Here is a 72,089-nt window from a genome sequence, read left to right on the forward strand (position 1 = left end):
AATGGATTTGAAAATTCTTGAGACCCTAGAGTGATGTCATTCAAACAGCACATGATCAAGTACGGCACAGACAAAGAAAGAAGGGGAAAAATAGAAATAACTAGTTTATATAGAAGTACAGAAGCTGGAGGAAAGAAGGGAAAAGAGAGTGAAAAAGAGACAAAGTTATTATATTACTCATTGTTTTTATATTGTACATACTGAATATTACCTTCTAAAGGTTTTGTGTAATTGAGTAATTTTGTAAATGTAGGGTACTAGCTATAATACCCGGCGTTGCCCGGGTTTTCTTCAATGAGGCTTTTTTTTTTGGATCACGTGATATCCCCCTCTTTCTTTGAGGGACATGCAAACCTTGTCTAAATTAACCAATATGGCGGCTTCCTGCGCGACTCCTGAAAGAGACAAATCTATATTTAAAGAAACATAGAAATTAATATATACTTTTTTCCTTTTTTAAGGGGCGTAAGGTATTTCGATTCCTCCCCTTCCCCCTCCCCCGAACCTCAAGTTATCCCCATCTGCTTGTTTCAACTTTCAAAAATGTTTAGTTAAAGCTGTGTAATTTTTTCGATGTACTTTTTTACGGGCCCATAATTCATTTTAAGATATCCTAATCCACATGAATTTATGCAATTTAATATCAAAATGCAATGCGAAGACATTAATTTTCATGCTTGAGAAGATGTAAATAAAAAAGTTGAAATCAATGTTATTTTTTGCATGAATATCCAACTCAAAAGTAGGTCCGGCTAATTGCTTCATATTTAATCTCCTGGGCTTCGTATATCTCTAAGTGAACTCGATATTTCAAAAATCCAGAATTCTATATAATTTTTAAAATGATTGATGTGACAGAAAACCCCGTCAAATTTACGCATTTCAACAGTAAAATCGGCGATTTTAACACTGATTTCTATAAGGATCACCCTTTTCCGGACCCTCAAAGCGATGCTGATGATGATTATGACGTCTATTCGAAAGCCTCACTACTGAGAGTATTGAAAATGTGGCAAACCATTATAAAGGCATAAATTATTATACATATAACTGGCAGCGTTAAAGAAGTGACAAACCATTATAAAGGCTTATATACACGTCTGAAACGCATTGCTAGGGAACCACGGTAACCAAAGTAAACTTTCGGAAAGTGATTGTTGAGGCTCAAAAACCATTGTTGCCCGACAGTTTTTTGCCCTTTTGGGGCATTTGCCCTACTCTGACGGAATTTTAAAGTAGCCTATCGTTCAAGTCGGGTCCCATTTGGTATACATGCAAAATTTGGCCACGATCGATCTAAAATTGTAGATTTGTATAGAGACAAACACACACAGACAGACAGAAAATCAATTTTATATATATAGATTTCTTTTTATGAAAAACGTAGAAGTAATTCTATTAAAAAAATTACCTAAAATTTTAAGGAGTATTTTCACTCATCAACAAAATTTGGAGGAGAAAAATTGAATTTTGATGCGTGAATCACACACCAAGATGAGTATTGACGAAGACTGCTATAGAGGAGGATCATTTTGAAAATCCTCACAATACTAATTAAAGAATGAAAGGACAAATGTAGAAATTTAAAATAACACAGCAGAATTTAATTTGTTTCGTCGTTTCCAAACTCAATGAGGCTGTCTGGCGACGTATACAAATAATAGTATAGAATACATAATTTTCTTTATCAGTAGAGTGTCCCAGTCAGTGTGCAATACCCTTTTTGGCCTATGGTATATTGTTCTCTGTAATGTTTCGTAATTCACTATCTCATTGAGATGGCCATCTTCAGAGTTCTGTAATTTGTCATAGTGGGTTATACATAGCCCTTGATGAAGTCCAGTATTAGCGGTATACCCTGGTCTTTCCTGATGCCAGCTCCACGTATAAATTTAGGTGCCCTCACAAGAGACCTTAAGATCTTGTTTTGCTGAGATTGAAGTTTTTGCATGCTGCTATGACTTGCGTAGGCCCAGACTGGGCCTGCATATGTCATAATTGGTCGAAGTATAGATTTATATAGTTTGACTTTTTTTCTTTAAGGAGAGACGAGCTTGAGGAAATGTCATTTTGGAGAGCATGACTAGAGCTTAGGGTGGCCTTGTTCCTGACATAGTAAATCTGCGGACTAAAAGTCATTGGCCGGTCCAGAATATAGCCTAGGTATATTTAACTTTTCTTACTGGTTCCACCAATATAAATTGGGGCTTTTCCTGGATCCGTTTTTCTCGTGAACGAAATAAATTAGCACTTGCGATTCAGCTCAATGGCCTGGACGATTCCTTGAAGATTTTCACGGTATTTATTAGATTTCCTATGATTTGTGAGTATGATTCCTACCAGTTGTGCAGAAATGTCCTTAATGTAAAATAAGAGCTGCGGGCCTAAACACAGTATCGGGCAGGACCGGAATTTTATAATATAGTTGAATTCTCGATATATAACTAAAAGTTACTTTTTAATTTTCTGTAGTGATTTGCTTTATGTAAAAATCAATAAATTTATTACAAATGTCCACGGTATACTTGAAAATCAAAACTAACATAACTCAATTAATAGGCAATCATTTCTAGTTCAGAAGTTCGAATTTAAAAGACTAACTTTAGCTCATTGAGATGAAAACTGGGACATCCAGCTAATTAGAGCCATATAAAGTTCCATCGCAGGATTTCCAAATAACATGCCGCTGCACTTCAGGGTGCCACGAGATTAACTGAATAGATGTGCCGCGAGATATCTTGAGAATAACATTGCATTGAAATCACCAATTAGGTCAGTAATTCCCAAAGGTGTGTCGCGTGGCACTTCAATGTGCCTAGAGATCGTGCTGCCTTGCAGCTGAGTATTTAGTTACATTCTGGTATTCAAAACTAAATTAAAAGTTAAGCTGTGAACGTTCTGTTTTTGATACAGGCTGGGGGTGGGGAGGCATACTGTATAAAGAAAGAAAAAAAATATCATTAGTCACATGCTTAAATCTCAGATTTCTCTATTATCGAAGAAATATCCCGAGAAAAGATTTCTCCGCGTAAAGAATGAAGAATTCGGTCGCTCAGAGCACTGGTCGCTCAAAGCACGGTCTCACAGAGCACGACACCTGGGGATCACAAACCCGGGAACTCACGATGAAAGCTAATCACGACGCCCCCACAAATTTCTGACAAATGCATGTGCTACAAGTCTTGAGCCAAGTCCATCCTCCTTGACAAAATCACGCAACTGTCTATAGACAACTCGCCGATTTTGTCTGATGATGCGTCAGAACTTACTGGTCTTTCTTGATGAGTCAAGGAAGAGCCGAATGCCTGCTCAGATTCCTCTCCAACAAGTAACTAAAGATTGCGGTTGGCATTGCTGGCAACGAGGCATTGTTGTCGTTGCAATTACCTTCATAGAAGGAAGAAAAGGTTCATTGATTCACGAAGATTGTTCATTATAAGTATACTGAAAATGCGCAAGAGTGACGCCGTTGTGTTGCTGCGAAGTATTGCTCCTCCTCTGGTGCTCCCTTTGAATGCCCATCTCGGTTTCGTCTCCGGGCCGTTCGGCGTTCAGAGATGAAACTTAGTCTGTTGTGGGCCTGGGATGTTAGAAACCCCCCACAACATTCTCTGCCTCTGAGTAGGCGTGAGTGGGTTTCATTGTGGAGAGTATGTGCTACATTCATCGGTGGTCACCCCAGGCTCAGTAGGTGAACAACTTGTTTCTGATGTTCTTTGCCTGAATTCGAACACATTGACCTTGACGGTAACCTTTATAGTAGAAGACGAGCACCTTACTACTGCGCCAGTTGGGCGCTAGTTGGTTATAGCTGGTACATTCTACGTCATTTTGTAGCGTTGAGATCCAGGTGACTCCGTACCTTCCCCTGGGCCTTTCCCCCCTTCAATCCTGACTTCCATCACATCTCCCAGCAATCCACCGCACCGCAGAACATTTCCCAACTAGTGTAGCCGTCTGTATTTAATCTTTTCCAGGATTTGGTGATCGTAAATTACAGTAAATCCTCGATAAGTCGTCATTACGACAGCATGAGCGAAGTGACGACTTACGCGAAGTTCCGTCGGTTTCAATGTGCAATACTATGAAAATTTTTCTAATTCAAAGTAAATAACTTTTAACTTAAAAAAAATGGAATGTTTTACTTTATGAGCTTTTTTAGTATTTAACTTTCAATATGGTAAAATACACTGGTACACTTATGATTTATACTGTTAACTTTCAATTTGGACTAATTAGAGCAACTGTTAGAATATAATCAGCTTTTCTCAATTATCGTACATCAATTTTAGACTTACATGGCATTCAATTCCAGCGCTTTGAATTCTTCTCATCAGTAGTTCATCACACAACCTTAAAGTAATCTCGACTACAGGGCCTTACTTTTGAATTGGGCAGGGAAAAGCATTAGAAGGCTTCAACTTGAGGAAAAAATGTCTGGTTTTTCAGCAAAGATATTTTGTTTGAGTTTGAAGCTCCAAATTAGTGGGGGCCTATGCAAAAAATCAAGTTCAGTTCAAACAGTCCCTAACGTTTCAAGACCTTTTGTGTTTTAGTCTGACTATGAGCTTCCCCACAGTAACTTTCGTAACTATAGCTATTCCGTTTTGGCACATAAAGCTTTAATGGTCTTTTTTGAACATATGACAGTGCTGTTATCAAGCTCTTTGAACGACGCCTTAGAAAAATCACCTGTTTCCTCTCTCTCTCTGAAACTTTTCCTATAAAGAAGAGTTAACCGAAATTAGTGACGACTACACGAGGTTTTATGAGCACTGTTATCTATGAGAGCTGGAAAGGGACCAAAGGAAAGCGACGACTTTTAACGAGATTTTAACGTTGAAGGTATTTTTCAAATATATGACATCCATATTCGTTATGGGCATCTTTTCCTTAGCCACCTCGTTAGCCATTTTGCCTGTTGTGGCGTTGAACAGTCGAATCCCGTTATAACGAACTCCAAGAAATCACTTCGTTAAAAAGAAATTTCGGTATGAAGGAATTCCAATGTTTTTGCATTGTTCCAATATGTAAACTTATCTGGCGGATTAGAAATGTATTCGTTAAAACGGGATTCGACTGAATTTGTATAATGTATATGCTTTCAACGAAATAATTCAAATCAATCGCCAATGACGTCTTCAGTCTGAATATTTTTCAATCACGTGACTAGAAAATCTAGTAACAATAGAATTGAGCACAAAATAATGTAAAAAATAAGTTTCCTCGTAAAGAGTAACTAATACGGTGGGATTGATATTTCCATTCAATACCCCCCGGAAAAAAAAAAGAGAGAGAAGAATAATGAATTTTTCCCATTCAAAAGAATTAGTCTCTTATCGAAAATAAAATATCTTTATCAGAGAATCCTTAAAATGAAATTCCAACAAAAATAAGACGATTCCTGAACGAAGAAGAAGATGGTAATTCGAAACTTTTCCAAAATATCATTTTCACGCCATTCATTCCAACCAAAATAAAAAGGAAAACTTTGCGTTTCAATTATTATCCCGAAAAAAAAAAAAGGGATCCAATAAAAATATAAAGAAAATATATATATAATTCTCAAAAGGGGAAAAATGATCATCATCATCATCGTGAGAGAAAATACATTAAGAAGAGATAATTATCTCAAAGTGCTTCCACTGATAAAACTTGATCGTCGCTTCTCGGGAAATAAAAGAGATGGCGATAGTGATGAATCAAAAACCAATTTAATACTGGTGAAGAATGGAGCCTTTTAAATATTGATGCGTGAGGAGAGAACGGATAATCTTCCCCCCCCCCCCTTGAGATAGAAACGAAATAAAAGTCTCTTTTATACGATATTTTTCGTATATCTCGATATTGGTTTTGACAGGTTTCGGTTGTTACCTAAGAGACGAGAAAAGATTAAAATCGTAAACTAAAGAAGAAAAGAAAAAAAATGATCTCGTATCACTTCCTGGAGTAACTTACGAGCGTTATCTCAATTTAAACGTCTCCCGCTGTCAATATGAATACACGGCGAGGTGATTCGTTTGACACATTTCGCGGGGGCCCTTGAGAACCCCCCCGGCCTCGAGAAATATAACTTGGGTTTTCTCTCTCTCTTTTTTGAGGAATATTTCCCCGTGGAAGAGATAAATCGTTTATTGAATCGAATATTATCTTTTATTTTTGAGATGATGACGATGATGATGATAATAATAATCGTGGAGAAGAGGCCGTGTTAGCTGTCGGGACTGATAAGATCTGATGGGGGCAAAATTATTGGGGTTTTTTGTTATCTTTCTGTCGTTGTATGTTGTTGTGTCAATTACTGTGATTAGTAAATGGAGTGGAATTTTCGGAAATGTGATTTTTGGTCTTTGTGTGTGACTGGTTATTATAATATTTTATTTTTTTCCTGAATGGAACTTATAAGTCGGAGAGGTTTTCATGAACTGTCAATGTCCGTGAAGCCGGTTCGACGCATACGGGACCACGATATTATGAGCCGTGTCCGAGAAATTTACCGGCAACAATTCACTGCCGTGTAATTCACCGCTAAGAAAATTCACTGCCGTGTAATTCACCGCTAAGAAAATTCACTGCCGTGTAATTCACCGCTAAGAAAATTCACTGCCGTGTAATTCACCGCTAAGAAAATTCACTGCCGTGCAATTCACCACTAAGAAAGTTCACTGCCGTGCAATTCTCCGCTAAGAAAATTCACTGCCGTGTAATTCACTGCTAAGAATATTCACTGACGTGTAATTCACCACTAAGAAAATTCACTGCCGTGCAATTCTCCGCTAAAAAAATTCACTGCCGTGCAATTCACTGCTAAGAATATTCACTGTCGTGCAATTCTCCGCTAAGAAAATTCACTGCCATGCAATTCACCGCTAAGAAAATTCACTGCCATGCAATTCACCGCTAAGAAAATTCACTGCCGTGTAATTCACCACTAAGAAAATTCACTGCCGTGCAATTCACCACTAAGAAAATTCACTGCCGTGCAATTCTCCGCTAAAAAAAATTCACTGCCGTGCAATTCACTGCTAAGAATATTCACTGCCGTGCAATGCACAGAATGAAAAATTAATCGCTGAGAAAATTCCCCGGCAAACAATTGACCGACATCAGTTCGACATGAGTGAATGAGCGAGTGGGGGAATGAGTGAGGGAAACCGGCCTGTAACTAGAGATAACTCGTTCTCACTTACTCACTCACCAGGTCACTCAGTCATTCACGAAGTAGCTCATTCCCTTAGATTATTCACTCACCAGGTCACTCACTCTCTCACACGCACTCAATCATGAGGTTCATTCACTGATTAGGTCACTCACTCCCTCTGTCACACACTCAATCACCAGGTCGTTCACTTACTAACTAGGTCACTCATTCTGTCATTCGCTCACTCACTATATAGATCAGACAGTCTATCACTGAGTTGCTCACCATAGCACTCACTCACTAGGTCACCCACTCACTCACTAGTTTGCTCACTCACCAACACTAACGCACTCTGTCACTTGTTCGTTTGCTCACTCACCACCATTGTATCATTTACTGACTCATTCACCTGGTCAAATGCGGAAAAATGCGACCTCTCCAAGGGAGGATTCAATCTCAGGGCCATATAATTATGCCGTACAGTGGCTTTCAATCATGTCTGCAGACAAACGACGATAGCCACTATCAGTAAATCCCCCGAATACAAGTTAAATCAGCCGTTTCTCCCGTCAGCGCGGAAAAATCTGGCAACCTCGGTGATTAAGATACCCTTGAACCCTTTAGATACCTGATTATTATCCGTACCAAGAGCGATATTTTCACGACAGGGATGTGCCAAACCAGTATTCTAACATTATCAAAATTAATTTCCATACAAAATGAACTTGTCACACTGCGATTGCACCAGAAACTAACCATACATGACGCGTATTGAACACATATGAATGCGAAATTGTCTTCCTTGAAATGAACTCACCCAAACCCCAATCGTGATGTTTATCGAAAAGACCAAGTCAATAACGAAGCTGACAGAGAGAAATGCGAATATTGGGGAGGTAACTCCCCTGTTAATTAGTTGATTATGCAAATTCGTCGGTTATCTCTAGAGGAAAACCCGCAACAGCAAGGTAACCCAATATAAACCTCGCGATCTCTCTCCACGCTCTCCAGGAAACTGCAAACAAGTAGAAAAGCGCAGCACTGTTCATAGCGGGTACAGGATTTCTCAAGCCGAATGAAAACCGAGCTCAACATGAGAGAAAGAGAGCCAAGGATGGTGTGGTGTATTAGAGCATCTTCCACCATTTCTCTCATCCTCCCCATGTTTTCTTCTCTTGCATGAGAGGATTCGTCAAACTACTTGCGAAAGCTTCCTCATTAGCCTTGTGGTAAGGTAATTACACAGATTTTGCTACGCCTGGAGGAAACAAATTCCTAAGGAGAAGGGGTTCTCACAAAAGCACTCATTCGATGATGTTCATTCAGCAAATGGTGCAATTGCCAACCGTCTCGGATCCCTGCATGCTGGTTGGACATTAGGAAAATCAATGCATTGTGTGGTACATGCAAATAATCTGTTTTTTCCAATATAATTTAGAACATTCCTGAGATTTATAGTTCCCAGGGTTCCTGGAATTATAGTCACTGGTTCTCAGTAATTATTTGGAAGAGCTCCGAGGGGCAGATACTTCAAGTTTTATTGTAACTGCCTTTCGGAGTGTAGTTAGACCTAGGACAGGGGTTTCGAACGCGTGGCCCTTCAAGGTTTTTTTAAGTGGCCCTTCAACGGAAAAGCTTACATAGTCATGGGCTTTAGGGAAGTCGTGAAAAGAAATTTAATATAAAAAATGAGTTAACTGATTATATGAAAGGTAATTTTTGAGAATTTCGGTGGAATAAAATATTTCGCAATTCATTATAAATGAACATTATTTCCAGAATTATTGAAAAAATAATATTTTCAGGTAGAAGAAAATATTATTTTATATTATTTTATATTATATATATTATTAATTATATTATATTAATTAAAGAAATATTTAAGTAATGAAAAATACTACTAGAGAATTATTGGAAAAAATATTTTTAAAAGAATGGAAAATATTTCCCAGAACATACGAAAATTATTTTCAAAATAAATGAAAAATAGTCAGAATAAATGAAAATATTTCCCAGAACATACGAAAATTATTTTCAAAATAAATGAAAAATAGTCAGAATAAATGAAAATATTTCCGGAATTATATCGAAAGAAATATATTCAGAACTATCAAAAGAAGTATTTCCAGAATTATCGAAAGAAATATTTCCAGAATAATTGCAAAGCATTTCCAGAATAATTGCAAAGCATTTCCAGAATAACTGAACAAATATTTCCAGAATAATTGATAGAAATAATCAGAGTTAAAAATGTTTCATATTTAATGAAAAATAATAATTTCAGGATTAATAAAAAATTATATTTAATGAAAACAATATTTTCAGAATCAGTTAATATTCACATTAAATGAACAAACAATTGCAGAAACAATTAAATTCTCATATAATATTGGCTTTCCTGTTTCACTCAGAGCCCTGAACCCCCTTTGGACCCTACCTATTAAGACCCAATTGCATGAATCTAGAATAATTCAGTCTTATATGTTGACCCTCGGGCATCATGAAAATTTTTTTCTGGCCTGATGCCTGAGACGTTGAAGACCGTCGACTTAAGATATACATAGTACCGATTGTCACGCATGTTTGCTTCACTGCACAATTCACTATATTGCTAAGAAGCAAACACATCAGACTCGCTAATTCGGCTTTGCATTTGCGTCTGATACAATTTTTTCATGTATAATTTCCATAAAACTTCCTGCAGAGGATAATCATTTTTAAGGATTTGGGAGGTCTATGAGTATAATGGTATGATTTTTATTTCATTCTTTGAAGGAATTCGTTTACGTATTTGAAAAAAAATATTTTCTTTTGAAACTTTTCTCATTGAAAAACATATACAGAAATAATTATTTTTAATAAGCGCAGAAATCGTCTTTCACTGTTGGAAAAAAAAACGCAATTTACGATATTTCTCACAAGATAAACCGCAGTTACTGCCTTTTTCGAGTTTTTTTGCACTTTCCATAACAAAATCGAAATGCTTATCATTTTAAAAATCCTTCATAATTTTGTAATAAAGGTTTATTCGATTTTCTGCCGCAGTAAAATTACAAATTAATGGCATTAAATATTCAATGTCCAGCGTATATTTGAATATACGCGACAAATACATGCAGCCAAAAACCAACCCTATATATAATACCAACTTCTTTTCTCCCTTTTTTTTGGCATTTTAGAACAAAGTGCATCTATTAGTCCCATTTCAGTACAGCTGTACGTGTATTTTGCACTATTTGTTCACACACACACATGTATACTGTATATATAAGTACAATACATTTTCCTCTAAAAATAGATTATCCTTGTCGGTGTTACTTCTACAGGGAATTGGAAATAAAATTAAAGTAAAAAGTTAAACGCTTTAACTTTTTGCTAAGCAAGATTTCACAGATAACATTGAAATCAAGGCAAACTCTATATTTTGCCCTTAACATTTGACCGACGAGCGACGTGGTCTCTGCTTGTTCGTGGTGCCTCTAACTCATATCTTATTATTTTAATTGATTATTTTATTTCACGATCTCTGCGTGTTTGGTACAATCGGAAAGAGGAACAATGTGGTTTTCTACAACCATAACTATTATAATGTTTTCGTTTGTCATATTTTATTGTGAGTGGTGAGCATTTGCTGCTTAGCATGTGGGGGTCCGAGATGTTATTGTAAAGAGCATGTTTTAACCCGTCGAGCTAAAACCACCCAGGATAGTTGAGTTAGTAGTTCTTTGTTACAGCCAGGAGGCTGTGTTATAAATCTGGGTTTTTAAAAGCACAGCCTAGAAGTGAAGAAAAAAACAATTTTACCAAAGAAAATATCATATAAATATTTAGACAATACAAGTAATACTATTAAATATTATGTTGAAGACATTATTTCATAATTATAAAAAAATTCAAATTTATTCAATACAATCGAATTCCGTTTTAACGAATATCGTTATAGCGAAAATCTCGCTTTAACGAACACTTTTCTAATCTATCGGATAAGTTTACGTAGGAATAATGGAACATCTTGAAATTCCTTTATAACGAAATTTCGTTGTAACGAAGTAATTTCTCCGGTCTCTTGGAGTTCGCTATAACGGGATTCGACTGTAATTAGTTTAAAAGTTATAATTTTTTTTACTAATCATCTGCGAAAACCGGAGATTCCATTTAAATCTCCTCCGAGCCTTGAAGGGTTAATTAACACTAGAACTTCCGAAGCAGTCATTTTGAATGTTTTTGATTTTGAAAACGCTATAATCTTGACAGTATTTGACGTACAAATTCAATTTTTGGTGAATTCTCATTATTTCTGTATTTATTCTCTGTACAAACAATTAAAGACATTGAAGTCTTTTTTTGGGAGATATCGACATTTACACCTAGAACGGCCAAGAGCAGTCATTTTGAATGCTACATGTAAATTTGTACGTGTTTTCTCTTTGTGGTGGGTGTCTGTTGCTTTTAGGTTTATTCCCTATGATTCCCTGATGGCACACACAACACAACACACGTATATTCACGAGTAGCATATCGATAAGTAAAAATGAATAAAATAATGCTATTCGTTGCATCGTGTTACTGGGCAATATAGTCTATTAACAGGGGCAGTATGTGTCCACAACCTAAACACTAAATCTTATTTAGCTACAGCCTCTGTAATTAAAGCTCAAGAAACTTTTTTTGCTGATCGTTCGTTCACCTGGAAAGCTCAGTTTTCGTTTTAGTTTGACATTTCATACCATTTCTCGCCACCATCTGCTTTACATCATCAAAATGGAGATATGATGTAAATGCAATGTGTTTATCCAGATTTTTTTATGGTAAATCTTGTCTCAAAAGCTGCCGTCTATATTTTCATATTTAAAGTCGGAGAGTCATTTCACAGACACCTTGTATGCTTAAAACAAGGTAAATTTCTTCAAAATTAATAAATTTACCAGAAGGATAGTGCTTGTTTCTTTTTATTGTAAAAATTTAGTGTGATTAAATATATTGCACTGAAAACAAGCAGCAGTCGAAAATGACTGCAAGCGGCCCTTATATGTATAACATATAGTCCGGTCCTTCTGGTGTTAAATGGTTTTTGTTTCCCAAAGTGGGCAATATCGCCCCCTGGTCAGCGATGGAATGGTTCAGTGGCGGTGGGAGAAAAAATTTCTGAAGAAGGGGACGATGGAACAAAAAGTTTGGGAAACTGATTTTTAGCTAATGAAAAAATATACTCTAATTGTGTTGATGTATTGTTTCAATCAAAATATGTTAAAAGCACAAAATTATACTTTGTTGTTGTAAAAAAAAAACTAAATTGAATATGTTTTTATGGGACATAAAACCGTAAAGGATAAATAAATTCTCAACATCTCTTTACGATGAAATTAATTTTGAACCGTCGAAATTTTGGCTATTGGGATCCAGAACCCCGTTTTTTGCATCACTATCAATACTTCCTACATTCTTCTATCGACTATCAATACCATTTCCTATCGTATAAGGTCAGTATAAGAATTTACATAGTGAAATATTTTGAAGTTTTTTCTATCATTTTTCCGAACAGTGTATTTTCATGACACATTTTCCAAGCACGAGAAGAATAAAAAATTCTCACAAACATATAGAAGCGTTGAAAAAAACAAACAAACAAAAACCTTATACAATCGGTCGAATCGAAATATTCCCGATGATATCAAAAAAAAAAATCGGAGGATTCCAAATATATAAAAATTCCAAATATTTTCACTTTTTTTCAAACATTTCTTACTTGAAATAAAAGAAAAGAATCTAAAAGAAATGAGATCAAGGAAACAGAGAAAGGAACAAAAAAAAATGAAATAAAACACTGTATATGGAGACCACTCCTGCGTAACAAAAATCTCCAAGTATTTCGCCGCATATCGCAACACATAAAGGAATGTCAGGAATGCGCCCAAAAAGAACGAAAGGCAGTATTTTTGCCCTTGGCGATCCCCCCTCTCCCCCCTTTTTCTTTTTACGCTATTTCCTTCCTTTTTATTCTACCGAAATGCATTATTTCTGTTCGGATGAACAGTAAATTCGTGTTTATCCATTTCCATGTTGGATTCGAACACTCGCAACACTTTACAGCCAAACTCGGTCGCGATGGCATCGTTTGTAGCGGCACATCGGCTATGACGTCAATAATTGGCCGTGTGGACTGGTTCCCGTGGAGCAAGGTTCTTAACCGATGGGGTCGCGACGTAAACTTTGGTCGTACGTCGGTACGAGTCCACTTACATTCCAGTTATTTGTTGTATTGAAAATGGAAGTATTATTTTTATTGCACACCATTTCCGACAATCCCCCTCCCCCTTTTAGTTCTGTTTCCGAAAATTTTGAAATTAGCATTGAATTAGAAATTGGAATTTCCCCTGCAAGATAATATCCCTAATTCTGTTATTATATGCTCCTTCAGGGCCGTATTTACGTTTTTGCCGCCTGTGGGGTATACAAATTTTGCCGCCCATTTCAGTGTAATATTTTTAACCCCCTCTACCCCTCACATGCCATTACCAATAAATCATAAACAAACAAAAGACAAAAAGTTGGTACTGTATATTGTTGCGCCTAAATTTTACTTTTCTGCCCTATATTCGTAATCCTATTCCGATACATAATGACTGACATATAACGGGGATTGCTCAACCTCCGGCCGCAAGCCAAATGCAGCCCGCCAAGGGGTTCCTGAAGAAGGTTATCAATACACACAACGCGATAGCTACGCCAGGTTCTTGCTTATGAGTGGGAAAACAATATCGCCGCCTATGTGGCCCGCGAGCCAGAGCAGAGCACCTTGACGGCTAGTTTGGCACACGAGCGCATGAAACCGGGGTGATTTCAGTCTATATTCAAGTTATATATAAAGTTCTCGCAAGCGCGAAATCGGACACGGGCATCGAGCACTCCGGGTGCTTCAGGCAGCACCATGGTGCTCACGAGCAACGGGTTGAAGATGACTGCTCTAGGATCAACGGTTCGCCAGTAAAATACCACACCCACTGTTCGTTACCATCATCAACCATTTTCAATCCACGGCTGGATGAAGGTCTCCTCTAAATTTGTCCATTCTGCTCTGTCTGATGCTTTAGCCATCCAGCTGACTCCTGCCACTTTCCTGATCTCGTCGATCCATCTTAACACCACGAGGGTGATGCCAATCTAGAATACTTGTGCCCCATCTGTTGTCCTGTCTTCTTGCAACATGTCCAGCCCATTTGCATTTGAAACGTTCAATTCTTTCCATGATATCATATACCTTTGTGTGGTTCCTTATCCAAGTGATTCGTTTTCTGTCTCTCCCCTTGTGATTCTTAAAATACATCTTTCCATGCTCCTTTGTGTTGCCTGTAGCCTTTTGTATCGTCTTGCTTGTGAGTGTGCATGTTTCAGCTCCATAAGTCAGCTCTGGTAGCACACGCTGGTTGAAAACTTTTCTTTTCAGGCATAATATGGCATGTGACTCTTCAGAATTACACAGTTTTCGCCAAAGGTGCTCCATCCAATCCTGATCCTTCCGTTTATTTCATTAATGATTCCGTTGTTTACGTTAATTTCTTGTCTCAGGTATACATAGCTTTCTACTTCTTCTATCTCTGTGTTGTTGACCAAGATTGTCCTCTTCAACGCAAACGGGTTGAACATAACTTCAGTCTTTTACAGATTCATTTCCAAGACCCACCTGAATACTTGCCTTCGCCAGTTTCCTATGCAACCTGTATAATCTAAAACACGTATATTGAATTTTTTTTCATCCCCAAAAAACAAAAATCATTGCTAACATTGCTAACATTATGCTAACATTGTTCGGCATAAAAAAAAAGGAGACTTTAAAGAGTCCTCCTTTGTGTCTCATAATAACGAGACATTTAATCCAATTAATAAGACTTAGCCTTTGAGAGTTTTAAGGAAAGGCTTAGATTGAACTTCAAATACTGAACAAGAGTCAGAAAAACGAGAGGGGAAAAATTGTTTTATTAAAAAAAATTCACGAAAGATAACCTGAAAATAATTAATGCAAGAAGGAAAGTTGACTTAAAAAACATGCTTGAACGGTACAAGAACGCGTGGAAGCCATGTTTAACGAAACGTAAGATATTGATTTTTTTTTCTAAGGACTTAGTAATTAATTATGATATTCAATTTTTTTGAAGTTTAAAATATATTGATGAAATATTATAATAATAATAATGGCTCGTGCTGTTTATGGAATTGGATTCCTAAGTAATTTTTTCTAGATTACATTTCTCGATTTTTTTCATAACTTTTTTTTTGTCCCATCATAATATAAATTAATTGGTTGGTTTTTATGAACTCGTGATCAGCTTGGTAATGTGTTCGTGTTACACTAGAGGGATTCTGCCTTGAATTAATAGATAGATAGAACAGCACCTCCTAGTCAGTAAGTAGTCAATTTTCCCTCAGAATATTCAGGGGAAAAAAATTCCCTGCTCGTGATAGTAGGCTATCATCGTTGAGCGGAAAAGAAATGATCGGGCTCGGAATTGGCGATTTCTATACCCCCACATCCAATCACTATGCGGTATTTGTGAGCCAATCAGGAAGATTCTAAGCCACAATAAGAAGAAACGAAATAGGGTAATGCTTCAAAATGTGGCAAACTTGCTAGGTAGTCTGAATGACGTTTGTGGCAAACACCGCAGAGGCCTTCTATATCTCTGGGAAGTGCTGGATAGAACCGCTCACAACCGGCACCTCCTAGAGATAGAAGGCCTCCGCAGTCTGCTCGTGACGTCAGTAAGTAGTTCATTTTCTCCCAGAATATTCAGGGGAAAAAATTCCCTGCTCGTGCCAATATCATCGTTGTGAGGAAAAGAAATGATCGGGCTCGGAATTGGCGATTTCTATACCCCCACATCCAATCACTATGCGGTATTTGTGAGCCAATCAGGAAGACTCTACGCCAAAATAAGAAGAAACGAAATAGGATGCTGTGTTTCAAAATGTGGCAAACTTGCTGGGTAGTCTGAATGACGTTTGTGGAAACCCGTGTGGAGGTTTTCTATCTCTAGGAGGTGTCACAACCCCTGACTGATGCAAAGAAGCAATTCATTTCCGTTGCCTCAAAAGAGGCAGGGTTGTGTCGGAAAAATTAGCAAGATTAATAGTAGTGCCGCCCTTGCCCCGTGCTCGCGTATATCAAATCATTCGCGTCGCCATTTAAATCGCCATCTGGTGGCAGTCAGCAGTTGTGAGCTTGGCCCGAGTCAGGTCCGGCTATCCATGTATGGTCCCTTTCAGTGCATACGAGCTCCAAGTAAAGATTGAGCGATTTGTTGCCTTTGTAGTCTAGTGCGTTCACCCGGAAAGAGAAAGGGCGCGGGTTCGATTCTCCGCAGAGGCAGTTGAATCTTTCAAATCTGGCATCTTTCCAAAAATCCAGTTTGGTTCCCTTATCATTTTTCTTTTTAAACACTATAAATTAACTATAGAAGCTCTCCCCCCCCCCCCCGCATGAAAAATCTTGCTAGGGGGTGCAGATGCAGGATGTAGGGATTATGGGGATATATAAGCAAAGCCTCCCAGATACTACATCTAGCAGGCTTTGGTATAAGCAGGAGACACAAAAAAATACGCCCAGCACGGAGGTAGAGGTTTCGTCTCTAGCCGCCCCTGAGAGATTACATTCTTGTTTCTGGTATTACGGCCCCAGGCCCTGTCTATTCCCTCAAGTTTTCTCAACATCTCCGTTGCCGGAGTATGACTCAAAAGCGGGATGACAAGTGAATTTTCACTGTATGAATTAATTTTTTTAATTTTGTAGTCTTTACTAAGGTCTATGCTGCCGCCCCTTACGACCTGCCGCCCGAGTGCACCGCATCCCTTGCACCCTCGCTGAAGTCACCCCTGCTGCCACGCGGCCCCTCCTTTGGACAAGGGCAATGGCTGAAATTGGCTAAAGCCGACGGTAGAGCCTCGGCCGTGTTTGGTTTCAAAAGGGGAAAGAACATACCCGGGCTCAGCCAGCACATCCTAGAGATAGAAAGCCTCCGCAGCCTACTTGTGACATCAGTAAGTAGTCCATTTTCCCTCAGAATACTCAAGGAAAAAAATTCCCTGCTCGTGCCAGTATCACCGGTGTGAGGAAAAGAAATGATCGGGCTCAGAATTGGCGATTTCTATGACCCACATCCAATCACTACGCGGTGTTTGTGAGCCAATCAGGAAGATCCTACGCCAAAATAAAAATAAACGAAATAGGATGCTGTGTTTCAAAATGTGGCAAACTTGCTAGGCAGTCCGAATGACGTTTATGGCAAACACTGCAGAGGCCTTCTATCACTAGGAGGTGTTGGCTCAGCACCATAAATAAACTCCGTGTCTGCATTTTTTCCCTGATTCTTGAAACCAGCCATTGATTCTACAACCCTCGATAGAAACGACGATAAGTTACAAAACCTGCGTTTTATGCATTCGATAACATAGCCGTCTAGCGGTTCGCCGACCATACATTGTATAGCAAAAATTGCTTGAGAAATTGATATTTTCTACTATACCTGCACAATATTTTTTATATGTATGATAACCGGTTACTTAAATAATATATTTGGGAATTTTCAAAAAATTGGATATTAATTTAGCTTATTTTTCTTCGTAATTAGTGTAAATTTCCAATTAATAGACTTTTTTTCTAATAAAGATAAAGTAATTAGCTTAGTTTAATTAAAATAATTAGTGATTATGATATTGGGAAACCTCATGCATCATGTGGTAAAGAAAAATTTCAGAAAAAATTATATTTTCCTATTTTTAAGATATTTGTTTCTGTTCATAGTCATGTAAAAAAAAAGTTGCAGATCGAAAATCAGGAGATAAAATTTCACTTTTGAAAAGCCATAAAAAATTGAATTTCCTTGTAAACAAATTCTAAGAAATACACTGACGTTCATTGAACCTTTTGATTTGCAAAAAAATTTAATTTCATACAAAAATTTCAATAAAAAGTAATTTACAAGAACATTTTTTACAAAACGCTTTGCGCAAATGCAACGTCAGTCAAAAATGGGTTCACTCAGGCCAGTAGGCAGAAATTTCGTTCGGAGGACCACTTTCATTTCGGGGGTGGGGGGGGGGAGAAAACTGATAGAAACAATAGATTTGGCGATCTTTTTCCCTTTTTTCGGTCATTTTCTCACATTTCGGGAGGGACCAGACCCCAAGTCCCCTCCTCCCCCACCTCGCTACAGTTTTGGGTTGACCGCCCCGAGTTCTGAATCACCCTGCATAATGAGGAAGCATATAAAAAAGCAATTTTCGTCAGCCTTGTTGTTTTTTTAATTGGACAAAACAAAACACGTCACAAAATACGAAAGAAAGACAGATGATAAGACAAAAATACATGAAAAATGGACATACATATACACCCACTCTGTGACCCTCAAGGGACTACTTGTCCGTCCACAGAAAGTCGAATAATTTGTAATATTATATTTCTATTTTTCAAGCAACCTTCATTATTGTTCTATTATCATAAACAGTAATAATTTATGCTCGTGTGCACGCACAATGATTGGATTTTTATAATGTCACAAAAATATGTCGAAAAAATTTCAAATTAAAACAATAATTATATCTTGTTCAAAGTATTATCTCTTCGAATTTTCATTAGTGTTCATGCAAATTGTTGAAAGTATTGATGTTTATTATAGATATATCTATGCACAAAAATTAAACACATGTATTGTAAAAGTTAGTAAATATTTCTATTGTATTAGCGTTTCAAACACAATGCTCTTCGCAAAATCAAAAATATTATAATTCAATCTTTTATTAGTATGATTAGCAGTTTGGTATTTATTTAATATCTTTGGAGCAATGTAACTAAAACTTTTTTTGAATAGAGTTTTATTTGTTTTTGGCACTTGATATTCCATACTTAATCTATTTGATGATCTGTTTCGATTCTTTATTAACCATTCTTCATTTGCTACAACACATTTTATTATTCTGTATATATAGTTTTGTCTTATGGATAGACAAAAAGATAGATTTAAAAAGTTATATTCCAGTAAATGTGTGATAAATAATGCACTAAAAGCGCAGGAATGTGCGTAGGGCAGTGTTTCTCAACCGCCGGGCCGCGGTCCAGTAACGGGCCTTAACACTAGTCACCCCGGGCCGTGTGAGTGTGATTCGCAGTTTCATTTTCCCATTAGTTTCTCGTATGTTGTGTGTATGACCGGACCTTTCACTTAGGCAAAAGAGATTTACCGGGCCGCGGGCTTCCAAAGGTTGAGAACCACTGGCGTAGGGAAGGGGAGGGGGGTACTCTGGGCTTGAACCTTTTTCACGTGTCTACTCAGTGCGGATGTAGCACTATCTGTTCGACATAAACGAAACCGTTTCATCAGTACATAATAGAATCGTACAAACACACTATCAAGATACGAAGTTTAATATACCGTTGAGGGTTGGTGGAAAACAAGGTGGTTGGTCTTGGAAAAACAAGAGCATTGAGCTCTTGTTTTCTTCGTCTTGGTTTCTGTACTTAAGGGTCATTCAAGTATTACGTCAGCATCGGGGGGGGGGAGGGGGTTTGAAGGTTGATTACGTCATCAACCACCCCTTTTTGAAGAATATATATATTCTAAGCTGCTGACGAAATTTTGCTGACAAGGGAGATGGGAGGGGGTCAAAAATGGCTGAAAATCTGCTTACGTAATACTTGAATGGCCCCCTTAGGTAGAGATATCGATCAGTCAATGGCAAAAAAATGGCTGCTTAAAAACAACCATCGGTGTATTTTATTTTATTATATAAAATCCTCTTCAGGTATGAATAAGTCCTGCACACAAGTATTAATTTCACATATTGATTACAAATAGAATTTGATAAAATTACATCACATGATTTTATCAAAAGATCATAATCTTCATCATAATCATCATCTGAATCAATTCATTGTCTATTTCAGCGTTAGCAACTGCATGGTTGCTCATTTTAGTTCAAACAACCAAATTACAGTCGATCCCGCTTATAAAGTTTTTTTTCAAGAGACCGATTGTTTTCAATAACCGGTTATTTAAATACAATAACCGCATTTATCCCATTTACATACGCAACAATTTTGTTTTTCCGTCATACACCAAAACACGGAATTTTCTGTTTTTCCCCGAAAACTGTTAAAATTTGAAATAAATTTCTTATTCAATTCGAATTCTCCGTAGAAACCATGGGGAGGGGGGAATGTCACGCGGGTGATGAAAATACGTATATAACGGAAATATATAAAAATTTCCCGTTGTAATCGGAAAATATATATATATATATCTATCCCCCCCCCACTCAAAAAAAAATGGAATAAGAAAATTTTATTTCATTTTCTTCTTCTTATTCTTACGTATGTCATCTTGTCTTTCAATCAAGTGGTCTATTCCCACCATTTCTATATATACACCAAGAACTCACTCACTCCCTGGAGTCCTTTTTTTTCCCCCTTTCCTTCTTATTTTCTGGAACCTTCCAAGACTCTCGTATCGACAAATGTTCCGGAGTTTTATCGAGAATGTCATTCATGTGACAGGAACAGAGACTAAAGAGCTCGGGAAGACTTCTCTCCTCTTCCCGATGATTCGTCGTCGTCCGAGGAAAAAAAGAAATGGCAAAAGAAATGTGAAAAGGGGAAAAGACTTCACTGGAACAGGTCACAAGTCACCCCGAGGACATTTCTGTTTCTGCGAGATTAGAAAGACATTACTGCTGGAATTTATGAAATCTCTCTTTTTCCTTAGGATTTCGGAAAGAATTCAAATACGGTATAAGAAAACCCCCTCTTTTGCGGACACTCGCGGGACAAGAAAAAATTCGACCGTATAAAAGGGGGGTGACAGTATCGGGGGAGGGTTCCTGTTGGAACTGTAACATGCAGTATTGGCAATACCTGCTGTGGTGGTCGAGTGGTCGTGGTGACGGGCCCCACCGGTTGCCACAGTGGTCGGAAGTTGTTGGTCTTCTGCGGCTCCCAACTGCGAGGAGCGAATTCTGGACGTCTGCTCGTTGAAAAGCCTCGCCACCATATCTGTAGTTGATCGACCCTGCTAGTTCTGTTTTGGCCGCTGTGGTCTGTGGTCATAGTGACGGCCTCGCAACGGGAGGACCCGAAACCGACCATAACCCCCGCTCTGTCTCCATGGGGGATATAACCTGGTCACATAGAGGGTTTGGGCCACGGTGGAAGAGCACTAAGCACCGAAAGACCACCAGCGGGAAAGAAGACTACAATTGAGGTCACATGGGCAGGTGCATAGGGGCCGTTCAAGTATTACGTAAGCAAATTTTTAGCCATTTTTGACCCCTCCCCCTTGTCAGCAAAAGTCAGCAAAACGCTGCCCCCCCCCCTCTGTCAGCAAAATTTCGTCATCAGCTCTGCCCCTCTGAATCCTAACTCATATTTTCATAAAGGGTGGTTGACGACGTAAGCATTATCCAAACCCCCCTCCCCCCTTGTCATCAAAAGTCAGCAAATCGGGAACCCCCCCCCCCATCGATGATGACGTAATACTTGAACGGCCCCATACGCACGTCGCCAGCAGGCCACGAAGGGTCCTACAAATAACTGCAGATACATACATATATATATATATAAACAGATATATAAACATATATATACAAACATATAAAAACACTCATATACAGTCGAATCCCGTTTTAACGAATACCGTTATAGCGAAAATCTCGTTTTAACGAACACTTTTTCAATCCCCCAAATAAGTTTACATGGGAACAATGTTAAGGTAACTTGGAATTCCTTTATAACGAAATTTCGTTTTAACGAAGTGATTCCACTGGTCTCTTGGCGTTCGTTATAACGGGATTCGACCGTATATATAACATATACCAGACAGGCGACATCGTCCATTGACAGCAACGGGAATCAAGGAACTATCGTAGTGCCAACAGTGCGGAACTATGAGGAGTTTCGTTGTGTTTTTAAACAATGCGAGATCTCCTCTTGTATGTGAGAGAAGCCGCTCTGTCTCTGTTTAGCGTGTTTCGTCAAATCGCTTCTTATGAATACATGTAAATAGCTGTTCTGTAAAATCTGTGTTATCCTTGAAATTTTTATTCCTGCTTTGCCATCTCGAGTGCATGTGAGAGACATTATCCGGAACTATATGTATAAAAAATTTGAAATAAATCGATCGTTAAATAGTATTTTTTTTATGATAATATGTTTCCCAAAGTGAGCAATATCGCCCCCCTGGGGGAGAGATGGAAAATTCCAAGGGGACGATAAAACGACGGGTACAACATAGGATCTTATGGGGGTTTGTTTGAGTTGGGAGTGATGAGAGAAAATATTTCTGAAGAAGGGGGCGATAGAACAAAAAGTTTGGGAAACTATGGTCTAGACCAGTGATTCCCAACTTGAGCGTTAACGCCCCCGAGGGGGCGACGGAATGTTTCAGGGGGGACGGTAGAAGCGACGGGTATAATAAAGGATCCTATGGGTTAGATTGCGTTGGGGGAGCGGAGGGAGAAAAAAAAATTCTAAAGAGGGAGGCGATGGGACAAAAAAGGTTGGGAAACTATGCATGGATTCAAGATGATTTCAATGCATGGATTCAAGATGATTTCAATGCATGGATTCAAGATGATTTCAATGCATGGATTCAAGATGATTTCAATGCATGGATTCAAGATGATTTCAATGCATGGATTCAAGATGATTTCAATGCATGGATTCAAGATGATTTCAATGCATGGATTCAAGCTGATTTGAATCCTTGAATGCAATTTGTACAAAGTGTTTAATTGCAACGGTTGATCAAGTGCTCGTGAGCACAAAATAGGACACGCGTATCGAGCACTGTGGGTACCACGGGGAACCGTGGTGCTCGCAAGCAACCGATTGAAGATGCCTGCTCTAGAGCATCGTTTTTCGTCATGTTAATGGGGAGTATGAGGACCTCTTAAAAAAAGCAAGATTATCATGAAAATACTCCAGTTTCATGTCCCGATATTAATTTTTCATCCATATAATATCAGATTATTGAAACAATGTTGGAATGTCAAGTGTCATTGGGAATTCTCTTCAATATTAAATGTTAAATGTAATCCAAGAAATATACTGGTAAGAGATAATTAACTCGTTTTTTAATTACGAATTATTCATCGACACGTCACATCGGCAGCTGTCGCTCGAAAAGAACAACGGGAATTTCTTTGTCGAATTTTCTCCTCGACATTCCTCTTTTCGGAAATTCATAAATATCAGTATAAGAAAAAAAGAAGATTATGGTTTGTCTTAGAATAATCTGCATACCATCTGCAATTATAATCTGTCTCGATATCAATATAAATTGCTAAATAATCCGCTCAAAAAGAAAAATACCCTCGATGAAAAAGCAAAAAAAATCTGTTTATGTTCCGACACGTACAAATACCAGCTCGGAAGTTACAGCAGAAAAATTGCCAAACATGGTGGCCAAAAAATGAAATTCACAAATAATTGCTGTATTAAATATGAATGTGTTAATTATAATTTGAATACGATCATCTAAAATTGAAGAGAAATTTAAAAAAAAAACGCAGTTCCCGATAAATGGTGGGGGGGGGGGGGTAGTTGAGAAATGAAATGGTGTATGTCATTTTGAAAAAATTTTCAAGGCAAAGAAATTTGCATTTGAAATTACTAGCAATTATTGTGTCAGTAAAATTATATTGTTGCCATCTGTAGGCTATTTCATATGCTTCAACTTGCACCACTTCATTTCTAAGTGAATATCAAAATTCTTAGTTATTTTACGTGACTGAGGGCGGTATTCACCGACATGGTTTAAACTATAGTCACAATTTTTTGATAAGACGTCCACACGAATTGGCTAAATTCAGGTTTTTAACCAATCTATGTTGATCTCATATCCAAAAATTGTGACTACAGTTTGAACCATGTCGGTGAATACGGCCCTAATTACACACCAACCAAATCTGGACTTACACATCACTTCTCAACCCTCCAAATAAAGGCATCGTACAAAGGTTTTTAACAGATGCGAAGATATATTTTGGAAAGAGAGAAAATTCAACCGCCCCTGCGGAGAATCGAACCCACGTTATCCCACTTTCCGGGTGAACGCCCTAGACCACTAGACTACAGAGGCAACGAATACTTCAATCTTTCCTTGGAGCTCGTGTGCACTGAACGGGACCGTACATAGACGGTCGGACCGAACACAGGCTAGAGCTCACAATTGCTGACAATGCCACCAGATGGCGACTCATCCGAGGATGATGTCACTCTCCACTATCCATACAAAGGTTTTTAACAGCTGGCTGGCGAAGATATATTTTGTAAAGAGAGAAAATTCAGCTTCCCCGGCGGAGAATCGAACCGTCCATGTACGGTCCCGTTCAGTGCACACGAGCTCCAAGGAAAGATTGAGAAATTCGTTGCCTCTGTTCGTTTCCGATTCATTAGAAATTCCGTAGAGGAATGTGTACGAGGTGCATATTCGGTTAAGTAGTATTAGTAGTAGTCTAGTGGTCTAGGGCGCTCACCCGGAAAGTGAAAGGACGCTTATTCGATTCCCCGCGCAAGAGCAGTCGAATTTTTTCTCTTTCCAAAACATATCTTCGCATCAGCCAGCTGTTAAAAACCTTTGTATGGATAGCGGGGAGTGACATCATTCTCGGATATGAGCATCGTGTCCATTTTGAAGACGCCCGTTCCCCTGGTTGACTCATATAAGCTCTATTTTACGAGACATTCCCATATTTTCACTTTTATATTTTTAACTTTCTTTCACACAGTATAATCTCGTTAACTTGAAACTCAAGATCAGAATTTTTTCCCGCTAACCGAATTTCAGGTTAACCGATGAGCATAACAGAAAATGAATTTTTGACATTCTATTTTCGTTTGTCTTAAATTTATATATATATAATACACAGAATTGATCAAGTTCTTTTTTTGGAACCCCCCTTTTTTTTTCCACAATTACTAAAACGAAAAAATTTCATACCAGCAGCACATTCAATCATTTTTTCAAGTCTGTGATAGTCTCCTGGGCAATTTTCTTTGTAGTACGCAGTTGCAGAATCTTCTGGTTCATCCTCTGAATCTGCCACAGCGCCATCTATGATCTTAAATCGTTACAACAGCTTTCGAAAACGACAACAACGAGCCGACAAATTTTCCACCCCTCTGAAATTGCCGCCCTAGGCTATAGACTGCTAAGCGTCCCCCACCCCTGTAAATACGCCACTGTCAGTACCTTTACGTCGAAACTTCATTTCGTTAAATCCTGGAATTATCACTAAACCCAATATGGACTGAGAATATGCTAGCGCCATCTACTTCTGAAAAATTTAAACATTTATGTTTAAAGACGAAAAAAAAAATTGAATGCAATCGAAATTGAACCTATATATATATATTCTTATCCCAAAACGTGCTTCACCAATACTTTTATAGTATCATCACAGATGACAATTTTTTATTTATTTAATAATAATTTTTTACTCTGATGACATCCAGCGAGAATCATAAGGCAAAAGTATAAGCTGGCAAGGCTGTAGGACTTCTATATAAACAGAGTCTGTTACACACGCTCTGCACTTAGCCTCGAAAACAAAACCCAATATGTACAAGTCAGTCATTAGACCAATTATGTGCTGCGCAACACCATGCTTTTCCACAACGAAACCCTCAGTCATCAAACAATTACAAGTGCAGCAAAATAAAAATATACTGAACGCTTTATCCATATCTATCGCATTTAATCTTGTATCCACATGTAATCTTATATAATTTAATCATGCAATTCATTAGAATGAATATATATCTATACTCTGTTGTAAGCATTAGGTGCAGGATTCCACACTTATTTATTCAGATAATTGACAGTTAGATTCTGTAATTGGATATGAAATGCGTTCTTGAATTTTGATACTTCACCTCCTTCGGACATAGCTCTATAAATTCCAAATTCCTGTGATAAGTAAACCACAAATTGTCGAATTCATATTTTCTAAAATGATCTCAATTAATTTGACATGTACTGACTCCAGTACAGCATAGGTTGTAAATTATATTGCCTTTTATTAACACGCCTCTTGTACACGTACACACTCGACTATCACATACAAATAGTTTCTTAACTTCTTCATCCAGTTCGTACGGAGCACCATCGAAAGGGAGAAAATTCAAACAAAGATCACTTAGGTGATCCGCGAACAGTTCCAGAATCCTTAAGCGATCTGTTTCAGATTTAAAGATACCTTGATTGACGTGTGGCACAGTTTTAGTGCACTTTAGCGGCCCCTCCCAATGCAGTTCTACATCACTTACGTTACCTGCGGCACAATCCCAGATAATTTAGGTGATCCGCGTACATTCCCGGATCACTTAAGTGACGCGCGGTACAGTTCCAGAGTACTTAAGTGGCCCACAACACATTTCTAGAGCACTTGAGCGACTCGGACAAATTCCCAGATTACTTGAAGGATCCACGGAACATTTATAGATCACTCAAGTGGCTCTGTAGAGGACTTATCAATAGGGAGAATGTTAGTTCAGGTGCCCACAAACTTGGAAAAGGTTTTTCCTGTTTTTTGGCACACCGAGTAAGGTTAGCACGTCCTAGAGATAGGAGGCCTCCCAGTCTCCTTGTGACGTCAGCAAAAAAAGTAATCCATTTTCCCTCAGAATATTCAGGAAAAAATTCCCTGCTCGTGCCAGTATCATCGTTGTGCGGAAAAGAAATTATCGGGCTCAGAATTTGCGATTTCTATGCCCCTGCATCTAATCACTATGCGGTATTTGTGAGCAAATCAGGAAGATTCTAAGCCAAAATAAGAAGAAACGAAATAGGATGCTGTATTTCAAAATGTGGCAAACTTTCTAGGTAGTCTGAATGACGTTCATGGCGAATAGTGCAGAAGCCTTCTATCTCTAGTAGGTGCTGGTAAGACAGAGGTACATTAACAATACCTCATATTTCTATAAAGGGTGGTGGTTGATGACGTATATAAGCATCATTCAACCCCCCCCCCTCCACCCTTTGCCATCAAAAGTCAGCCATCCGGGAACATCCATCGATGCTGACGTAATACTTGAATGACCCCTAATTGGAATGCTTTCGAGATTGGCCAATAATGCTGCGCATTTAATACCCCCAACCAGATCATGGCCACCGCTCTGTCTCGATGAAGAGACGTAAGCAGCTCATAGTGATTCAAGTGCAATGAATGAATAATTATACCGTTGTAGGCCTGCTGTTCGCTGTGGCGAGACCTCTTTTTTTAAGGGGAGATTCGAAGTTGGGAACCGCAGGAAACCAACTGCAGTGAGGGTGGGGTTTGAACCCGGATCCTCGCGATGGGAGTCCGTCACTGTGTCCACTCGACCACCACAGCGGCACGCTGGATTACTATAACTCAAGGGGTGTAGAACTTTCTGCCGCGGACCAAATGCGGTACACCATGCCCTCCACATGGATGAGGCTGACAGGTTTATTTTTCACATTATAAATGCACTATAATGGGGTAGTGGAAAATCTGATCGGGGCCGGTGACGATCCTAACCTGGGGACCCCTGCTGCAGTAAGTGGGAGCCATGTGGACCATCGGGGGGGGGGGGTCCCATCCTGTTCGCGGAAGGTATTATGTTAGAAAAGTAGCAATAAATTACAACTGACCAATATACACGTGCCCTGATAAAAATACTTAGACTGACCATACTTCATTCATACTCAAAGCATCACCAGTGACCGACAAAAAGATTGTCAAAGAAGAGTAAAGTTGTCAATTATAGCCAAAGATATTGTCAGAAGTTTTTTAAAATGCCCAAATGATGATAAAATTATGAAAAATGGCCAATGACGGAAAAATGTAGACTACTGCAATGTATTAAAATATAATCCACCAAAAAAAAAACCGTGTATGTTTGACAAATATGACATGAACATATTTATGTGACCATTATATAATAATGATAGAGTCGTAATTAATTACCAATCATAATTTAATTTATAAGTCAAGAAAACGAAATTTATTCTTGATTTCTCTCAGCAAAGAATAAAAATTCAAGCAAGCCTCGTTGAAAATACGGTAAAAACCGGAAAATTTTACTTAAAAAAGTTGGGACGGCCAAAATTACAAGAATGTCCCGTAAAATGCCGGTCATATGGTCGTCACCCCGTATATAGAAGTTTCCGGCTCGAAAGACCGCATATTCAGTCCGTTGACTGATAAAATTGTGCTAAAATTGTTCACCCCTTACATCAATCGAATATTCTCGTGCCAATCAGTTAGGAAAATTAAAATTAATTAAATTAACATAGGTTGTGTTAAACCATTATAATATTCATAAATTCCCCCGCGTTGAAAACTCCTTTAAAATTCCAATCTAAGGTACTAACTAAAAGGTAGGCTCGAACACCGTAACATGATCGTACCTTTCAGAGAATCTTCATAATACCCATATAATTGACAATTCGAAACAGCTCGAATTTTTATTTCGTAATATTTACATGCACCTCGGAATTGATTTTACATATTAATTAAGGGAAATCATCGAGAGCGAGAGCCTATAAACCTCCAGCCGCCACCACCACCAATATTATGCTTAACAAAGTATTTCCTATGCCCTTTCACCGCACTTTCCAAGACCAATTAGGAATCTCGTGTTTCTTCTCCTCTGTTGAGGAAACGTTACAAGGAACATGGATGGAGATAGAGAGAGGGTGGTTCCCTTTCTGGAGTGCCACCAGCACTCGAAGATGATGTTGTTCGCGAGGAGGTTTCGGGAGGAGGAGGAGGAGGTTATTCGGGACCGACTAACAGGCGGCGTTTTAATTAATGAGGATGGCATTGCCCTTTAACAGTCTTCAGGCAATGACATACGGTTCCTTTCTTCTGAGACCCAATCTTCTTTAGTGTTGTTGTTGTTTCCTCCTCCTGCTACAATTCTTTTTTAGTCATCTTTTGTATATTTTTGTTTCTTTTTAGCCGCAGTCAACTAGTAAAAGCGAAGAGGAAACAAGACCATTTCTTCTACCTTCAAGAGTAAATAGAATTTTTCCTTGGATTTTGTTTTTCCCATTGGTTTTCGGTCTTATTTTGTCGGTATGTTGCCATGTAAGTGAAATATAATTAATTTATAAAAGATAATACGTTCCTTCGAGGCACGGGTATAACGGTCATTATGACGGTGGAAAAAGAAAATCCAATTACTTTTCGATTTTGTCTGAAGATGTTGCGGTGGATATTGATGGGTGATGGAGAAAACATGATTTCGCGTATTCGTTTGTACGTGCAAACTTATATCGCTGTACTGTAGATTAAATCTACTTCACCAAACACCAACTCTGGCCATATCGCTATATATTGCAATCAGTGAGATGGGTTGGAATTGAAGGCGCTGTCTATCGGAGGTCGCCTCGAGTTTTCGTTAGGGAAAATATCTCATCCATAGCCTCCCTTGGGTTCGAACCCAGGACAACAACCTTCACGATATTAGACGAACATCTTACCACCATGCCACTCGGACACAGTAGATTAAACCATTGTGAAACTGGGTACAATCATAGAATTTTAAATATCATAGAATAACTTGGTGGCCCACGGGATTGATGGAAAGTTCCAGTCTGGCCAGCACCTGGTTTATGGGTTCTCTGAGAACTTAACCACAAACTGCCTATGCTGTGGCTGTTTATTATTGCATAATTTCTCACAGAACTCCTAAGGATGTTTTGGGAAACCCTACGCCTCAACCTAACCCTAGTTGAGGAACGCTGGGTACTCAAACTCGTATTTTCTCAATCAGTGAGAAACATTTAAATAAATTCAGTTGACGTATGTTGTGTTTAACCTTAATAATATATTAATATAAATCCCCCCTAAAATTCCCAATCTAAGGTAACCAAAAGATAGGCTCGAATACCGTAACACGGTCATACATTTCAGAAAGAGAGAAGCTTCATAATACTCATATAATTAACGTTTCGAAACAGCTCAAATTTTTATTCCGTAATATTTACATGCACCTAGAAATCAATTTTACATATTAATTAAGGAAATCATCGAGAGCCTAAACCTCCAACTACCACCTATCAGCAATATTATACTTAACAAAGTATTCCCTATGACCCCCTTCACCGCACTTTCCAAGACCAATTAGGAATCTCGTGTTTCTTATCCTCTGTTGAGAAACGTTACAAGGAACATGGATGGAGATAGAGAGAGGGTGGTTCCCTTTCTGGAGTGCCACCAGCACTCGAAGATGATGTTGTTCGCGAGGAGGTTTCGGGAGGAGGAGGAGGAGGAGGAGGTTATTTGGGACCGACTAACAGGCGGCGTTTTAATTAATGAGGATGGCATTGCCCTTTAACAGTCTTCAGGGAATGACATACGGTTCCTTTCTTCTGAGACCCAATCTTCTTTAGTGTTGTTGTTGTTTCGTCCTCCTCCTCCTACAATTCTTTTTTTTAGTCATCTTTTGTATGTATTTGTTTCTTTTTAGCCGCAGTCAACTAGTAAAAGCGAAGAGGAAACAAGACCATTTCTTCTACCTTCAAGTAAATAGAATTTTTCCTTGGTTTTTATTTTTTGCTCATTGGTTTTCGGTCTTATTTGTCGGTATGTCACCATGTCAGTGAAATATAATTAATTTATAAAAGCTGATACGTGCCTTCGAGGCGCGGGTATAACGCTTATTATGACGGTGGAAAAAGAAAATCCAATTATTTTTTCATTTTGTCCGAAGATGTTGCGTTGGGAATGTATTGATGGAGAAAACAAGCTCCGGTGTATTGGTTTGTATGTGTAAAATTATGTTAATTAGGCTTATGTTATATTGACATTTTTGTTGTGTATCTTGGAATAAATCAAGTGTATTATATACGCGTACAGGTCGTACTTTTAGCTCTTCTCCTTATACGGAACTCTCGCAATAACGTTTCAATAGAATAACTTTGCCCGAGATTGAAAACAGAGTCAAAAATTAATATATATAACTCATTTCTACTCTTTGAATTTTCTTTTTCTTTGATCTTTGCAATAATATCCATATTGTAGGAAATCCCATGAATTAACATTTACGGTAGGGTAATATCAGCGTTCTTTGAGGAAACTCCTTATTTTCCCCCATGCTCTATGAAACCTCTGAATCCCATTCTAGGAAATCCCTTTAGTAATATTCATTCTCTAGAAATACCCTGAGGATAAAGAAACAAAAAAACAGGCATAAGGCTTCTTTTATGAAAAGTAACATGAGTGTTACTTTTCTTATATTGAATTTCTTGAAGTCTTGAATATCCAGGTTCTTGAAACTAATGAAGTGTTCACGTTCTAAAAAACCTATGAAGTAAAATCCGTGTTCTTGGAAACTCTTAAAGTAATATTTACGTTCTAGAAAACCTCTATAAAATAATATTCAAGTTCTAGGGAACTGCAGAAAGGATATTCACATTCTAGAAAACTCCCGACGTTATATTCCCGTTCTAGGAACCCCTAAATTTGTATTCCCGTTCTAGATACATCCTGAAGTTATTATCCACGTTCTAGATACCCCCCCCCCCCGAAGTGGTATTCACGTTCCAGATACCCCAAAGTGTTATCTACTGTCTAGGAAACCCCTGAAATGATATCCACGTTCTGGGGGACACTTGGGTGGAGTAATATCCTCGTTCTAGAAAAAACACCTCTGCAGTAAAATTTATATTCTAGGTACCCCCGCCCCCACCTCTCGGAGCAATCCTTCTCCTGGTAGAAAACCCCTGAAGCAATATCCTTCATCTAGGGAACTCCTTGAAGTAATATTCGTATTCTAAGAAACCCTTTGAGTAATGTTAACGTTCTAGGAAAAAGCCTGCAGTAGTTTGCACGTTCTAGGACAGTGGGGGCGCGTAAAGTTTTCAGTACGCGGGCCAGATATGCGGTATTTCTGTAGCTCGAGCGCCAGAAACTTGTATGTCTAGTGTGGCCATATGTGGTCTGTATTTTGCTGGAACATAACTCCAATCTTCGAATTCCAATATCTTGGGAAATATTGCATTTAGAAGCATGGGATTTTTTTTATGATAGCCTCGGGTGATACAGAGCAACAACTTTCTTATTCGAAGTTAGAGGACGGGAGGGAACCATATGAAAATTTTGATTTTTTTTTTTATTGTTACCCACACTGCATTCTCACTCTAAAAACTGGTACAGGGTAATTTTTTGAACGCTTTTTGAGAATTTAAGAAATTGAAACTACGACGGACGGTTTATGAAATAACGGCCGCATTGGCAATTACAGGACACCCTATACTGTATATAGCTCTAGATTGTGAGCCAATACTCTAGCGAGCTCTTGGAGTAATTTGCATGCTCTGTAGAGAACCATTGAAGATAAAGAAAATAATAGAGCACAGGGACTCCAGCAATGTTGTAGTGAAATTGTTAAGTTTGTGCTTAAATCTTGAAAATTGAGAAATAAAATACTGGAAAATAACAGAAATGAAAGCTAGTTTCGAGGCATTGCTTTTGTCGGGAAAGATGGCCAATCAATGGGGCACTTGATATTCATTTCTTAGTTTAGGTGATGCTCTATTTTGATTCTTTATATCAACCATCCATCATTTACTACTCAATTCGGTTTTAGTTAGAGCAGCGGTTCTCAACCTTTTTTGACTCGCGGAGCCCTTTTCAAGTAAAAAAATTCTATGGTGGAGCCCCGTAGGCCAATTTTTTAATTATTCTTCAAAGATTTATTTTTACTATTTAAAAATAATCATAATTTTTTTTTTCAATTTTACTGTTTTTTTTTATTTTCCTCGAGTGGCCGTGGATCCCCTGGAGAGTGCACAAGGAGCTTCAAGGGCTCCGCGGAGCACCGGTTGAGAACCACTGGGTTAGAGAGATTATTTGTTACTAAGGCCGGGATTATATATATACTATATACACTATAAAAAATTTGATAAACGTCCTTTTATAAAACTTAAAAAAACGCTACAAATAAGATCATCGGTTGCATTTTCTAGAATGTAACCAATAATCTTATTGGTAGCATTTTTCAAGTTTTATAAAAGTACTTTTATTCAACTTTTACAGTGTAATCCCGGCCTAAGAATTTAATTTCATTGCATTTATTACGTAATTAATGTATGGTAAGTATTAGTGTAGTATGCACCTCCCCAGGCACAGATTTTATATGTTACTATTGATGAGAAACGTAGAGAACCGTATCATCGGCAAAACATACTAATTTTCCATTTAGTTCAAGTTTACAAAAGTCGTTTATGTTAATAAGAAAATGCATTGGCCCTAGAATTGATCCCTGCGGTAAACAACTTGTTTAGTTCTAAAAACGTACAATTTTTTCAAAATTTATTTCAGTTTTAAGGCATTGTTTTTGTAAGAAAAGATGACCAATCAATGGACTTGAATCATTTACGATTACTGTTTTTTGTTTCGTTTTCTTTTCAACCACCATATTTCAATGGCTCACATCATTGCAGCTGTCACTTTGCCGTGTACGCATATATATATACATAATAAAGTCTTTGTATTCCATCATCCATCTCGTTTATGACTTATTCCAGATCGTGGGAAACAAACAAAACCAAGTATAAGGAAGACAAGAAATAAGTCTTAGAAGAATTCATTTCATCTGTAACTCAAACATTCGTACGTCGGGAAGAATTGTGCTGTGCCAGGACGTGGAAGAAGAAGAAGATGTAATTGCTTTTCCTGACGACCTCAGGAAGAAATCATTCGTGATTCCTGACTCCTGAATCCAGTAAACACACACGCGCATCACCCACCAACGTCTCGAACACATACACATATAAAACTCCCCCCCCCCACCCGCTAAGACCTAGGAGCAATGTGCATAATACTCCCACAGACTTCAGGGGGGAAGAGTCAGTCACCCTCAGAGATTATTGACCTACTCCCAGTATTCCTAGTGAAAAAGGATATATCTATATATAAACATATCACACACGCAGACATTCCGATTGCTGCCTTTGGATGTTTATAGGAGATAGTTTTCGTTTCTCCTTGGATTCTGAAAAGAAAGGATCGGTTATTTTGCAGAGAAAAAACTCGGATTTGTGTTCCTTGGAATGGAGTTTGCTCATAAATAAATGCTTCCGAGTCTTCGCCGGGAATAAAGTAAATATTTTGGCAACGTGGAATATCTGATGCCCTCGGTTCTGGGAACGATTGTCCGAATAACATCGCCTATACTTAGGAATAAGACTTTGAATTCAGGGTCATTAAATTTGATTTTCAGGCTCGGGAAGGTTAGGTTTTCAGATCTGAAGTCAAATCACAGGAAAATTTCAGTTTCAAAATTTGTTTCTGTTCTCATTTTCAACCGGTATGTGCATTATCACTAATCCGCGTAAAAAAAAAAAAATCACAATTTTTTTTAACCCTCTCGCTGGCATTGACGAGATATCTCGTCTTCTTAAAACTTTGTTTATTTCAGCAAGGGGTTGTTCAAGTATTACGTAAGAAAATTTTTAGCCATTTTTGACCCCCCCCCCCCCCTTCCCTTGTCAGCAAAATTTCGTCATCAGCTCTGCCCCTATGAAACCTAACGCATATTGGTGGGATCAGAGACGTACACGGGGGGGGGGCATAGGGGGGGGGCTCTCTTGTGCCCCCTTCCCAAGATCAAAAATGTATTTTTTTAATGCATAAAAAATAATTTTTTTAAATTGAAATTTTGGAAGAAAATACCTTTATATGTTATTATAATCAATTTCTGTTAATTTCAATGTTATTTGAAGGCTGTGAACTCAAAATTTATCTTTAATAACTTCATTGCGGCCCACCCTCTTACCCATATAATGATAAATCACATAAAGTTCCTTGGCCCGCGGAGCAAATATGGCCCTGGGGGTTACTTGATGCGGCCTGCCCTCTTCAAACGTAATTTTGTAAAAATGAACTAAGCGGCACATTTACAGATCGCTTAAGTGTCGAGTGGTACAATTCCAAAATATTTAAGCGGCCCGTGGCATATTTTCAGATCACTTAAATGACCCGAGACAGAGTTCCAGAACACTTAAGCGATCCGTGACACATTTAGAGATCCCTTGAGTGACTTGTGACGTAGTTTTAGATCACTTAACTGGCCCCCAGTGCGGTTGTACATCACTCACATTACCCGCGGCACATTCGCGGATTATTTAAGTGATCAGTGGCACATTTCCAGAGCACGGACATTTTTTTCCACATTTCCCCCCCCCCATCGATGATGACGTAATACTTGAACGGCCCCCAATGGAAATCCCAAGCATCTTGTAAAAATTGATTTCTCTACGGAACATGTTCTTTAACCACCCTTTACTTTTGCAGCTGGTGAAAATTAGAAGAAAGGACAATTCACAAGGGGGTTCGATGATTTCTGATGTATCTGGTCAATGATTAAGAAGAGATTTTTGTGTGAGTCTCGCACGTGCGAGGAGAAATAATTTGCGGACCTGCGTTAATTATACATAAATACAGTCGAATCCCGTTTTAACGAATACCGTTATAGCGAAAATCTCGCTTTAACGAACACTTTTCTAATACATCGGATAAGTTTACATAGGAACAATGGAACACCTTGGAATTCCTTTATAACGAAATTTCGTTGTAACGAAGTGATTTTTTTCCCGTCTCTTGGAGTTCGCTATAACGGGATTCGACTGTAGTAGAAATAATTGCAGACTGGCAGAAAATAAATAAATAACTATTTGAGACACCGGCAAAAAATTGCACAAACAGGGGGAAAGTGATCAGCAGAAAAGTACATGAATAGTCGAATAATGTTCAAATTTGATGACGGAGAACGCAGCAGTAGAAACAGATACATATACTACAGTCGAATCCCGTATTAACGAATACCGTTATAGCGAAAATATCATTTCAATGAATACCGTTATAGCGAAAATATCATTTCAACGAATACCGTTATAGCGAAAATATCATTTCAATGAATACCGTTATAGCGAAAATATCATTTCAACGAATACCGTTATAGCGAAAATATCATTTCAACGAATACCGTTATAGCGGAAATATCATTTCAACGAATACCGTTATAGCGGAAATATCATTTCAACGAATACTGTTATAGCGGAAATATCATTTCAACGAATACCGTTATAGCGGAAATATCATTTCAACGAATACCGTTATAGCGAAAATATCATTCCAACGAAAACTTCTCTAATCCCCTCCAGATAAGCTTACACAGGAACAAAGCATAAACCTGGAATTCCTTAAAAAACAAAATTTCGTTATAACGAAGTGATTTATTCCGGTCTCTTGGAGTTCATTATAACGGGATTCGACTGTATATTATATTCATTCTAAAATTATGTAGTGGCTACCCTGAACCGGTCGAAATGCTTCTCGGACCCGGTAGGAAATCCCCATGGACTTTCAGCGGTCCTCGGACCTACTGATGAAGAACGGTGCTTTACGGTGAATGGACAATTTGTAAATTAAAAAAAAAATCACTTTCATCAGTAGGAAAACGTATGTAATGACTATTTTGGCAATGTATAGCCGTCAAATCAATGTAACGCTTTTAACATCTAAAATCTCTTTAGAAATTTAAAAACACAATAACATCGCATCTAAATTTCCCTACAAACTCCCAAACATCGTAAAAAATTTAATCTTAATTTTGACTTTATCCGAAAATTTGGTAAAAGGTCTTTTTCCCCCCATTCTTTTCCGGATATTTGATTAGATTTCCTTGCTTTTCTTCCCCCTCTGAGTACACATGTCGAGATGTACGTATAAACGTTATACTCTCGACACCATAATCACACGTGTAAATTTAATGAAAATCGCTTGAGAGAATTTGACGGAAAATTTCCTGTCTTTCACGGCGGTGATGACGAAATGTGAAAGGCTGATCATCCCACGCTCTGATCTAAAAATAGTGCCAACTACATATTATACATTTATTCATGAAATATAATTCGAGAGATTTCATAAAAATGAGAACAAAAAAACAAAAATCCGATAAAGAGAATTTCATCTCAAAAAAGCGTAGGAGAAAGAGATAAATTGGGAGAAATTTTTCTGGAAAAAGTAAAAAAATTAATAAAAATAATAGCAAAAGGATTTCACAAGTTCTCTTTTCTTGATTGTTTCTAAATGAAAATCGCTAGTTTTCCAAAAAATAAGATAAATAAATCTAAATCGATGTTCAGATTTTTAAGAGCTATTATCGGCGTCAGTGATGGCGTTTTTTTTTTTATGAAAAAACGGGAAAAACTGAAGTTTTTTTTGTTTTTTTTTTTATGAGCGATTTTGTTGGATTATCATCAATCGCCTCTTCCCATTTTATATATAGGTTTTCTTATTTTATTTTGTGTATCAAAAGACTTTCGATAAAAGTTTAGAGAATGTAATTGGCCGTACGAGTTACAGTGGAGAAGCCATCTCCGGTCTCATTCGTCGCTGGGGGGAACGTCCACAAATCACATTACATCGCTATTCAGTGGATAATTAGTCCGAGTTTAAATTTCAGATTTAAATTTCGATTCGAAATCCGAAACATCAGATGAATACATACATACTTATTGTAAGCCAAGGCTTGAGATTAGTTGGACGTGTAATCTCGCATACATGAATGTCGGGACGGCTTTCACATGCTCAGACGAAATCGTGATCTCTTTTTTGTGTTACGGAAGTCGGTTACGATTTCGGGTCGAGTTTCCGTTTAACTCCTGAACTATTGGAAACGGAAACTGCTTGACCCGAGCACAACTCAGGTCTATCGTCATAGGCAATTTACTACCTAGCGAGTTGTGCCGGAATTGTAAGTGTGTGTACCTAACAGTCTGAGTGAGTAGCTAGTGTTGTGTATGATTTTTCAGTGCTGCCATCTATATCTCAGAAGTGAAGTGAGTGATGTGTAGTGACTGCATATTTGTACTGTTTGTAGGCCTGTTGCTCTCTGTGGCGACCTGTAGGGACTGCTTGACCTGTAGGTACCAAGTTTTGTGCATGTATGTACCCAGGGGTATGTACAGCTCACCCGAGCCCAACCAGCCGGCGACGGTGAAGAAATGGCCCAGCACCTGGGCTGGCCGCAGAGATCGACGGGCTCGTCCGAGCTACTCATCCAGAAATGGGACTGTGAGATAGGAAAAGTCATGACCCAGCATCCGGGCTGGCCACAAACAACCAACAGACTCACCAGGGCCATCCAGCCAACAAACATGACTGTGGAGAAGTCCAGCACCTGGGCTGGCCACGAAGAAAGCGACGGACTCACCCGAGCCCAACCAGCCAGCGACTGCGAAGAAGTGGCCCAGCACCTGGGCTGGCCACACAGATCGACGGGCTCGTCCAAGCCACTCAGCCAGAAATGGGACTGTGAGATAGGAAAAGTCGTTGCCCAGCATCCGGGCTGACCACAAAGAACCAACGGGCTCACCAGAGCAACCTAGCCAACACCTGGGCTGCCGCATAGAGACTTCTACTGAGGAAAGACTTTGCAAAAATAACGCAGATAGAAAACATCAACCGCTCCCCGATACGGGATTCTGTCGCGTGGCGGAATACTATGTAAATATGGAAGCCGCGCCCCGTGGAGGCACATGTCGCGTTGGCGGCCACGAAGCAACAAATCATAAGTGACATGTTGTAAATATTCTTAAAAAAAATTATTGGGATCGGGTCTCGGGGGTCTGGGTGGGGCAACCTTCGCCGTCACTCGGGTTTGTGGGCTCGTCCCCGGGGCTGGCTGCCTGGGGTAGGGGGAGCTGCTGCCGCCGCCTTAGAAGAGAGGCAACCCTGAAAACCAGGCTTCGCGCTTGCAGCTAGGACCTTAGATAGGGTCGGGGGTGTCGGGAGGGGTCGCCTTCTGTTGGTTTCCCGGTGGGTGCCCCGGCCCGGCATCCCCGGCACGATCCAGCCCACACGGTTAAAAGGCTTACATCCCGGAAGGGACAGAGCCCGGGTCGTGTTTAGTCTGACAGACAGAGGTATGTACACATCACCAGTGCTCCCAACACACGGGGTCCGGGTACCCAGGGTAGGGTATTGGACAGATACCTTCATGGGGGAAATTGACAGGTTTCATTTCGAGTCGAGGAAGAATCTCATTGTTTACTTGCTTTTCATTGCGCATTATGTTGCATTGCATATTGTAGTGCATCGCGTACTGTATGCAGCTTTCAATACATATTGTGGTGCATTGCGTACTATAGTGCTTTGCTTATTGCGATGCATTGCGTACTATAGTAGCTTTGCTTATTGCGATGTATTGCGTACTATAGTAGCTTTGCTTATTGCGATGCATTGCGTACTATAGTGCTTTGCTTATTGCGATGCATTGCGTACTATAGTGCTTTGCTTATTGCGATGCATCGCATAATGTGCCGTATTACAAATTGTGGTGCATTGGGTGCTGTGCTGCATTGCTTGTTGTGGTGTACTATATTACTGATTACACACATTACTGATTGTGATGCTTTACGTGCTGTATTGCTTATTGTAATGCAGTGCTTATGGCTTATTACTTATTGTAATGCAGTGCTTATGGCTTATTGCTTATTGTAATGCAGTGCTTAAAGCTTATTGCTTATTGTAATGCAGTGCTTATGGCTTATTGTTTATTGTAATGCATTGCTTATGGCTTATTGCTTATTGTAATGCAGTGCTTATGGCTTATTGCGTATTATGGTCCTTTGTTTATTGCAATGTATCACGTATTGTGCTGTATTGTCGTGAGTAGTATCGGGCCCACTATAGAACCGGAAGTGACGTCACACTTCCGGTGTTGAGATATAGTACGAGGTGTCTTATCTCTTTTCCGGTGTTAAGTGGCAGCTGTTGTTAATTAAATGACTTCCGGTGTTGAGATATAGTACGAGGTGTCTTATCTCTTTTCCGGTGTTAAGTGGCAGCTGTTGTTAATTAAATGACTTCCGGTGTTGAGATATAGTACGAGGTGTCTTATCTCTTTTCCGGTCATTAAGTGACATCTGCTGTTAATTAAGCGACTTCCGGTGTTTATCAAGTGACCTCTGTTGTCTATTAGGTGACCTACGCTGTTTATCGCTACAGAATGCCGACATCCGGTGTTTATTGACATCTGTTGTTCATTAAGCGACTTCCGGTGTTTATCAAGCGACCTCTGTTGTGTATTAGGTGACTTCCGTTGCTTATCTCTACAGAATGCCGACATCCGGTCATTAAGTGACATCTGCTTTCGATTAAGAGACTTCCGGTGTCTTATCGCTATTGGCTGTTGCTGCCTTATCGCTATTGGCTACTGGTACCTTGTCACTATAAACTTCCGGGGGGGATCGGTCGTCATTTTTCTTTTCATTCTCAGTACAGAGTGTTCCATTATGCAACAGGAGACGGATATCGCTGTGACGGCCCAGAGAAAATTTTTTAGCCGTGAAGAAACCGGAAAAGCCTTAATCGGGATCATCGTTGTGTCCGTGATTATAATTATCACTTTATCTAGCCTTGCATTGACTGCGTACGACGACCCAAGCTTTAAATTTAGAGGAAACTGTTCCCGTTCCGAATCTCTTGGTGATGGTGTTTTTTTCACGAGATGTAATACAATTTATGATATTCGTGTTTTTGTCAATTACACACCGACGATAAAAGGAATAAATTTAAATTCCAGACAGATGTATAAACTTATCGAGCATGCAATCGATATCTTGATATGAATAAATATTTGTACCGAATGAACTAGTTGTGTTTCATTTTACTACGCGTGAAGATTATTCACATAACATTTTAATAAAAAAAACTTCAAACGACAGAAATAAAAGACAACAAAATGTATCGGCAAAATCTCTTTATTACTTTTTGAAAAACATTCGTACAGCAAAATGTTTTTTCACATACTGATAAACAGCAAAATCATTTCCTTTTCTGTTTAGTTTCTTAACAATACTTTCTAAACTTACATTTCTACTTCTCTGTATCACGAAGAACACAGCATACTGTCCACATACATTGGAGGTATGTGATTGTAGAGGAGTCCAGTTCCATAAAATGTTTTTATATCTTCTTGTAAATGATGCAATTTCTTTTCCGTAAGTCTCTGATTTCTGTCCGTAAGAATCGAAAAATTCCAAGGTGTTCTTATCCGGAATGTTGATTGCCATCCAGTGAGAACCAGGTTCTGTATGCTTATCTGCGTTCACAACTAAAGACGCCGGATAAGTTTGAATATGCACAGGTAACATGTCACATGGAAACACGCCGATGAAATATGGTGTTTCCCGCTCTAAAATTGTTTTTATTTGAGACGAATACATATTTTAACTGCTGAAATCATGGAGGATGTTTCGTGCCTGATTTATTTCTACGACGTTGTCGAACTCCAGGTAGACAATGACAGAGACTGGTTGGACAAGCGGGGCTTTAAACTTTGTTCCCAGTCGTAGGTTGCCGTGCCTGATCAGATTGAAATGATCACCTTGGCAGAGATCGGCGCTGAGATCAAAGGCGTAGATAGCGTACCCCAATGGGAACTCACTTCGAGAGATGTCTATACCCCTGTCTTGACAGGCTTTTTCAGTCCCTAAAAACAAACTATGATACGCTCTGACATATAATCCTTGATCATATTGGGGCTCTAGAGGCTTGAAAGGTACTGGCTGTCCGTCAGTATACGCGGCTATGAAGTTAAGATCGTAATGTTTAAACTCGAACGGCGATTTGCTATACGATCCCGAAAAAGCGTCGTTGTCTACTAAAGCGACTACCACTCTCTTGGGTAATTGTCCAACGACGACACTGTCTTGAACCCACGACATGCTACCCTGATGTAGCGAGTAAACTTTACATATTACTCTGTCTATCGGATACTTGGCTGGAGTATGGCTCAGAGCTTTCGCATGTCCCACAAGCACACCAGGAGACACTTTGACATGTCTTATGTATAAACAGGCGTCACGGAGAATGACTTTGAAGTTTGCATCTTTGTCTGGTGAAAGGAGACAGAATTCCGGCTTGCTACTTATTATTTTTATTCTTAGAGAGACAAGATTCAGTAGGAGTCGCTGTTGACAAAATATGTCTCCGTGAATAGTACCCATCATGTCGACGGTCTTACTTTCTTCGATGAACGCTGCTCGTTGTATTAGACCTTCGTTGGGATCCTCTGACTTCGGGTCCACATCACTCATTTTTCCGGCAGTGTCTTTGTAAAAGAGTTCTGTAGTCAGTTGGCTGGTTTTGCTTTCGTTTCCGTGATTCAGGAGTTTTTCTATCATAGCTCGGTAGGGGTACGTGTTACTGGAAGATGATATCAGACGGTCATTCAGGGAAACATCAACTTGGGAAAACATGGATTGCAAGAATAGGTTCACAGGGGCGACTTTACTCTATTTATCCAGAAAAGTTCCATCGCCTTTCACGACCTTAGCTCTCACATGAATTAACGTTTGAGAGAGATCCAGATACTCGTCACCACTTCCGCCAATGTTAAATTCCAGTGGGCCACCATCGGAGACGTTTGAAATTGGGTAATAGGTAACCCATTTTCCACTTTCTATGGTAGTCTGCGTTCCAGGTAGAGTGAAAAGGTTGAGTTCAGATTTTGCCAGTTGAGGAGAATCCTTCAAGAGAAAAGCCATCACGGATCGAAAATATCGTGTGTGTTCACGCTGGGTCGTTTGGCTAAAATGATGCGTTTCACCTTCTTGCGTTTCCTTTTATGTCCCGCTCCAAACATGGACCGAGTCTTGGCCACTGCTTTCTCCGTCAGTATCTTTCCAGCTTCACCCATTCTTCTTTTCGCTGCTTTTTTGACGTTTTCCCCTTTCATTACGTCATCAACAATATCAGCGCCGGAGCGTAAAATCTGTTTGCCAACAGTTTTAGCTCCTTTTTTTAGAAAAGGTAAGGCTACTCTAAAAAGACTGCCGAATATGTTTCCTAGTCCATATCCTCTCTGCATTACAACGCCCGAATAATACGGCAGACCTTGGCCGGCTTGTTGGACATAATAGTCTTCAAACTGTTCAGTGCAACAATGGTATGGAACCTTCATCTTTCGTATCTAGTTCGTAAATGATAATAGGTCGATAAGACCGGTGTTTTTATAAGAGTTGTCTCATGCGGAAGTGAAGAATCAGAATCGATTTTCCTCTACTGAAAGGTATGTGATTTCCCGAACTGTCTCGAATTTCTATCTCTATAGTCTGGAATTCTTTTCGAGCAATAGGGAGATAGTGAGGTCTATCATAATGAGAGCTTATAACCTCGTTATCTTTTCCTTTCACGCGAACGACTCTCAGTAGTGGAGCTTGCACATCTCCCACAACCTGAGGCTGCACGATATCTGAATAGACGTACAAAACTGGAAAAAACACGTTTGTGTCAGCAACGTAAGGACTTTCGGTAGTTTCTTCGATCAGCAATGGTTCAAATCCCAGCAGCTCCGCAATGCCAGTTTTTAACAAAAGTTTTGCACCATCTTTTAGAGTTATTTTCACTTTTCTCGTGTTTTCATTGTAATTAAACACTATTTTGTTTCTTAAAGACGGTATCTTCATACCGTTCAAGAGATCGGGAACTGTCTCGTAATATCCGACTGGAACGTTTCTTCCATGTAGTTTGTCATCACCCAGATCGAATCCGAACAGATTATTTTTTTCGGTTATGTTGTACCACGTGTGAGAATAAACAATCTCCGAAAGTGCACACTCCCATTCACCAGTCAAGCTTATTGGAAATGGCAGTCTTGTGACAAAATGGGATATAGTGTTTTCAGGATAGTATGATCCTGAACTGTCGCTGGGGAGTGTTACATAGAACGACATCTTGTTGAATGACTGATAAATGCGCAAACACTGTCACTTATATACGCTTGAGATGACTCACCCATGCGTTGAACTTGCTGTCGTAACCTTTAAATTTTACGTAATACTCCATTCTACCTCTCAATTTGCGTCTTTTTAGAATTTTTTCTACTTGATAATATTCGCTCGGCTTCACCTTCTGCAATTCAGATTCGTAAAAAGTACCCTGGACAATCTCACCGTCAGAGTCGCTTATCCTGTACACTGGAGGTAAGCGCTCGAGTCTCTCTTTAATAGTGAAAATCTCTCGAGTCCAATTATGTTCATATCCTTTCTCGAAAACCATTTTGACGCGACTTATGCGGACCGTGTCTCCAATGTCAAACTTGAATTTTGTCTTGACGGGTTTCAAGATATCCTTATACAGTTCATTCCAAACGACCGATTGATTCTCTTCGGTAACAAGAACGGGTTTAGTCTTTATACTGCGGTGCCACGTGTTGTTGTAACTATGTAACAGATCGCTTAATACGTCTATGTATTTGTGCGTATTATTATGTGTGAAATATTTAAACATTTTCTGTTTTAGAGTTCTGTTGAATCTCTCGACGACAGAGGCTTTTTTCTCGCTCTCTGTTGAAAAATGTGTGATATTCATCGATTTTAGATAAACTTGCAGAGTTTTATTTTTGAACTCTGTACCTTTATCAGTCTGCAAATACTTGCATACGCGGCCTCTGAAAATTTTTCTGAACGCTTCGGTAACTTCTTTTCCGGTTTTATCTTTCAAGGGTATGGCCCAAGCGAACTTTGATAAAACATCGATACAAGTAAGTAAGTACTTGATGCCTTTGTTTTCCTTCTTCAGAGCCTGCATGTCTACCAAATCGGCTTGAAATTGTTCGTTTATACCTCCCACTATCACTCGATTCCTCTGAAAATTCTTCCTCGATGGCTTGTGCAAAGTATATGCTTCGTTACCCTGCAATATTTCTTTGACATCTTTCAAAGTTACGTTTTTACCGACTTCTCTCTGTCGCCTGTGAAACGCGTTGATTCCGCCAAAACTTGCCGGTTCGAAGGGACTTGTATATTTCTCCATATTTTTTCAAAATCGGATATTCTTTTCCTAAATCTTATCGCATCCTCGAGCCAAAACCCTCTTCTATCCTCGCCTCCAACTACGAATATTGATACGTTATCGCTAAAACACACCCGTTTCTTAGCTCTGTTCATTAGCAAATGAGAGTATAATTATATCGTGTGAGAATATATATACCAGAAAAAAGAAACACAAGTTTTCTAAATTTTCACATTTTTATTGTATTATAGTTACAAGCTTAACCATTGAGAAGACATAATTTGTTCAACAGAATTTTTAAATGCTTCGTTTCCTCTAGGTACTTTTCCAAATTTCTTCTTTCGCAGATTATGTCGTGTTAGTTCCACGATATTTGTTCCCGGGACAACAACGCCATCTTGAACAAGTTCGCCATCCTCATTCCAAAACAGCTGTCTATTGTTCATTTTCATGGTGTCAACCAGTTCTCTAGCTCTTTTCTTCTGACTCGGAGCGACTTTTCGTATGATCATGTTCTCAAAATCGGGTCTTATATCTTCTTTCTTTTCCCCTAAAATTTTAGTATCCACATTTTCGGCGAGTGCTAGGTACCTTTGCAATACCTGCAAATACTGTTTCGCTTTTTCATCATCTCTCAGACCTTTCTTCTTGAGAACAGTGCTGATATCACCATCTAACTTGCTTAGCTGTTGTTCTACAGCGTTCAAATGTCTATCTGCCGGCACGATGACGTATTTTTTAGCGTGCTCCATTTATGAGGGAAGAGATAACGGATATAGCTGCTGGTAAAAGTAGACTGAAAAAACCGTTACCTCTCTGGACTAAAATACGCCGTTTTTTATATAGTGGGAGATTCTTCTTAGACAGATTTCTCAGACTCCTCTTGTGACGACTGAGCTTAGCTTTCTGAGTTTTCGTGACAGGAACGTTACCTTTTAACACGTTAAGACACACTTCGCAGAGGGCCCGTATGACACTGTTGCTACTTTTCTTTATCAATTCAGTGCGCTTTCTGCCTCTACAGCAGGTTAGCTCTTTAAGAGTTTCTAAATTTTGTTGTGCATACCTCGACATCTTGATCCTCACTGACAGTCGAAACCTCTTTCTCGTATATACATAGCGTATTTGACGGCCTTGATCAGTGCGCAATGGGGATGATTAAAGCCGTGTTTGAAACAGCGGACTTTAGGATTCGGTAAAGAGGGGGATTGAGGATAACCGATGAGATCGTAACAAGGCTTCCCCATCATCCGCTGTATGAACTTGCACTTATCTTGACCTTTGCAGTAAATAACAGAATACGAATCCGATAACAATGAAAGAATACCGGAAAGTTTGTCATAAGGTATGTCGCCGTCTCTCCAAGAAATATGATGTAGCTTAGACATTACCCATGTAGCAGACGCTCTTTCTTTACTGCTCAGTTCGGACCATTCATAAGGTGGCTGGAAAGTATAGGCCCCGTAACTACTACCAACTAACGAAAAGTAAGCCAGTTCCTTAACTATAAATCCTCTCGAACCACATTGGAAACCTTCAAAGTCTATGACAAGACCCCCTTCCATGATGTGACCACTTTGGCTGCTCGACACGAAATGAATTTATCTGGGTTGGTAAGCGTAATATGTATCATCCTGGAAAAAACCGGTTCTCAGTCTTAATTGTTCTTCCGTATTCGGTTTCAAGTCTATCAACAGGTAGCCGTAAGCGGGTTTGCAGGCATCATTAAAAACCTCTTGAAAAAATGCTTGTCTACCCGGATACATCTGCCTAGCTAAATGTTGAACTTGGCTTCTATCTCTCGGATTTTTGAACAAGACCAGATAATGTGCATTCAAAGATATTTCTCGCATCTGACTACCTTTATGAAAGAAATTTTGAACGATGAATATCACAGAAAGGTTTCTGTGGTGGCTTCCGCGAATAAACAAATTAGTTAATCGCCTGTCATTGCCTAGCTCTGACATCAGATCATCGATAACGAATAGCGTTCGTGAACCGATGTAAGACTCGTAATCTGTAGGTAAACCTTCTACGAATTTGACACCTGAAATCTGTTCATAAAACGATTGATAAATACCATAGAACCAGACAATTTCCGTAGGAAATGGATCAATCATTTTTTCGGCTATGAGTCTCGAAACAAAACGGGTTTTTCCCGAAGAAGTTGGTCCAGACACTATACATCCAAAAGGATGTTTAAGCTTCAACTCCTCCATCGTAAATGACAGATATTTCTGTTTGCATAACATTAAATACCAAAATAACACAAGAACGAGAGAAACAAATCTATAACAAACAATAAAAAATTTATTCATTAGAGTAGAGGTCTTCGCCGTTATTGCGATAATCAGAAAAAACATTAGTACCCATAAGGTAATGTTGTAAAATCAGGCAGAAGAACCCTCTTGTCATATACGATGCCGTATTTCTTCTCTTCTACTCGGGTTGTGACACGCCTCCTTTTCACCTCTCTTGTAATTTTGTATTTGTCTTGAATGACGACCTTCGTGGAGAAATCCATTGACTGTACTAGAGCCTTCATAGTGTCGAAGTTGAGAACTTCCGAATTCTTGAAGTTTAGGGTGAAGCCGCGAATCTTGCAGTACGTTTTACCGTCAGATCTCCTGTAGGCATAGTTTTTGGCTCCACCTGTTGTTATAAAAGTAATAAGAATAAATTTTCGTTGATGAAATAATGAGAATTTTCGTTGAAAAATAATAAATTGAAAAAGGTACCTGACACAAATTCGGTAATCACATGACCATCGAGCTCATCTGTAAACTGTCCCAGGAAATCTCCCAATGGCGGGTCATTGTCACCATCGCTAGCATAGATGATTCTGAAATAATAGAAAAATCAAATAAATAAAAGAAAATTCAAATATAAAAGAAAATTCAAATATAAAAGAAAATTCAAATATAAAAGAAAATTCAAATATAAAAGAAAAATCAAATGCAAGAAAAATCAAATGCAAGAAAAATCAAATGCAAGAAAAATCAAATGCAAGAAAAATCAAATATAAAAGAAAAATCAAATGCAAGAAATGCTCACATAAAATTAGTTTCATAAAAATTTATAGATACTTACGAGTCCGTGTCAAAATACAACAAGGCATCGCCTAGTTTCTCCATCTCCGAGTATAGCTTCAAGCGAGCCCACGCTGTTGTAAAGGCAGCCAGGAAAACATTGGTCCTGTCGGTCTGGGGTATGAAATCCGACTTGTACTGCCATTCAACTGCAGCAACGTTCTCAGTTGGCAGATACAAGTCCTTGACCTGCAAAAACAAAAATATTTTTTAGTTTGATGAAATCAAATGTGAATATGTTAAATATTTTATGAAGAATCATAGCATATAATAATTATTAAAAAAGTACCTCTATCGCAGGATCATTCATCATCTTATAAAAATCGGAGGCTTTAGTCAAGTACGACAACTGCGACTTATTCTCCTGCATACCCCAGCGACCCCAGAAGCTGAAAAAAAGAATAGTTTGTTTTACTCTATCTTAAAAAAACAGAATATTTAAAAAATACATAAAGATGTTGAAAAATTGATAGCTACCTATTCAGACATAGCTTCGCCACCTGTCGACGTCCGGGGTTAATATTAATGTTTCCTGGCTCCAACTGGATTCCTTCAACCTGGTCATATTGCTTCACGTATGAGTTTTTCTCCTCATTCGTGACGCAGTTAGACGGCCAACCCGAGGACTCCTGCTTGATTTTCAGGAAGGCGTTTATGTAGGGGGCAAAAAGACCTTCCCGAGATTCTTCGAAATGATAAACCTAGAAAAGAAGTTAAAACATATGACTACACAATATATTGCTAGAGTAATAAAGTGATGAGATTAAAGTGATGAGATTAAAAAAATACCTCGTAAATTTTCATCACGACGTAACCTTTTTCAACTGCCTTCTTGAGCTCTTCTGTAACCCATGTTCCCGTAATACACCTTTCCTCGTCGTTGTGGTGGCATTCGTTAGACAGTGTTTCCACACACGAACGGCATAGGGGAAAAGTCAGCTTTCCGCAGGATCTAGAAAAAATTAAACTCATTAGTACCTGTTATAATGATATGTGAAAACAAATAATAAGAAAAAAAATCATTCCATTTACCTGTATGGGAGTACGGGCAGATATAGTCCTCTTGGTGGCTGTACTTTGCACTTTATGATACCAAAATACGACCCCAGCTCCCCAAAGTTCTCCGTAATTATCCGGGGGTGGCCAACCGGATATCTGCAAATGAAAGGAAAATTCATTTAAAAACATTTCATTCATGTGATGGTCATAATAACTTATAAATAATATTTAAAGTACTTACCTGCAGTATTTATTGACCCACGGGTATAATGACGTGAAGTCAATGTATTTTGCTGTTCCTTGGTAGAACAGCTTGGTGGCATTGGTTCTACCACCATAAAATGCATCTCTGGGTGCCAACCTGTCGACATAGTGGAAATCCATCAAGAAACTTTTCAGACCCCCGTCCGTTTTCTTCATGGCATTGAAGTCATGCTCCCACATGACTTCAAGCCTGTATCCGCCTTGACGGATTTTCTGCTCTTGTTCTGATGTTTTCTTGTGGAGTTCCCACATGTATGTCTGCGTGCTGGGATTCACCAGGTCCCTATCGAAGCACTGCGGGCAGCCGTGCCAATAGCATCCTGAAAAGAAAAAAAAAGAAACATGAAACATGAAAAAAATAATAATAATTAGAGAAAAAAGATTTGAAAATAAAATCTGCAACGTAATTACCGTGAAACAGATACACCGTGTTTGTTTCGGTACAGAAACCGTCCACGCTGAGACCAAGCACTCTTTTTTCTCCAGTCCCGTTTCTGGAATGGTGAATTTTTAGGTTGTTCTTCTCACCCAGGTATGACAACCATTCGATACTAAGGCGGCTGCTGTTGGTTTGATTCACGTAACCGTTGACGGGCACCATCCCAATTGACCCCACCTCAATGTACTTCGACCTGTACGTTGCCATACAGGCCGAGGCTATGGTGAGGTATTGGAATGGGTCGACACCGGTTAGCTCCAGGAATTCCTCACGAAACTGCAAGCAGCACCGTCGAAGAATATCGACGTCTGACCTAAAAAAATAAAAAAATTTAAGTACAGTGAAGAAATAATAGAACAATAAATAAAACATATTATAATATAGAAAAGGACTTACTTGCAGTATTCGTACATTTCGTGTTTGAACACGAATTTCCCGTTTTTTCTCTGCTCATACCAGCCATCGAATTTCGCCTTCATATCGGCGTTGAATGTTTCCGGGTTATAGAACGCTTTCTCCGGAAGGGCTCCATCGTAATCCTGATTTTCTGGTCTGTTGAAGAGATGAGGAAAGAAACCTTTCTTCAACTCTTCTAGACCGAAAGTCTTTGGTAGTTTGGCCAAAGCCATCGGGAGAAAGTTGAGGCTGTCTATAACCCGGATTTTGAGGGTGTCCAGCCGCAAAGCCATAATCTTTGATCCGCACGGCACAACTGAAGGTTTTACTCCTTGCTCTAGGAGATATCTACAAAGATAAAAACAACACATAAAAAACAGTAACATTATATTTATGTAAACATTTTCGAATAGTGAAAAAAAAAACTTACTTGAGCAGGAACTGGCCATCGAATCCCTTCATGTTGTGGGCGATTGCGGTGTATCCTCTGTGTTCCTTGCGGAACAGCCATGCACAGAAGTCGTTGATGGTGTTGTAGCCACTGAAGACCGTCTCTTGGCCGTCCGCATATTGAGCAACTGCAAAGTTGACAATATGCTCCCCTGTTGACTGGTCTGTCTCAAAATCGAAGAAGATGAGCTTGTCGGTGGGGGCCTTCACCGTCTTCTTCTTGAGAGAGCATAGGTGCCGTTCGTCATGATGGAAAACTTTGCAGTTGCTGCAATATTTTTCTCCGCAGACGTGCTTGACACGAGGCCGCTCTTTTTCCACGAGAAACCGTTTGCAGGACGGGCACTCATAGAATTGTTGGCAAAAGGTGTTGCTCTTGCCTCCGAGACTCTTGTGCCTTGCATAGCAGTCGGCGGACCTGCAAGTCCTGTGGCAATCCCTGCATAATTGTGGGTCGACGGGGATGCATGCATCGCTGAAGCAGGTGTTGCATCTCGTAGCGCATTTGTGTCTCTGGATATTATTGTAGGCTTTGTCACAGTCCGGACAGTAGAATTTCGATGCGTGAAAGCCCTTGGGAGATGTTATCAGGTCGTAGTGACCGCCATGAAGCAACAAAAATATTTTTTTGTCCTTCTTGGCCGTCTTGAACACCACCTACATAAAAAAAGACATAAGTAAGAAATTATATAAGAACATATATTACATTGTATAGTATAATATTAGTATAATTCTCGGTGATGATAAATTACCTGGTAAAATTCTTCGGAGGACTTGACAAATATTTGCACGTCCAGGACCTCGGCAAATTTGGCGATTGCATCAAAACCACAAGGACCTTCGGGTACTCCGGCTTCTCTATACAGATCCAAAGCCATCTCCCTCTGTATATTTTTGCGCCCGTTCCTAATCATTGTAAGCTTCGGATGTTTGTCTAGGACAGCTTTGCCTATAACTATCGCCCTGGCACAACAGAGTCCGTCTTCGGGCGTACGTATGACTGACTTTTTTGTCAACCGGTCAGACGTTATATTGACGATCTTTTGTCGGCCCCCTCCTCGTGGTAATCTGACTGTGATAACGTCAAACCTTAGAGAAGGGTCGTCCAGAGGTATGGAGTTTTTACTCTGCAGCACTTTCATTATTACTGCCAGTAGCGACTCTATCGTGAGCGAAGCCACTGGAACAAGTGATGTAGAGATTGGCCGGTCCAAATTGTCGGATGTCATGACGATTCTGGAAAAAGGAGAAAATAATCAATTATTCCAAATAATTCGTCACTTTGAATATCCAGTCCCTAAATATCCAACAAATACATACCGTATTCGGTCCTCGGGGTGCAACCCGCTAGTTGCCTCGTCTATCAGTTGCCTCAACAACGCTCGCAAAAATGCCACAGCAGCTATTAAACGAGTTGACGGGTCCACCAACGCCTCCGTTCGTATCCTAGCTGTGAAGGTGATCTGTTCCGCATTAAAGCGGACATTTTTCTTGCGGGACTTTTCCTGCAACACGTATGGCTTCGTGTTCTGTAAGAGAAAAAACGAAAATTAGTTTTATGGGGTAACAGGGTCAAATAATCAAAAATAAACATGCTCTATTTCAAGAATACTTACTGCATTTTGTCTCGATGTACCCTCGCCAGGGTCCCTTCCTTGACCTATCTGATCCTCGGGTTCCTGTTAGAGAGAGAATAAATGTTAGAATATGTGAAGAGAGAAAACAAGTGTTTTTTGTATATAACAGTCAAATAATCAGTAATAAACATGTTCTATTTCAAGAAAACTTACAGTATTTTGTCTTGATGTACCCTCGCCAGGATCCCTTCCTTGACCTATCTGATCCACGGGGTCCTGTTAGAGAGAGAATAAATGTTAGAATATATGTATGTACATATATGAGGAACAAACTAATGAAAAAGAAAAAGCCATAAGACAACTGAAACTAACCTTCTCAGCTTGGTTCATATCTATTTCTTCCAAGAACGGGTTTTCGGTGAGTATCAGTTCTGCCTCGTCCATGGTAAAATCCGATCCAAACAGATTAGAATTCTAGAAAAAATACAGCACTGTCATCAGTATAAAAATCATTGTTAAATACTAGGTGAATCTTTTAAATATATGAATTAAATAAATTTACCTCGTCCCAATCGATACCATCAGGCATTGAATTGTTGTCAAAAACAGATTCCACGTCGAAAACATTCTGGAAAAAAAAAAAACATAAATTTAATACGCTACATTAAAACACGATATCTGAGCATTTAGAATTGATGAATATATAGGTACTTACATTACGATTTTCCATCTTGCTCAGAGTCGAAAGAATGATGAAGTCGATGAGAGAAAGCGAACAAGCTAGAACGGTGAAGAAAAAGCTAATGGTATCTGTCTCTCACAGACCACGCTATTTATACGATGGTAGGCTCGGTATATAGGGCTCTGTAGAGATAAGACACCGGAAGTATCTTAATGAACAACAGATGTCACTTAATAAACACCTGAATAGAGATAAGGCACCGGAAATATCTTAATAGAAAACAGATGTCACTTAATAAACACCGGATGTCGGCATTCTGTAGAGATAAACAGCGTAGGTCACCTAATAGACAACAGAGGTCACTTGAAAAACACCGGAAGTCGCTTAATGAACAACAGATGTCACTTAATAAACACCGGATGTCGGCATTCTGTAGCGATAAACAGCGTAGGTCACCTAATAGACAACAGAGGTCACTTGATAAACACCGGAAGTCGCTTAATTAACAGCAGATGTCACTTAATGACCGGAAAAGAGATAAGACACCTCGTACTATATCTCAACACCGGAAGTCATTTAATTAACAACAGCTGCCACTTAACACCGGAAAAGAGATAAGGCACCTCGTACTATATCTCAACACCGGAAGTGTGACGTCACTTCCGGTTCTATAGTGGGCCCGATACTACTGTCGTGAATGGGGCAATGTGCTGTATTGTCATGCATGGGGCATTGTGCTGCATTGCTTATTGCGTTGCTTATTCTAATGCAGTGCTTATGGTGTATTGTGGTTGATTGCGTATTGTGCTGCATTGCCTATGGTGGCAGTGTATTTGTTATTGTGCTCTATTGCCGATGGGGGGTATACATTACCTATTGTGTTGTTTCGCTTATTGTGGTGTACTGCGTATTTTGCTGTATTGCTTAACGTGGTGCACTGAATATAGTGGTGCATCGAGAAACATTGAAAGTTCGAACGTGGCAACCGATTTTATGGAATCGAAATTAGCGTCATTAAACATTACGAGATTCATAATAACGTTTGTTAAATTACTTTCAAATCGAATCGATTCAGCTAAAAAAAAAAAAAAACCAATGCCGCAACGCAATCTTCGAAAATGCAATAGTGTGCATAAAGTATATATCGATCGCCTTATATGCATTTTTTTTTATGTATTTTTTTCCCTTGACTCCAACGCAAGACAACTACAAAAGAAAAATACACAAAAAAATCTCGGGGAAAAAAAATGAAGAAAATAAAGACGAAGGGATAAAAAAAAGGGAAAAACCTCGTAAGCCCGAGCGCATTAAACATGCATGATATTTTGTCGTGAGAGAAAAAAGAGAAACATGTACATACTGTATATATACATAAGAAAAGAAATACGAGCCAAGTTACGGTGGCAAGTTCATCGGAGGAAAGATTGCGTGGATATGACTTCACGGGCATTAAGAATGCATAGATAGTGTGATGGAGGGTTGTTCAACAAGATATTCTCGTAGTCTCCTTTATACGATATTTTATTCTACTTCTTCTCCTCGAAGAATGTGATAAAACCTTAGGAAAGAACCTTCCCTCCTTACTTTTCTTCCAAGACAACGAGAGACCCGTGAACCTCGAAATGTAATATTACACTCTCAAGCAACACACACACCCAAAAAAAAAGTGGGGACATAGACGTTATCGCGCGTGCTATACAGCGCATCACCTGCAGGATGCGATCTTATAGTACGGTATATACGGGATTCTTTTACTTGAATTCTGTATGACCTGGAATGAGGTGAAAGAAGAGAGAGCCACAAACCTCTTCTTTTACATATCTCTTGTTTTCTTCGATCTCTTCCCCTGAACGGGTGGAAAAGGTGGAAAAAAATGCGATTCCATGATCCTCGGACGTGTTTCCTTGGAATGCGTTGATTCTAAAGTGATGTCGGCACGTCCATTACTCATGGGATTTTATTTTTTTTTCTGGTGTCACGGTCTCTGGATGTTGCACCAGAGGGACTTGTATCGAGAGTATTGTTCACATTCAGATAGTTACAAATCTTTCCTCCTACTTAAAATGGAGGTGTCTTCCTAGGAGGCGTGAATCAATGTACCTAATTGCATTCTCGTTTTTGTTTGATGATTTCGGAAACACAGTGGAACTTCGGTTAACGAAACGTGCTCGTTATTGGAATCAAACTCCCCCCCCCCCCCATATGAAATAATGGAAACACAGATAATTCGTTTCACAATTATTCATATATATCTAATAAAATAATATATATAATGTAATAACACCATAAACAAACATGCGATACGATAATGTATACAAATTAACTGACTCTAAACAACGAGAGAGATAATTCGTGTTGGGCGATTTACGGACTCACTGTTGTTTGCATTCTTATTCTTTTTTGTGTGATTTTAGAAACAACGTATCAAATGACACTTGCTTTTTGCCTCCTTTTTTAGGATTTCTCGGAGATAGAGAATCGCATTGCCGTTGGACAGATTTATTGCTTGCTTTACTGTGCTTGTATTTCATTGGTACTTTTATACAGAATTTTGCGCAGATCCCCACGTTTTACACATGTCTCTAATAACATTTGAAAAGTGAGGGACTTCTCACTTCTCTCTTCCTCAGAAAAAGATACTCTCAATATAAGATCTTGCTGTTGCATGCGATGGAAGTCCATCAGTTCGTCTATGTTCAATTCCTGGCTAAGCGTAATTTATATAAAAAACAAGCGCACTCATACGCGCGATTACAATGCGACATCTAGTTTTCGTATCGCAGTCACGCTCAATTTTTGCAGTGAAGCACGCTGACCAGAGACTGTAGGGGAGAATATTACCTACAATTCCACAGTACGTGGGTGCACGAAAGCGAAAAACCATCAGCTTAGTTGTGAAAACGTGACGGTAATAAAGCGCAAAATTTTTTCTTGTAATGCGAATTGCTCGCTAACCGAACCGCTCGCTAACCGAAGTTCCACTGTACAGTCAAACTCGGTTATAACGTTAGTGATTGTCGGTGTTGGTTGATTCCCAAAGAGCAGTGGTTTCTCAAACTTTCTGGAAACAAGAACCAGTAAAACAGCTAAAACAATTTGACTGGCCAATTATGTCCCGTTTTCTCGGGACATATCTGTAATTTTCGTTGTTCAGATTTCTTTTTTGTAAAGTTTGTCCGGTTTTCTCACTGATACGTATTTGAGTTCGTAATTACTACAAAAATTGTCATAATACAAACTATATTATGATGATTATGGTAATATTATAAATATTCATCATATTCCCGCAATTTTTTAACAATTATATTCTCACGAAATTTCAATCTTCAATTGTCGTGAAATAGAACCGATAAAACGTTCCAACCTTTTTTTGTTCCATCGCCTGCGCGTTTTCCAGAAACTCCTTTCTCCCATCGCACCCGGCGCAAGCTAACCCATAGAATCATTATACCCGTAGATCCTACCGACCTCTTCGCACCATTCCATTCCAACCTACCCAGGGGCGTTATTGCTTCCATTGGGGAACACCAGTTTATAAAATCCCTGAAAATTTTAAATACTTCGACCATACCGAGAAAACCGCTTTCTTCCATGAACGCCTTATTTTACATCCCATTGCATTGAAATTCGGACACATTCCTGTAGTGTCCTTCACTAGATTCAGTTACATTCTAATTAGATTTAGAAACTCATTTAATCACGCAGAAAACTTTAAGTGAATTAAAAAAGAATGTGGATCTAAAATCAAAGATTCATCGAAGAAATACATTAACAAAAACACTGAAAAAAGTTTATTTCGAGCGATGATATATCTCCCATCATATTTTTGGTAATATCCCCCTTGCTCTCCAGTATACAGCATTTGGCTGTTGGTTGGCAAACAATGGAATTCTTAAAATTGATGTTGCGGTTTTCTTCTTCCAGAGCTGTTTTTCAAACTTTAAAAGACTTTTTATATTATCCTGGAGCTAGCTGGGCCGTGATTAGAATCGAATCTCCTGCCCCGCTTGCAACTTGGGTTCTTGTATTCTGGGGATTTTGATGGCAATTGGTCAGATTGCGTAAACATGTGTGGAAAAAACCCACACACATGTGTCAATGAAGAGATTTATGTTTCAGAGTGAAATAATTTCGGTAACCTGAAAAGGAGGACAAAAGAGTGAAAGGAGGACGCTTGAAATGACATCAAAACGTAGAACGTCTGGTAACTGTAACTGTAGACGAAGTCCTGAAGATCTCGTACACACTTCAAAATCTAAAAATTCCCTCTAACTTAGTTGCCCCTTTACCAATCAATACTGATGCCCCCTTCCCCCTTTGTCAAAACGCCCTCGATTGACTGTGTGTTAATAACTCACGTTTCATACTACCCATCCCGTTGAAAATTTTAAACCCTAAGATCGCACCGAAAACTACTCTCTTCCAATACAAACATTGTGCGTATCCATTGAAACTCGGACATATTCCTGTATCTTTTTATTGGATTCCGTTACATTCTAATTGGATTTAAAAACTCATTTAATCACTCGGAAGACTTTAAGTGACTTGAAAAAGAATTCGGATCTAAAATCAAAGATTCATCAAAGAAATGCATTAACAAAAACACTGAAAAAAAAGCTTATTTCGAGCGATGTTTAGATACACAGAAAGAGAACAATAATTTCTTTTACGATACGATACCTCGAAAATACATCCAGCAATTTTTATCGATACTCTCTCTTACCCTTTCTTTCTCCCGCTAATGTTCGATATTAAGCAATAAACTCATTCGTTTCTTTGCGAGTCCCAAGCAAGAAAGCAATTAAGATATCGAACGCGCGCAAACAAAGAAAACAACAAATAAATGAATAAAACGAAGCGAAAAAACAACAAAATTATAAATAAAAAAGGAAATAAATATGGGAATAAAAAGACCAAAATTGAATGGAACTGATTGGAAACCTGATGCCGTGGGATTCCATAAAATGGGACATAAAATATATATGAAATGGAAGAAAAACATCAATAAAATACCGAAAAATCTCACTTTCTTATGACGGTATAGATGCGATTTGTTTGTTTCTTATTTCTTCTCTGTCGATTACATCTACGTGTCCGAAATAAACGGCGTTTGGCAAACCGTCGATCGCGATCGACCAGTAAGTAGATCGACACTCCTATATCTGTGGATCATCGTCATCATCAACAACTATTTTCAATCCACCGCTGGATGAAGGTATCCTCTAAATTCTTCCATTTTGCTCTGTCTGGTGCTTTAGCCATCCAGATGACTCCAGCCACTTTCCTGATCTCGTCGATCCATCTTGCGTGGGGACGCCTTCTCGGACGTTTAACACCACGGGGGTGGTACCAATCTAGAATACTTGTGGTCAGTGCCGTCTTAAGGCATGGGCCCGTTGGCCTCAAGAGAAAAGGGGGGGGCCTCCCAAAAATGAGATCTGGTTGAGATTTTCGAGAATTTGCCTGGTAGGGCCACAGAAAAATCATTTGGCCCGGGGGCCCATGATGCTCTTTAGACGGCCCTGCTTGTGGTCCATCTGTTGTCCCGTCTTCCATTTTAGACTGGTTTAATTCTTTCCATGATATCATATACCCTTGTGCGGTTCCTTATCCAAGTGATTCGTTTTCTGTCTCTCCTTGTGATGCCTACCATACATCTTTCCATGCTCCTTTTGAAATGTAGCCTTTGTATCGTCTTGCTTGTGAGTGTCCATGTTTCAGCTCCATAAGTCAGTGCTGGTAGCGCACACTGGTTAAACACTTTCACGCCCTACATATCTGTGGATATGTAGGATATATAAAAGAATCATGCTGATCCCTTGGGAATGCGTAATCACGTTAATAATAAAAAAAAAATGGTGATTGATGACGTAAGCAACCTTCAAACCCCGCCCCTCCCCCTCGTCATCAAAAGTCAGCAAATATGAAACCCCCTCCTCCCCCCTCCTCGATGCTGACGTAATACTTTAATGACCCCCTAAGGACAGGGTTGCTATGGTGTTTTACATATGTTCCACTTGGGTTTGTCTATCGCCCTCTTTTGTTTGGCAGAGAGTACGTCGCGGTACAAATTCGTCGCAGACTCATTTCGTCGCTGTATTGTCAATTCGTCGCGACAAATTTGAATTGCTTTAATATGTTTGTTGTCATCTTTTAAATAGGGTAGTTGCTTTAGGCGTAAAAAATGAATCTAATTTATTTTTTCTCATTTCTTGGAAATGTTCCCCCTTCCCATCTCTGTTTAAATTTTTAACAAATGAAGGAAAGTATTCATTGAAGTCATCGAGGGACATTGAAACGTACACCAAGATAATAAATTGGGATCCAATAAATTTTTAAATTTTAATTTCCACCGTATAAGCCACATTTCCCACTTTTTGTTGGGATTTCCATTTCTCGCAGTGAGGGGCGTTGGGAGCTGACCCAAATAATAAATTGGGATCAAATAAATTTTGAAAATTTAGTTTCCATCGTATAGGCCGCGCTTCCCTCTTTCTGCAGGGATTTCCTTTTCTTTCAGCGAGGAAGTTAGGGAATGCAATTTGCCCCCCCCCCCCCCAGCACGATTTCCGTAATTCACTATTAAATGTATCCATGCAGAGAAGAGAATATATCTTTAAGGAATTTTTTATGACAATGTATTTAAGTTTTATGTGTAACAGCTGCGAAAAGTATTATTTTCAAATTATTTTTTTTGCAATGCAGTGTACATTTCAAATCACTTTGTATTATCACATCGAAATAATATTCAAACACTCCGACCATAGCCACCAGAACTGGGGGCTGATGCCATTTGAAACCCCCCCCCCCCAACTCCAATAACTCATGAATATACAATGCAATGCACCATTTCGCCGCCTGAGTACAGGTTTGAGTCCCTCATAAACGGAATGAATGACGATTTTCACCCCCCCCCCCAAGTACCAAAAGCTTAGACGCTAATGAAAACTATGTGAAAATATTCAAACAAGCCAGCCAAAGATATGCGACTGATTATAAACATAAGATTAACGGTTATATTATATCTATGCGACTGACCCATAGTCATCTTTCTTATTGGTGATTACATTGCCTTTGTCGGTGCTCATCCTGTGGGTATTATGAAAACTTCATCGAATCGTCATTCATAAGCACTGTACATTTCCACCCTTGATCTGCGCCCAACTCCCTTCGCTGTGAGAAATAAAAATCCCAACAAAAGCGGGAAGTGCGGCTTATACGGTGAAAATTAAATATTAATTTAATTGAATTATTAATTAATTAAATATTTCAGGTTCTTATGGAGATACTGTAATGGTAAATGTTGGTGACTCTCGAAGGGGGGTGGGGAGAAACTCTCTAGCCCATGGGGCAGATAGAAATGTACCATTAAAGATAGGCTCACTGTAATTTGGGGAATATCATGCGAACCGAAATTTTTCCACGTGATATTGAAATTTTTTCACAGCAAAAATCAATTATTTAACATTTCAAATTTTTATAACTGAAATTTTCAAATATAGTTAAACTTTTATATGCAGTTAATTTTTAAATGTAATTGATATTGTAATTTTAATTTCGATGACCTTTCTGCATTGACAAAAATTAATTATTTTCAGTTAACTGCGTGTACACTTTTGTTCATGTTTTTATTTCACGTGTCAGACAAGGTCGCGTGGAACATGTACAGTGAAGAATCGGCGGTTCGACGAATTGATTCTGCGCTGTAATATATAAATTGACGTCACGACGAATTGACACGGCGGCAAACTTGTACAGCTACGAAGTGGAGCTGCGATGAATTTGTACCACGACGAATTGACACTGCTACAAATTTGTATTGCGACGAATTGACACTGCAACAAATTTGTTGTGAATTTGTAGAAGTGAGACCTTTCGGTGAATTGTTATCGGTGAACTTTCCGTAAATCATTTACACAAATACAGCTATACAATCTCTCTTAAACACTTCAAAAAACGGAGGAAAATAAAACTTTTTCCTGACATTTTCAAAATGAAAACATGAAGGGGAAAAAAAATCCCACAACGAAGGCTTTAGATTTTGAGACATTTCTGATTGGCATGAGCTGTAAGACCAGGGTTTGGCGTTGACTTCACCAAATAGAATGTGGTTTTTCCTTTCGAAAGGAGATTCAACCTTCCCGGAGAAAAAAATCCCTGTAAACAAAAAAAATACCGCAGAACAGGAAAAAAGAAGGATGAAGAGAATAGGAAAAAAAAACAACAAATACACAGAAGATAGAAGAAATTTAGGAATATAATATAAAGGCACAAAAGCATAAGGACCTACGACTTTGTCTTTTCTTTTCTGTCAAGAACAAAAAAAAATAAGTTCTGTGTCTATTTGTCTTGTTGGATCCCATAAATTTCGTGAAATGAGGAAAAAAAAAAAAAAGGATCCAAAAAAGGAAATGGCTCCGGAGACGGAAAAGAACAGGATGAGAAATAAGGTGCCGCTCGTCTTGAGTTATGACCGTTCATAACAATGAGAAATATATATTCGGGGGTGCCTCTCGTATTATGTTGCCGTGCTTATGACGATGAGAAAGCGTCACCGTATTCCATCACGTTTAGGCAGTCGACATGGTTGTGGAGAAAGAGAGAGAGATGGATATATACACACTTTTGAATTCGATCGATAGATGGCCGAGGCAAAATATATATATATGTGTGTATATATATTAAATGTTTATTCATAGCGTTTTTTTCCCCCCTCGCTGATATCAACTTTCTGAAATTTTGGAATGAATATTTTCCAAGATGAAATATGACCGTCGAAAGTGAATATGATGGAGTTTATTTGAATTTCTGTGGAAATTTTTGAATTTGGGGATGTGTCCCGAGACTGGTCAAATGGGAATACAGTCGGCGTTCGTTATAACGACCCTCTGTAACGGTGCCGTTTCAGTGGGACCATTACGTTTGGGAATATTGAAATTAAATGCTATTGCGAGACGAGAGGCGCCGTGGTAAGATGCTCGTCTTACACTATGAAGGTTACCATCAAGGTCCATGGGTTCGAATCCGGGCGTAGAACGTTAGAAGCGAGTTCTTTACCTACCGAGCCCGGGGCGACCACCGATGGATGGAGCCTTCATTTTCAACTTCTCTGGTTGGAAATTGCTGTATGGCGATATATGACCGGAGTTGGGTGTAGGGTAAAGAGACATGATACGCAGATTCCTTTGCACATTTCGAAGAGTTTATTTGTTATCTAAACAACCATGTGTTACATCGATCATACCAATTCGATTAACGCACCACTAATAACTGAACATCATTTATTATTAATATTTCAAGATACCGGCACTCTCTCAACAAACATAATTTCACATCATCATCAACAAACATAACACTCGCCCATTTTGCTCCGTCGATGCTAGGCCTTTTCCCGTACCGAGAGAGTTAGAAACCGCAACTCCCCTCAACACACTCTCTCTCTGCTGAAAAGCCTCGTGTGTTTTCACACCAAGTCGGTGAAGTAAAGACTCCTGCTATTGGTTGAAAGCAATCGCCTGATATCTAACAAGGTTTTCATTGGATCAGAGGCACGTTGTCTCTGTCTCATTTGACGAGAGAAGATTGTGTTGCGCAACTTGTACATATCTCAGTACACAAGTGCGTCGTAGAATTCCTGGCGAGAGAAAAGAGAACACACGTGTTGTTTCTAATGTTTATTTATGTCTGGTTTGTGCTTTCGGAGGGAGAGAGTAAGCTTTGGGAGCAATCATGACACCTCCTTGTTCTACGGAAAAAGATCGTTATATTGGGAGGTCTTTAGCTTTTAAAGAGAATTCATAATTAACGGAATAAAAATATTATGTCATTTGTATTGTTATAATTTGAGCAGTTGCAGTGAAAATGCTTAAGGTTAGGAAATTGTAATAATTAATCAATAGCACGCATTGTCACTATTGTACCGAATTCTCAATATCGAGGCTCAAGATTACACACAATTTTGACAAGCGAAAAACACGCATTTTATACATTTCTTTGCAAGAAAGAGGCCGGGCAAAGCTGTGTTGGGACGTGTGTATTGGATTGAATGGTTCTTGTGTGGATTCAAGATTACATGGGATGAATGGGAAAAAAGGGAAGCAAAACTGACGAAATTTTGTTAACAAGGGTCAGAGTTTTGCTGACAGGGGGGGGGGGAATCAAAAATCGCTAAAAATCTGCTGACGTAATACTTGAACGGCCCGTGATCAGATGTATAAGAAACTGGGGGCGTACCCAGCGAGGGTCAGAGGGAGCAGCTGCACCCCCCCCCCCCCAGAAGAGGAATTAAAGTGCAGTGATTGACATAGACGCATCAATTTAATACCAGAGAGAAAGAGTGAGAGTGAGTTTCTCCCCACCCCCCTAGTTCAGATCCTGGGTACGCTCTTGCAAGAAACTGCCATTTTATTATGAGAGAGGTAGAGATTTGTCATGAAAGAATTAAAAGGAGCAAAGTTACACGGGATATTTACAGCAGTGACCCGTTTATGGTAACTAGGAGCACGACGAAGTTCCTTTTTTTTCTCATCATTAGGTATCAAAAACCCCATAAAACAACAAAAAAATGTGTCGTTATATCCGAGTTCGTGGCATTTCCATTGTGAGCAAGATTCATGGGAGATCATCAAATACCTCCAATTATTGACATTATAATCGAGATGCCGTTGCAACCGAGATGATTATAACCGAGTTTGAACTGTATATGGAATTTTCTTCTATTTCTGTGAGAGAGAAATGAAGGAATTTTTATTTATTTTTGGCAAAATAGAAGACATGTAATAGAATTTATTGTCTACAGATTTTTTTCTGTGGCAACACTGCTGAAATAAGTTCGAACACACAAGCTGTTCCTTATTAGCAACAGGAGAAATGTAGCATGTAATAACACTATAGAAATGTAACGTGCAATGTAGCTATAGACTACGTTTATATACATTGCATAAGAGTAAACGCACTTTCCGTTCCGAATACATGCGCATGCGTAATGACGAAAAGAACAAAGACTATTGTGAGCGAGCAGCCTTACCATACTACCGTAGTATGGTAACGACGTTTTCAAAGCTAAGTGTCAAATCAGAAGCAACTAAGCTGGATGAGAAGCTAGTGGAATGTGCTATTGGTCATACAGCTGTGCCGTGTCACAAAGGTTGCCAAAAGTCCTTTGTTTAGCGAACATTCCTTCACAAAACAGTAGCTATAGGTAGAGACAAGACACTCACGAATGTTGGAATGCATGCTGTTGCTGATCAGAAGAGCCCGGAAATTCGAGATAAATGCCATAAATATCTACTTGAATTTATTTTAATTAATTTACTTATTTTTCAAGTTTTATAAAAGGACTTTTAAAAAACTTTCATAGTGTAACACCGGCCAAAATTTTGATAAAATGTTTCTTTTATAAAACTGGAAAAATTCAACCAATATGCTCATTAGTTACATTCGAGCAAATTCAACCTGTGATTTTATTGGCTGAATTTTTCGAGTTTTACCAAAGAGCTTTTACAAAACTTTTATAGTATAATCCCGGCTTAAGGCCAGCATTATACTATTAAAGTTTGATGAACGTACCTTTATAAAAGTTGAAAAATGCAACCAATAAGTGCATTGGTAACATTCTAGCAAATGCAATCGATCACCTTATTGGTTGTATTTTTCGAATTTTATAAATGAAATCTTAAGAAACTTTTATAGTGTAATCCCGGCCTAGGAGACACATATCTTAGGCTGGCATTACACTTTTTGATAAAAGTTCTTTTATCAAACTCGAAAAATGCAACCAATAAGCGCATCGGTTACATTCGAGCAAATGCAACCGCGCAAGGAAAAGGATCAATACATTCCAACGCATCAACACATGCCAAGATAAAAGCTCGGCTGACCATATTTCCTTCAAAGAAATACGGAAAATCGAGATCCATACGAACCATTTGCAATAATCTCCAAAAAAAATTGTCAAAGACGAGTAAAGTTGCTAGTTATGGGCAAAAAAAATGTCAAACGCAATTAAAGTTGCCAATTACAGCCGGAAATATTGTCAGATATTTGTAAAGTTGCCAACTATAACCAAATGAATTGTCAAAAGTTTGTGTAAAGTTGCGAAGTATCGCTAGAAATTTCTGAGAAATTGCCAATAATGGGGAAAAATGAGGCTGCCGCAAGTCGCAATGGATTAAAATGTAATTCACACACACACTTGGTCACTCATGCAGTCACTCACTTGATCATTCATATGGTCATTCACTCAACAATGCAGTCACTCGCACTTACTCAAACGATCACCCACTTGGTCACTGATACCGTCACTCACCTACTCAATTGACTACTCATACAGTCATACAGTCATTCACTTGGCCACTCATGTACTCATATGGTCACTCACTTGGTAACTCACCTATTCAGTTGGCTGCTCATATGACCACTTATATGGCCACTCATTCACTCACATAGTAAATCACACACACACACACTTGGCCACTCATGTACTCATATGGTCACTCCCTTGGTAACTCACCTATTCAGTTGGCTGCTCATATGACCACTTATATGGCCACTCATTCACTCACATAGTAAATCACACACACACACTTGGTCACTCATGTACTCATATGGTCACTCACTTGGTAACTCACCTATTCAGTTGGCTGCTCATATGACCACTTATATGGCCACTCATTCACTCACATAGTAAATCACACACACACACTTGGTCACTCATGTACTCATATGGTCACTCACTTGGTAACTCACCTATTCAGTTGGCTGCTCATATGACCACTTATATGGCCACTCATTCACTCACATAGTAAATCACACACACACACTTGGTCACTCATGCAGTCACTCACTCACCCAATTACTTACTTCGTCACTCACTCGGTCACCGATACGGTCAGGACAGGGCAGGGGCGAAATATACCAGGGACAAAACTCACCGGGACGAAATGTCGGATGCGAAATTTCCGAATCCCCGTGTTCCGGGATACGGTGAAAAAAGGGCAATTTTACAAAAAAAAGAAGTTAAGACGGCCAACAAAACGGGATGTTCCGTAAAATTCCCGGGTCATATGGGCACTGAAAAAGCCCGAAGTGCGGCCAATCCGCGAATCGACCAAGAGTTTTGACAAAGGTCCGAATCGCAGAAATGATTCGGTCTTTGATCGGCCATTTCACGAAGTGGCCGGAGATCTATGGCCAAAGCTCGATGTGCCGATGTAAGCCGGTCCGGTTGGAGCCAAATCCACTTTTTTTAATCGCCAACGTGTGATACACGTCTATATATAGCAGTTGTATTGGTTTAACTTCATGTGACGACAGGGAAAAAAATGAAATTTGAGAAAAACACGAAGTTTTCCTGCCAAATTTTGGAGAAACAAAAATGATTACCTCATCGTGACTGCGGTTTGATGGGTTGCCATAACTAACGTGGACATAATCATCACAAAAAGAAAATACTCCAACTTGACGATGGTCCCGGATCACTTCTTTTGTTATCAGACTTTGGCCAGGAGTCACCGGCCCCGTCGCAACTTGGCTGACGGAAAAAGTTGTGGACCCCTGTTATAACCACCCCCCCCCCTTTCCCCCCGAATAAAATAATTTGATTATTTTGGCAGATTTAGAAAAGAGTGATCGTCTTATAAAATCAAAAAAAGAGCAACTCCCTCGATCATCCCATTTCAGTTGTTTTTGTTTAGCATCAACGTAAGTGGCTTTTGAGTTGAAAACATCTTAAGAGCGATTCTCCTTCAAAGAGCTCTTGAGGAAACGCTTCAACAACTAAAGAAAAAAAAATTTCAACTGCCATCTATAGTCAAAAAAATCAACTTACACATTCCGGAAAATTTTTCTTTGGAACACATCGATATCATAAAAACGGCTTTCCACTAAATGTGAGATTTAAAATTTCAAATAAGAAAAAATTAATTTAATAATTTTTGAATTAAACTCAAGTGATCTGTGAATATGTGGCTCCCATAAGTGGCCTGTAAAGGTACCGTGTGGGCCACTTAAGTGATATGAAAATGTAGATCTATATTATGTGCCGCGGGTTACTTAAGTTCTCTGGAACTGAGCCAGGGATCACTGAGTTGATCTGTGAACATGAAGCGGGTAACTGAAATGATCTGTAGATTTCTGTAGATTTTCCCGCGTTTTCAAACCAATGAAGTGGCTCTCATTCTCCTTAAAATTGAGCGCCCCAGGATTAGGAAATGCCTTTCCACACAGCTCCGGAATCCACTTTAAAGAGCTGCATTTTCTTTGTTCCAGGGGCATTTCCTTCCCGGTCGAAAAAGTAAATCCGGAAACCGTTTATTTCACTTGTCAGTATATATTTACGAATCTGTCCCGTTCAAGAGGACGACGAGTGATATAGCACCGAACGCATTTTACGCGACCCAAGGCACCGATTCCGGGTTATTCACGATGCTATTGAGGATATCCGGACGTGACTGGAACAGGGTATCAATAGTCACCTATACACACCCATCTCCTTGAAGTTTCTTGCAGTAGCCCCGCGACTTCGGGATGCGTTTTTAAGAGACACGCTTTTCGCTTGATTTGTTTATATGCGGACATTGAGTAGTAAATTTAGTCATGTGCTGAAAGAGAAATGGGATTTACATCCTTTGTGTCTTTCATATTAAATCGTGTCGTGATGGATGGTCTTCCCCAGTAATAAGGTGACCATACGTCCAGTGTTTCCCGAGACTGTCCCGGTTTTTTCTGTTTTTTTGGCCGTCCCGACTTTTTAGCGGAAGTGTCCCGGTCTTTTCCGTTTTTTACACGAAGCTTACTCATGTGATGATATGTGAATGTACACTGGTGTAAGAAATTAAGAGAATTTGCAGACTTGGTCGATTATCTCTAGAACTACTGTACCGATTTTTAATGAAATTTGATGTGTACATACATTGATACAATACAAAACAAATAACCATTCAATAATTGTAATACACACGCATGATCGTGTGCGTAGCACTCGTTGGAGTCGGAAAGTATGAAACAGCGGTTGCAGAATAAACAAAAAAATGCGTTAATAGGGGGTATGGTCCCCTCTTACAGATATAGGTCTCGCAGCGTGATTTCATACTTGAAATAAGGCAGTTTATCATTTCCTGTGGCAATTGATCCCACTCGTTCAGCAACGCTGTTTTCATTCCCTGGATGATTCCCGGAGGGGGGTTGCGAGTTGCAATTGCCCTCCCCATAGCGTCCCAGACATGCTCTATAGGGGGTTAAGGTCTGGAGATCTGGCTGGCCAATCCATCCGGCAAATATCCTCACTCTCTAGAAAATCGTCGAGCAGAAGAGCTCTATGTGGCCTCGCATTATCGTCCATTAAAATGAACTGCACCCGTGAAAAGGCGAACATAGGGCTCCAAGACCTCATCCCTATACCTCACACCAGTCACAATGCCTCTTTCAAAGACATGGAGATGTGTGCGGCCATCCAACATGATGCCTGCCCAGACCATTAAACCTCCTCCGCCATAATGGTCGATTTCGCGGACATTGGAGGGTAGGTAGCGGGTCCCTGGTACTCTCCATATGAACGTACGGCGAGAATCGGTGCTTAGGCTGAACCGGGACTCATCAGTGAAGAGAACGGTCGCCCATTGATCCATACTCCAATCTCTATGCTCTCTGCACCATGGTAAACGGATTCTCCTGTCCGTAGAAGTGAGCGAGACGCAAACAGCAGGTCTTCTTGCAAACAACCCTCTCTCGTGAAGTCTTTTGGAAACAGTCACCCTTGATACACGGGTTCCTGTGGCTGCATACAAGTCACGAGAGAGCTGAGAAGCTCCTGTTACGCCTCGCTATAATCGACAAATGTCGATCTTCTCTGGCCGTCGTGGCTCTTGGACGACCTTGCCCAGGCTTTCTCTCGATGGATCCTGGAACTGTTTCCATAAGTTACACACGACGCTGGGCGTTAAATTGAACTCTCTACAAATCTGGAATTGAGATTGGCTTGCTTCTAGCCTCCCCACAATTCGCCACCTCATTCCATCATCTAAACGTTGGTGGTTACTCATTTTTACTGTTAGAATTTGAAATTAACCGATAGCTGCAAAATAACACCAAGAAATTCGCCGAGGTATGATAGCGAACGAAACGCGTCTTAACCTACGCGCGCTTATAAAGCCTGTTTCTCTACTGGCTCGGCCTACACACACGTGTACGCTTACGTATTTGACGTACAAGATTTGCATTTTTGTCTAGAAGCAGTGGTTTTACATTCAGTTCAGTTCTTTTCATGAAATTCGATAAAATATGCAAATTCTCTTAATTTATTTCACCAGTGTATATCTACAGTGTGATAATTACAGTGTAAAATATAATACTTCAGTGAAGTAATTATTATAAATCCCAGGGACACTAAATTGCTGCTCGCGAGCTGCTTGCTCCCTGGGGTAAGATGTAGAGTTCAATCACTTACTCACTGGGTCACTCACTCTTGCACATACTCACCAGGTCACCCACTCACTCGCTCACGGACTGACTTGCTTCGCTTATCGACTCAGTAACTCACTCACTCCCTCTCACTGACTCTAACTCAATCGCTCACGCCCTCGCATCGAACTGTTGTCGGTGAATTTTCCGACGGTGAACTTTTCTAGCGGTGAATTGTTGGTCGGTGAATTTTCCGGACACGGTTTTTGACGCAAAAAAAAACATCATGTCTTGGTATAGAACTATCGTGTTCAACATTTCAACATCACTAGGGTCTGCGTAGCTTTTTTTCTTTGTCGGTTGCATTTTCGTGGTGTCACTGTGTGAGTAGAACACCAAATATGCATTCAGCCGCAAAGGGCAAGTTGACCAACGAGGTGGTGGAAAGAAATGGGGGTAAAAAAATGCCTATATATAATGAACTTCAAGAACAATATACGTGTGTATACGAAAACGCAGTGTGATGAGAACAAAGCTAATTACTATCGTCACTAGAAATAATGAATGTAAATAGTCTGTTAATCAGGTCCGCTGTGGAAAATGACGGCTTAAGTAATGGTTTAAAAAAAAAACAATTCAATACACACACATACAGTAATCACGTCGCGGACCGCACAAAATCACCTCGCGAGCCGCGTGCGGCCCGCGGGCCAGCTGTTGGCCCCTCCTGATATAGATCAAGCAGTGGTAAGTTACCTCGAATCGCTGACAAAGGATTTATCTAAACACTCAAAATATATATATATTTTTTTTTTATGGGTCTCAAACCCTATAGAAAATCTTGAGAAAAACCAGAAACAACTGACCTCTCAACATGAAAATCATGAAAAACGACAGCGATTGTATGCCTTGGATAAACAGAAATAGCCAAAACACCATCCCTTCTCTTACGGATCTTTTCCTCCTCCACACCTAAAGATATTTCATATGAAATACAGCCGTATAATTTACTTCAGCACCATCTTCAAAGAAAATCCCTTAGATACCTCTCCCCTATCTATCTTCGTGATGGGTTTTCCCCCCGTATATTTTCCACATCTTTCCCGCCCGCAAAAGGGCACATAAACGGTTTTGATTATTCCACTGAATCAAAAAAGAAATGTATATACACACACATATATATTCTCAGCGTCATATCATAAGGATTTTCTTCCAAGAACCATTTTGATGGTGTTTGCAAGTCGTTCAGACAAACATGGGGTACGATCGGTAGTTACGTTATAGGATATATAAGGATTCTCTTCTCTCTGTCTCTGTATTTCCTCGAAAACTTCGCCCCTAACCTGATATCATCTAACCATTATCTTAAATCCTTTCCCGAGAGAATCGCCCGGAGGTTTATAATTTTAAAGGAATTTCCAGGGAGGGAAATATATATCCGAAAAGCGTGTGTTGTATGTGTATTCCGTAGAATTAAATTACCTGAACACTTTACTCCGGGATCTCTGATGTTGTGATATCACGTATATCTATCAGTTTTTTTCAGTGGGAATGAGTTCGAGTGCTGTTCTGGTTTGCTTCGAATTCTGTGGAGGTGAAAACCGATTGCCATATCTCAAAATATGGTTCTGAACGATAAGGAAAAATCTAATGGAAGGGTTTTTTTCTCTCGGGGAGAAATAAACGGTCTTGTCGTCGCTAAGAGCTCTTTTCTTCCGACACTGGTGTTTATTATCATCAAGAGTTAGTATCGTGTTTGTATTGGTGATAGTACACACCAATACAAACAATTGCCATCGAAGAATGCGTGGTCTAACATCAAACGCAAACGCGCTAGCGCGTTTCGAAACGGCCGCTCCACGTTAAAACGGCACTCCTGTTGAAAATCATCGGGAGAAAAAGAACACCATATGCATGCAAATGTAACCTGGGGAAGAAGAAACCGTATGCAAATCTGCGAATGCAGTCAAATGCAGTGAATAAAATACGCGGACGCCAGCTTTCACCTCCTAGAGATAGAAGCCCTCCGAACGCTGCTTGTGACGTCAGTAAGCAGTCCATTTTCCCCTTGGAATATTCAGGGGAGAAAATTCCCTGCTCGTGATAGTATCATCGTTGTGAGGAAAAGAAATGATCGGGCTCAGAATTGGCGATTTGTATACCCCACATCCAATCACTATGCGGTATTTGTGAGCCAATCAGGAAGATTCTGCGCCAGTCCTGTGAAGTTATTCCAGCGTGCAACCGTTCTAACAGTTGTAACGTACGGGATAATGACGTACTTTGGGGCAGTTCAAGTATTACGTCATCATCGATGGGGGGGAGGGATTTCCGATTTGCTGACTTTTGATGACAAGGGGGGAGGGAGGGTGTTGGATAATGCTTACGTCATCAACCACTCTTTATGAAAATATGAGTTAGGATTCAGAGGGGCAGAGCTGATGACGGAATTTTGCTGACAAGGGGGGGGGGGGCGGGTCAGCGTTTTGCCGACTTTTGCTGATAGGGGGGGGAGGGGTTCGAAAATGGCTAAAATTTTGCTTACGTAATACTTGAACGGCCCCTTTAATAGTACAGAAAAGGCAGACATGCATTTCATTTACGTAGCTGCAAATGGAAGTACCACAGAGGCAGCACGAATGTACGGTGAACGTTTCCAACCCCCCCCCCCTCCACAGGCGGTTGCCAAATCCGAAAACATTCGTTCGCGTGCATCGGCAGCTGTGTGAAACGGGATCCTTTCTTGCTTCCCGGTGTAATGCAGGTACGTATACTGCCAGAAGAATTATCCCCCCTAAACCCCCTTAGTTTGCACCTGCTGAAAACCGGA

At 39.4% G+C, this 72,089-nt stretch overlaps 2 protein-coding genes across 2 annotated transcripts; both read right to left on the reverse strand.

Moving 5' to 3' along the window:
* Positions 1-41,397: 41,397 nt before the first annotated feature.
* LOC149071514 (uncharacterized protein F54H12.2-like) lies at positions 41,398-42,429 on the reverse strand. The gene has a single exon (XM_089247989.1). The coding sequence runs from the start codon at positions 42,427-42,429 to the stop codon at positions 41,398-41,400; it is 1,032 nt and encodes a 343-aa protein (XP_089104115.1).
* A 6,564-nt stretch (positions 42,430-48,993) lies between these two features.
* On the reverse strand, positions 48,994-55,543 carry LOC149071515 (uncharacterized). The gene is made up of 13 exons (XM_089247991.1): positions 55,477-55,543; positions 52,895-52,959; positions 52,742-52,807; positions 52,552-52,653; positions 52,393-52,455; positions 52,219-52,281; positions 51,923-52,131; positions 51,355-51,838; positions 50,583-51,259; positions 50,153-50,500; positions 49,729-50,069; positions 49,295-49,637; positions 48,994-49,209 (listed from the first exon to the last, which is right to left on the reverse strand). The coding sequence occupies exons 1-13, from the start codon at positions 55,541-55,543 to the stop codon at positions 49,083-49,085; spliced, it is 2,955 nt and encodes a 984-aa protein (XP_089104117.1). The 3' UTR covers positions 48,994-49,082.
* Positions 55,544-72,089: the final 16,546 nt, after the last annotated feature.

This window comes from Pholcus phalangioides, unplaced genomic scaffold (assembly GCF_987345545.1).
Source record: "Pholcus phalangioides strain wild (caught in Gottingen) unplaced genomic scaffold, Ppha-v1.0 ptg000018l_1, whole genome shotgun sequence".
NCBI classification, from domain to species: Eukaryota; Metazoa; Arthropoda; class Arachnida; order Araneae; family Pholcidae; genus Pholcus; species Pholcus phalangioides.

Bases quoted from the DNA above. Each gene is read 5' to 3' on its own strand.
- LOC149071515 (XM_089247991.1), bottom strand. From the start codon at position 55,543: ATGGACTTCCATCGCATGCAACAGCAAGATCTTATATTGAGAGTATCT. The intron at 52,808-52,894 runs GTAAGTACCTAT...TTTTTTTTCCAG, and splicing joins GCAAGATGGAAAATCGTAAT to AATGTTTTCGACGTGGAATC. The intron at 52,132-52,218 runs GTAAGTATTCTT...TTTCTCTTACAG, and splicing joins GTACATCGAGACAAAATGCA to AACACGAAGCCATACGTGTT.
- LOC149071514 (XM_089247989.1), bottom strand. From the start codon at position 42,429: ATGTTTTCCCAAGTTGATGTTTCCCTGAATGACCGTCTGATATCATCT.